General features: G+C 50.6%; 1 protein-coding gene across 1 annotated transcript; it reads left to right on the top strand.

The window, feature by feature from the left end:
* Positions 1 to 32,032: 32,032 nt before the first annotated feature.
* Positions 32,033 to 52,011, top strand: ITM2C (integral membrane protein 2C). Its single transcript, XM_051999394.1, has 6 exons — positions 32,033 to 32,252; positions 47,171 to 47,311; positions 47,482 to 47,679; positions 49,321 to 49,431; positions 49,848 to 49,998; positions 50,593 to 52,011. The coding sequence occupies exons 1-6, from the start codon at positions 32,151 to 32,153 to the stop codon at positions 50,679 to 50,681; spliced, it is 792 nt and encodes a 263-aa protein (XP_051855354.1). The 5' UTR covers positions 32,033 to 32,150; the 3' UTR covers positions 50,682 to 52,011.
* The last annotated feature ends 18,426 nt before the right edge of the window (positions 52,012 to 70,437 follow it).

Here is a 70,437-nt window from a genome sequence, read left to right as displayed (position 1 = left end):
GAAGGGCAATGCCAGGAGCACTGGATGTGGGCCCACATTTTGATGGAATAGAGGACTTTCAAGCGCTCCTCCAGAGAAGACCAGAGCCGAAAAGGAAATCTGACATGGAAACACAAAAGTCGAGAAACCTAGAAAGATAAAATGTATTAAAGCAGTTAAAAGGAGTTCTATGGCCATGATATATATACTAATATTCTATAGAGAGATAGGGGCGCTTGCCTGGAAGGGGGTGAATGGGTTCTGTTCTGAAGGACTGAAGAGCAGAGAGAAAAGGAAAGGGAAAAAGAGGAATAGCCCCTTGAGTGCAGAAATGAGAAAAGGGAGGGGGAAAGACCTCGCTGTTTATCATATGGGGAGCATGTGAGAATATCGCACAAAGTTGGGTGGGGTGGGCAGAAATAGGAAAGCATTGGATAATCCTCATCTTTATCTGAAATAGGCAAAGGAGCATTGAATGCAAATGGTTTCGTGCAGAAATACACCATCCTTAGTAGGAAAACATGAGGTTAGTGGGAGAGGGGAGTTATGAGGGATGATGAAATACTATTTGTTACAGGGGATGAACAGGGGAAGAGACTAAAAAAAATTTATGATGGTGTAAAAAATGAGATGTGGATAAAAGCTTTTTTTAAGATAATGCAGGAAAGGGATGAGGCAGAAACACAGTAAGTTTCCTGGTCCTCAAGGAAAGATGAAAAGAAAAAGAAAAGAAAAATCAGAGAAATGGAAACTAAGGAAATTGATGCCCATCAATTGGACTTTGGCTGAGCAAGTTGTGGATTGTAGATATGGAATGTCATCAAGCCTTAAGAAACTGCAAAAGAGAAGAGTTTGGATGGTATTGGGAAGCAGAAAGGGGTGCAGGATGAACCAGGAAAATGTTCTAGGATGGCAGTAAATTGGCAAGAGAAACTATTAACTCTGATTAAAGCAAGGGCCCTCTGTGATGAAGTACGCCACCTCCATATCTTGACTCACAGAGAAACTTGGGACCTGCCACTGGGTGGATTTGTTTTAACTGTTTATTCACTATAAAATGTGTTTTGTTGGACTTAGTGAAAGTCTAAGGAAGAGAGGAGTGCAGTTAGCAATGCTGATGCCAAAAAAAAATACCAAACACCATCGAAACATTTTTAGAAATACACAGAGCAAACAAAAGAAAAATCAGAAGGAAACAATCAGGACGATCTTGAAAGGATCATGAGGGTGCCGGCCAGGCTGTCCCTGCTCTTCCTCACTGACCCCAGAGCAAGAGATGATCCTCTGGATGGAATCTTACCAGGGTGGAATCTGACAAATCCCCGAGAACCTTCTCAGAAGAGTGTCCACCATCTTGTCCTTGGAAAATTGACCTTTCTCGACCCAGTTGGAAACCTTGGGTCCGCGCCAGGGTTGGAGTCCCTCCAGCTACCTCTACAAGGAGAGAAGTGCGCAAATTGGCAGTGGCCATCTAAGCCAGTATTACTTTAAGTAACTTTGTGGTCTATAAAGCTTCTCTTATCCATGATCTCCAATCACAACGGCCCTGTCCAAAGAGTGTCCGGACACGGGTTAGTGAACTTCAGGGTTAGGACTGATGGCTACTTGCTCCTTATAGGCAGGTGCCTTTTTACTTGGGGCTGGGAGAGCAGAATAGGGCCCTTACCCATCATGGCTTATGGCTCAGGAAGCACGCTCTGGTGTTCCTCAACTTTGAGATCTTACAAAGGGGTCCTTATGTGCCTCCAACAGAGCTTTCCTACCTGTGTTTGGCCAGGTCTCTGAACCTCAGCCAGAAAAGGTCGAGCCTGAGAAGCATCAACCTGGAGAAGTCGTACAAATGCATATTTAAAGGACCAAATGTGCTTAATCTGGAAAAGAGAAGAAAGTAGAGGGGATGGATACCAGTTCTCTTCAGGCATCTGAAGGATTGTCACAAGGAAGAGGTACTGAATTGTTCCAGCTTGGCCCCACAGGGCAAAACTACAATGTGAAAAATGAAAGGAAGTAAAAAAAAAAAAAAAAATTAGATTTGTAAGGAAGAACTTGTTAATGATGTGAGCTGTCTTAAGTGAGGGACTGTTCCTCCCCATTGAAGGATGAATGACCTTATTGGGTCTATTTAAAAACCCACATTTTTGATAGAATCATTTCCCTCATTTTCTAGAAGAAACTGAGCTCCATAAATGGGGGCAGCTTGCCCAATATCACCCAGACAATAAGTGGCAGAACTGGGATTTAGCTTCAGTTCTAAATCAAGCATTTTTTCCACAGGACCATTTCCCATCCAATTTAACACAAGTTATACTTGTGATGTGTCATCTTCAAAAAATAATAATTTCAGGGGCTCCAAGAAAGCTTAATAGCTGTTAAGGAAGTGGGAGTGGGGAAAGTCATAACCAAAAGAAAGAAAGAAGCATCAACGAAATCAAATAAGCAAAAGGAAATTAAAAGGGAACAGAGGCAAGCGGGAGTGTTGGAATGACAGTGCTAAATACTTCTAAAAATTAAGTTGTGTGAAATTCATGGGATCGTATTAGAAACCTCTTTTTCTGTTTGAGGAAATAGGTTATTTTTGTTAATATTTTTAAAGATAAGAGCACATCTATAAAGATAAAATTAGGAGCTTGAAAGGAACCTTTGAAAAACTTGCATTGCAGGGAGAAGCTGGCTGTGCTGCAAAAGTTATCAAAGACATGCTTCAACTTGATAAGGACTCATTAAGTCCCTGTGGTATAACCTCAAGGCAAAGTCTAGTGCCTCTGTATGGCAAGTGTTGCATAAATGCTGATTCGAATGGACATTGAATGAATGAGCATCTACACAGATAAGGAAAGAGAAAACATTTTGGGAAGGAAGAAAGTACTAACAAACTTGGGATTAAAAAAAGCTCCTAATGGAAGATGGGGCTAATAGTAGTAAGAGGCTGAAGGGATCAAGAAGGGCATTGCTGGCCTGAAGGCAGGAGGGCAGAAGGGAATTCCCACTTTAGACAACAGCTGGTGAACCAGTTTGGCAGAAAGTGGAAGTCCACCTGGAAGTCAGATGTTGCAGAGTGTCGTGTGTCCCACCAAAGAGATCATAGTTGATCCTGGGGCAAGAGGGAGCCATTGCCTGCTTTTGAGCCTAGGAAGTGTTCTGAGCCATGATCCTGGATTTGGAGAGAGGAGAGACAAGGAGTCCAATAAGTGTCCCCCAATGGGGAACGAGGAGTCCCTCCAAAATGTGGGGATGACAGCTCAGGGAATGCCCTTGTGCACAGCAAAATCCCATCAGGAGGCCTCGATCAGCTATGGCGAATTTGCGTAAAGACGGGGACCAGGATTGTACAGAATAAGGATGGGCAGATAGGTCGCAGTCTGCACTAGGGTCCCTACCTTGAGATCATGGAACTGCTAGAGTAAACATCTGAGTTCGGATAAATTTTACTGTTGGATTTTTCCCCTTAATAACGTAGTCATTCATGGCTCTCTTCAACAATGAGAAGATTCAGACCAATGATCTTGTGATGGAGAGAGTCATCTACACCCAGAGAGGACTGTGGGAACCAAGTGTGGACCATAGCATATATTCTCACTCTTTTTGTTGTTCACTTGAATTTTGTTTTCTTTCTCATTTTCTTTCCTTTTTGATTTGATTTTTCTTGTGCAGTAAGAGAATTGTATAAATATGTATGCATATATTGAATTTAACATATTTTTACCAGCATCTATTGGATTACTTGTCATCTAGGGGAAGGGATAGGGGAAAGTGGGGGAAATTTGGAACACAAGGTTTTGCAAGGGTTAATATTGAAAAATTATCCATCCATATGTTTTGAAAATAAAGAGCTTTAGTGGAAAAAAAATCAAAAATAAAAAAATCAGCATAGTCATTTTTAGAGTCCTTCCAGATTCCCACCCAGGGGTAGAGAAAGAAGCCTCCCTTACAATAAAGAAAAATAGCTAAACCAAAGGAAGTTGCCATAGTACCATGGAAGGAATCACAGGATGTGTGTCTTACTGCCTGTGTGATCTTAAGTCCCTTCTCATCCTTAAGCCTTGGTTTCTTATTCCCCCCAAAATGGACTGGATGGCCTCGGGGGGTTCCCGGCTCGAGCTATAGGTATGTGACTAGAGTCCCACAGATATGCAGTTGGGAAAAAGGGAGTATTGTAATGAGCAAATAATACTTTAGGAATATGAAGAAAAGGGCTTTGACCTTGGAAGTCTCAAAGTCCTTCTGGGGTTCAAAAGTCACACTGAGAATTTCCAAAAAATAGATGATGTCTGGATTTGGATGAAGATCAAGCCAGGATGCTCCTTACTCAGAAGTGACCCAGTGGGTAGAACACTGAGTGAGAAAGATCCAAATTAGTAACTGTCCGAGTCACTAGAAAATGAGAGTAAGAGCTTCCCACCTGTTATTAGGGCCAGATGAAGTAATATATGTATAGTGCTTATGTGCCTTAAAATGCTTTGTAAATATTAGTTAGTATTTTTGTTATGTGAGATCCTTGGGTCCTGGGATTGTAAAATATTCAAGTCCAAAGTCCACTTAGGCAGCACCAAAATAACTGGGTTTTTTATCAGCCTTGGGGGAAAAAATCCCTGGGCACAGCCCAATTTGATCCATTCCACCTTGGCTGTCCGACCTTTGTTTTCTGCTGCGATGACGGGAGACTAGGAAGCAAGGAAGATGGAATTTGTGGTACCAGGTGGCGAGGGCTGGGAGAGCGCGAGTGGCGTTCTGCTGCCAACTTCCCCCAGTATGCGGCCCGATTTTGTCAGTTCTCCAAGTCTCATCAAAAGGACTTCCCTCCGACATTGCCATGTAGGTTTTTTCCCTTCCCTTTTTCTTGTTCTTCTCTGAAAGTCCATTTTTTGTTATATGGGTATGGCTCTCTGGGAAGGAGAAGGGGAAGAATACTGGGAGAAATTTAGATGGTAGAAAACAAACAAAAAAAGTTTCTGAGAATTTTAACTATTCCTAGCTTTTCTGAGTGTCTACCAACCAGAATTCCTGCCAGAAGGTGAGGAATGGAAAATGCTTTTCTTGGCTCTTCCCGAGCCTCTATCAGGCAATGCCTGGAATCAGATCCACTTTTTAGAGTCATCGTCATCCAGCAGATAAAGTTCTGCACTTGGAGTCAAGACCTGTCCATTGCCTTAGATACTACCATGTGACCTTGTCTGTTCTTACCATCAAGCAAGATAAACCTGGCGTCCATTTCTGCCCTTCCTCAGTGCTCAGGCAGGGAGTTGGGTCTCTGCCTCTGATTGGATGGAATGGGGGAAACCATTTGTGTCCCTCTCCATTCCCCCACATCTTTCTTCTAACCGGAGCCAGATCATAAAAATTACTCTGGGAAGAGAAGGGAAGGGAATAAGCATTTATTAAACACCTGCTGTGTGTCGGGCATTGTGCTTAGTGCTTTTACAAATATTATTTCACCTGATAATATTCTAGAAGTGTCAGAGTGAAAGTGGGAGAGAAGGGAAGGGAATAAACACCTGCTATGTGTCGGACATTGCTCAAATCTGAAGAATCCAGGGGCACCTCAGTGTCACATTGGAAAGAACAATATATTTGGAAATGAGGTCAACTTTGAAACAAAAGCTACCTTTTTAAAAATGCAAAAAAAAAAAAAAAAACCCGAAAACGATTTAGAAGTTCACTCTGGGCATACCTGACTTTGCAATGTTGAAGAAAAAGGGGTGAAAATCAGGGTAAGGGGAAGTAGAAAGCACAAGGAGTAAAAGAGAGAGAGTGAAGGAGGAAAAGGGGGGAGAGAAAGATGCTCCTCTGTGCCTTCAAGTAGCAGAAGCCTCATCGAGAAGATTGACCCATCATTTTAATTTATTTTTTCAATTACGTGTAAAGATAGTTCTCGAGATGTATCTTTGTAAGATTTTGAGTTCCAATTTTTTCCCTTCCTCCCTTACCTTCCCTCCCCACCCCCAGACAGCAAGCTCTGATATGTTATACATATACATTCATTTTTAACATTTCCATATGAGTCATGTTGGGAAAGAAAAATCAGAACAAAAGGGGGAAAACCAAGAGAAAGAAAAAAACAAAGTAAAAGGGAAGAAAGGCAAAAATCGTTGGCTTTGATACGCACTTATCGCCATAGTTCACTCTCTGGCTGCAGGCGGCATTTTCCACCCCAAGTCTATTGGAATTGTCTTGGGTCACCACATTTTTATATATATGTGTGTGAGTGCATAAAATGAACCACAAATATAACTATTTTTGCAGCTGTGAGTCCTCTCTCTCATGATTCTTTGGGAATCAGACTCAGTAGTCCAAGTCCTCATTATTGAACTCTGAATAAACTTCTCTAAGATGGGGAACATAAGGCCATGAGCAGAAACTGGAGCTTGGAGAGGCTCCCCTTGGCCAGATTCCTACAGCTGTTGAGGGGCAGAGCCTGGGCTAGCCACAACTGTTATGCTCAGTCCCTTATACCACATGCACCACCTTCAGTTTTGATGGAAATTGAAAAATAATTCATTAAAATCTTGTTCTTAGTATTTTCATTTCCAATTATATCTGTCCTATTACCCCCGTGGGCTGTCCCTGATAATAAAGAATAAAAGAGAAAGGGAGGAAGAAGGAAACAGTTTCTCTGACAGTCTGTCCAATGTTCTGTAACCATAGACCCCCACCTCTGTAAAGAAGGGTGTATTAATACGTTTTCTCCTTATATGATATATAATTTCTCCTTATATAATATAAATAAACTTATGTAATATAATCTATTATAATTATACAGTGTTCAGCCTGGAGTTTTCTATTCACAATGTTATAGTCATTATAATTTTTCCTGATTCCACTTAACTGTGCCGATATCAGTTCGTATAAATCTCTGAATTCTTCATTGCAGAAGAGTCCTCCAATGATTGTTCTAAGAATTTCTACTTTATTTTCTTATTTCAATAAAAGTCCCTGCTACAATATTGTGAGGGGAAGAGCTGATTTCAGAATCCTGGGGGATTCCAGGCCCAGTGTCCTGTTTTCTGAATGAGGTCTCTGCCAAAGTAAATGAGAAAGGCCTCAGAAAACCCCCTGGTGCTCTTTCTGCCCCGAGGCAGCCTCAGCCACAAGGGTGATAGCTTTATTTTATTCTCTTGAATCCAATGCTTTAAAAAAAAAAAATTGGCCAAAATCAGCCCGCAGGATATTCTCTTCTCTGTACTTCTCAGCCAGTTACATGACTACAAAGATGGGGCTTGCTCTAGAAAATTTTCGCGAAAGCACTAGCTAGTGCATTGTTAGGGGAGCTGAGAATTGTTCTAAACCTTGTAGGAACGAACTTGGAATTTTGTGTGTAAAGTGTTTAGATTATCCAACCCTTTGACCCGGAACTCTCTAGATATCTACCTATTATTATTAAACACCAAATATAAAGCTCTTAGCACAGTGCCCAGGCACACGGGAGGTGCTTAATAAATGCTTATTCTCTCCTTCCCCTCAAATAAAGAAACCAGAATATTCACAGCAGAACTTCTTGTGATGGCAAAGAACCGGAAATAAATTGGTTGTCCATTGTTTGGGGCATGAATAAACAAACTGTGGTATCTGAGCTCAGTGACAGAATTGTGCCATGGGTAATGGGTATGGAGGGGTGCAGGCCAGGAAAAGAGCACGCTGTGACTGGGGCAGAAGGTGGGAGGAAGGTGGATGGTGCAGGACTTGACTGGCCACCCATCCTCTCCTTTGGTTTCCTCGGTTTCTTGGTTGCTGGGTCTTGATCCACTTTCTGTCATCACCCCCAACAAGATGGCACCCAGCCAATGACCGACGGTCACAAGGGGCCTTATAGGGAGAGACCGCTGGCCTGCTCTGCACAGCCAAGGAGTGACAGCTATTTGGACTCTTTTAAAAAAGGTTTTTACTAATGTCTTTTGTTTCCAATTAAATGGCTATCATGTCATCATGTAGGGCGCTCATCTCTCCCCTTCTGAGATTCCCACAAAGTAATTGTGGCACAGGAGGGGGTCAGGCCCCGACTGAGGAAGACTCGCCTTCCTAAGTTCCAAGCCAGCCCCATTCACAGGCCTTCAGGGTGACCCTGGGCACGTCTCTGTTACCTCAGTTTCTTCATCTGTAAAATGAGCTGGAGGAGGAGATGGCAAATCTCTGGTATCTCTGCCAAGGAAACCCTAGATGAGGTCACGGCAAGCCCGACACGACTGAAAATCTTGGAACAATGACAGCGTGTCGGGAACAACAAATGTGAAGAATTTGAGGGAACACGGGAAGAGGACGGACGGAATGAAACAGTGAAAGAAAGAACGAGAAATTGCTGAGATAACATGGCTGGAGAGGGCAGTCACCAAAACGAGGAGCTGAGGAAAGGAGAATTATAACAAGCAAGGCCGAGGAAAACGGCCTCCTCTTGGGCCGCGGCCTGGAACATGCTCTGGGAGGGGGCTGATCCGCTGTTGGTTTAGCTGAATAGAACTTTGCTACAAGGATGACTGGGGGGGAGGAAGGTATCTATGTGGTAATGAAGATAACAAAAGGCACCAAGAAGAGCATTGAAAACTCTCCTGCCAGATCTCACAGCCCCCTGATCCTTCCCCACTTCTGTCTTTTGGGGATTTAACTGAAAATTCGGGGGCAGGACAGCTGGGGGGCTGTGGCAGACTCATGGCCTCATGGCTGCATCCCCTGGATAGGAAGTATCTGGGGTCAGGATCTGTTTTCCTATTGCTTTTCTACGCACAATATCCAGAATTGGGATGAGCAGACGTCAAGGAATACAGTTCTATGGGGGATGATGGACTTGTTTTATTATTTTTTTATTTTTAATTTTTTAAAATAACTTTTTATTGACAGAACCCATGCCAGGGTAATTTTTACAGCATTATCCCTTGCATTCACTTCTGTTCCGATTCCCCCTCCCTCCCTCTACCCCCTCTCCCAGATGGCAAGCAATTCTTTACATGTTGAATAGGTTACAGTATATCCTAGATACAATCTATGTGTGCAGAACCAAACAGTTCTCTTGTTGCCCAGGGAGAATTGGATTCAGAAAGTAGAAATAACCCGGGAAGAAAAACAAAAATGCAGCAGTTTATATTCATTTCTCAGTGTTCTTTCTTTGGGTGTAGCTGCTTCTGTCCATCCTTGATCAGTTGAAACTGAATTAGCTCTCTTTATCGAAGAGATCCACTTCCAGCAGAATACATCCTCAAACATTATCGTTGTTCAGGTATATAATGATCTCCTGGTTCTGCTCCCTTCACTCAGCATCAGTTCATGTAAGTCTTGGGTGGGCTTGTTTTAGACTAAAAAAAGCCCCAGACAAGTCCCTGTAGCTGCCGTCCTCTGCCAGGGCAGCTAATGGTCCTGTGGGCTGTGAGCAACAAATAAACCGGACTCCCTGCCCGCGTCTGACAGCCTGCTCACCTCCACCATGTGCAGAGAAAGCGGGCGGAGTGTGGTGGGACCATGATACAGAGCTCAGCTCTCATCCCAGCTCCTGAGCTGGAGTCAGGAAGACCCTTTCCTGAGTTTAAATCTGGACTCAGACACTTACCAGCTGCGTGGGCAAGTCACTTCATCCCTATTTACCTCAGTTCCTCACCTGTAAAATGGGGAAACACTGGAGAGAGAATTAGCAAAACATCCAGTACCTTGGAAGTCCACGAAGTCACATGGAGTTGGATGTGACTGAATGACTAAACAACTCGTGCTGAATGCTGGGGTTACAACTAATAGAGAACACAGTTCTTGGCTTCGAGGATCTTATGATCTAAAGGGAGAAACAGTGCACAAAAGTGGTCAAAAAGGGGCGTGAACCTGGGAATTGGGAAGAGATTGGGATTCCCCCCTCCAGTCAGAGGGAGGAGGGGCTGAGGGAAGTGATATCGGCCTGGACAGCAGTGAGTTGAGGAGCAATAAGTTTAACTTGGGAGGGGTGTTTTGTACCATATCAATGTGAATTATTACTAATATTTTTAAAAAGTTCTGGGGGGCTACGAAGGGGCTGCAGAAAAAGGTCATTAAAGCATTTAAAAGAATGAGCACAGAAGAGGAACCAGATATTCAGAAGGAAGTGCAAACTGCCAGGGTTTGAAAGTAGCACGTAGAATGTGTTAGGGATCATTAAAAATCAACAAACTGTATGTGACAGATATTTGTGAATTCCCAAACAATGATTTTTTTGGGGGGTCTTTCTTTTTCCTTTTTTATTGTTTTCCTTATTTTTCTGGTTATACATGTTCATTAATTGTTTTTTAAATACCCATTTCTTTCTTTATGAATCATGTTGGGAGAGAAAAATCGGAACAAAAGGGAAAAACCATGAGAGAGAAAAAAAAAAAAAAACAGAACAGAAAAAAACCCCAAGTGAGTGGAGTATGTGTTGATTTACATTCATTTTTCATGGTTCTCTCTCTGGAAGCAGATGGCGTTTTTCTATCCAAAGTCTATGGGATTGCCTCGATCACCGAACTGCTGAGAACCAAATCTTTCATAGTCGATCATGGCACAATCTTGCTGTGACTGCATACAATGTATTCCTGGTTCTGCTCCTTTCACTCAGTATCAGCTCATGGCTGGTTTTCTCTGTATGTGGAAATGCTTCTTTGCCTCTGGTGGTGAGTTTAGAATTTTTTAAGTTATTTAAAAATGCAAATATTAAAAAATATTTTTAATCAGGAATTTATTAGACACCGGCAAACATGAGCATTTCAGGCTACACAGAAGAATTGCATTGGGATGGGGGAAATCTGAAGTGACCGACTAAACAAAAGTTCAAGCTTCCAAGCGGATCGATTTCTGAAGCAATGCATGTCAAATCCATAACAAATCAGGACCAGGCTCCTCAGCTTGGCACAGGGCTCCAAATCTGGGGTGCAGATTTAAATGGGGTCCAAAATAACAGATTTGTATGCATTAAAAGAAGATAATTAAGATATAAACAAGAAATAAGATACAAAATTGGGTAACCTGATTTCTAACTGGAGGAAAGATTAGGGGCTTTCCAGATTCCAAGAGGGAAGAGCTGCAATTCAAAAATAGGTACCCCACTCCCCCTCAAGTGTCCATAATCAGTCAAAAGGACAAGGACACAGTAACTGTTCCTTAGGGGATCAGTTTTCAGATAAGACACACGAGTTGCTTGAGATGAACTATTGTGAGAGAGCTCCTGGATCAGTCCTCGCATCTGACTGAGTTTTTTCTGGTCAGCATAACCGGCATCCTTCATTAAGGGGCTCGAAGCAACAGGTAGAGGTCCAGCTTCCCAGTCATGCAGGGCTGGCTCCAAACAATGCAATACAATTTCCTCCCAAGACAGAAATTGAACGAGACCCATAATTGAATAGGACGGAGCAGAACCGGCTCCAGAACCGAGTTACAAGATGGAGTCACTTTAGTTCACTCAGTTCCCTCCATTCAAAAAATTGTGTCTGAATCTGAAGGCTCCTGCCCTCTCTTACGTGTATTAAATGTAATATGGTGGTAACAAAATGTCCCCCGCTTGTCTGGGCCCTCTTCTAGACTTCCTTATGGGCTCCTATTTTTAAATTTCATTGATGCTCTTTTCTTTCTCTGCACCAATTTCACTCTCCATGACTCCCCTACCAGAAATTCTATTTCCAGAAATGACTGTGATGTAAAAACAAAAGGGATCCAGAGAACTTAAAAAAAAAAAAAAATGAAAGCATTACGGAGATGCAAGCAGATGTGCCGATAGCCAGGAAATAAAGAGAAAAGATTAGAACAATCCCTGGATTAATGAGAGGCTGCTCAGCCCCTCCCCTCCTCAATAACAGCTGGAACCCAAATCCTTTGGGGAAAATCTTTACTTCAGAAATCCCGAGGCTGAACAAGCTGCTGTCCCTGGGACTGGTGGATGGACTCGAGTAGGGGTCTGGCTGGGCTTCCTCCATCTCTTCTGCTTGAGATGCTGCACTTGTTTCCAGTGGGGAAGGCTTCAAGGACTTCCCAAATAAAGGGTAGATTCATCTCAGCCCCAGAAGGTGACAGTGTCCAAGCTGGAGGGACCTTATGGACCCCAAAGGGCCAGGACTGGGAGGGCTGGGGGAGGTCTCTTGATTAAACTGATCCTGTGCCCTTTCTGGGCCTTGGTTCTCTGTGCAATGGAGAGCCTGACTCCAAACCTAGGGCTCTTTGCCCTCCGCCATCTTCCTCTTTGTCCACATCAGACTGGAGAGCTGCCCGAGTTCCTTCTGGTTCTGATTCTGAAGTTCTTTAGTCTGGGGGCAGCTCTGGGCCAGGGTAGTGATTGCCACACAGAGCAGGATGGGGGATGGGGTGGGAGAGGGGAGGCTGATGCTGGTACCAGAATGGATGGAACAGCTGCTGCCATTTTGGTCGGGGGTCTAGGCTGCTTCTGTAACAGCTCAAGCTTCTAGGAGCACTGTGCCTTTCATAGGTCACAGGACCTCAGAGACCATCTGGACCAAATCCCCTCATCTTACAGAGAAGGAGACTGAGGCTGGGAAGTCCAAGAAGAGTTTGTGAGTGGAAGGGAAGGGAAAGGCAAATCACAGAAGGGATATCCCCATCTGGCTTCTCTAACTCAGAACCTGAAAAGGAGACCGTCCACAAAACGTCCCTGTCCCTGAGACTGAAAGGACCCCAGCTTTGGTTAAAGACCTTCAGAGGTAATAGTACACAGTCCTTCTGGTCTCCTGTTTTGTTGTCTTTTGTTTTCACTTCTTGATTACAGCTTTCCCAAAGTCTGTTTCTTAGACTTTTGAATCATAATTGCATTATAATATTCCATCACATCAACTATCCATAATTAATTTAATCATTCCCCTATTGTTAGACATTTAGGTTGTTTCCATTGTGCAAATACAAATAATATTAAAATATGTTTGAAGAGTATTTTTCCCTTCTTTTGATAACCCTTCCAGGGTATATTCCCAGCTGTGGCCTTAACACATCAAAGAATGTGATTACTTTTCTGTTGCCAAATAACAAATCTTTCAAAAAAGTCTACCAGTTTGCAATTTCATCAACAATGTATGAGCACACCTGTTTTTTGACAATCCTGCAGTATCGTTTTAATGCTTTCACTAATTGTCATAATTTGCTAGTTGTGAAGTAGCAGTTTGTGTGTTGTGCATGTGTGTGACTGTGTGAACATTCTAGCTCTCTATTCTTTTATGTTATTTCTAGAGCTTAATCAGACCTGAGAAGACCAAAGAGTAAATTAAGATGTTGCTAGCCTGAAGGACTATGGGAAATTGTCTTTCCCATGGGAAGTTTTGCTGTCTGCAGAATAATGGAAAGAACCTTGTTAACCTGTAGCACATTTAACCCTAACCCTAATCCTAAATGCAGGAATCATATCTTCTTATTATTTGTTTGACAATAAGTACAGCCATCAAAATAGAAAGAATCACAACTGAAAAAAATCCACAATTTTAAAATGTTGTAAAATTAGAAAAAGCAAGGTTGCCTCCAACTGCTTTGTAGAGGGATGTGTGTGAATATAAATGAACATTAATAAAATGAGTATTTTCTCTTTTTTTGAATTTATTTTAATAGTATATATTTCTCTAATTACATGTAAGGATGGTTTTCAATATTCATTTTTGTAAGATTTTCATTTCCAAAATAGTTTTCTCCCTTCTTTCTTTATCTCCTCCCTCCCCATGCTATCAGACAATCTGGTATAGGTTATACACATACATTCCTTTTTAATATATTTCCCTACGAGTCATGTGGAAAAAGAAAAATCAGAACAAAAGGGGAAAACTACAAGAAAGAAAAAAGAAAAGGAAAAAAAGGTGAAAATGGTATCTTTCCATCCATATTCAATCTCCACGGTTCTTTCTCTGAATGCAGATGGCATTTTCCATCCAAAGTTTATTGGAATTGCCTTGGATTTTTGAATTGCCGAAAAGAACCAAATCTATTGTAGTCGATCATCACACAATCTTGCTGTTGCTGTGTCCAATGATTTCTTGGTTCTGCTGGCTTCATTCAGCCTCAGTTCATTAAATCTTTCCAGGTTTTCTGAAGTCAGCCTGTTAAATCATTTCTCATAAAACAATACCATTCCATTATATTCACATACATCATTTATTCTGCCAATGCCCAATTGATGGGTATCCACTGGTAAAATGAGGATTTTCAAACGCAGTGTAGAACAGGAGAGGAGTGTATATACAAAGGTGAATCTCTACATTCTAGAGAGCTTGATTTTCTTTTTAAACAGAAAATAACGACTTGTGGTATCACTGGTTCCAATGGTCTTTGTTGTTATTGAACTCTGACCTGCTTGATTCATTGGCTTCCTTTGTTTGTTATTACATAATCTGTTCCATTTTTTCCCTAGCCAATACCAAATCATTTTGAGGATTAGTGTTCTGTGGTATTGTTCGAGACCTAGTACTTCTAGGCCCCCTTCCTTCCTTCCATTTCCCTACTCCCCATTATTTCCCTTGAGATTCTTGACTTCTTAATATGCCAAATGAATTTCATGATTATTTTTATGGCTCTATATAGTAATCTTTTTATATAGTAATTTGATTAGTCTGGCGTTGAAAAAATAATTTATACAGCATTAGCAAAGAATACGGCAACATGACGGAAAGATTATATGTTATTGCCAGGTTGGGTTTTTATTAGGAGGGCAGGATTGTTTCAATAATAGGGAAATTATAAATATAACAGAACATCTTAATAACATGAACAATAAAAATCACATAATTTCCAGACATAATTTCCTTGCAGAGAAGGCTTCCGACAAAATGTAATATCCAGCTTTGTTAAAAACATCCGACATAATAGAATCAAATGGACTTTCCTTAATGTGACAAATAGTAGCTACCTAAAACCAAAAGTCAGGATTCTATATAATGGGGTTAAATTAGAAGCCTTTCCAATAAAATCAGAGATGAAGCAGAGTCAAGAAGACTAATTCAAATCCTTCCTCAATACTTCCTATCTTTGTGACACAGGGAAACTTCCGCTTCTTCCTCCATAAAATGGGGACAAAGATAGCACCTGTCAAGACTTTATATAAAGATCAAATGAGATCATCAATGTAAAAAGATCTATATAAATGTTAGCTATGACATCATCTTCCAAAACAATTATCAACACCATTTATCCACTATTTATTTAAGATCACGACCACTAGTTGATTTATGACTGAAAGTGCTAGAAGAGGAGGAGAGGAAGAAGAAGAAGAAGAAGAAGAAGAAGAAGAAGAAGGAGGAGGAGGAGGAGGAGGAGGAGGAGGAGGAGGAGGAGGAGGAGGAGGAGGAGGAGGAGGAGGAGGAGGAGGAGGAGGAGGAGGAGGAAAAAGAAGAAGAAGGAGATATTGGGGAGATAAGCATATGTAAAGAGAAATCAAAATAATAGATGTTTTAGGTAATATAATAGTTTATTGGGAGAACCTTCAAGAATCAATATTTAATTGTTAATCTTATCAAAGTTGGAGAAAATTCTAAATCTAAATCATAACTATTCCTGCATATTACTAACAAAATCCACAGGAAGAGATCCTAAGAAAAATTTCATTCAAAAGGATGCAAGGATTTAAAAAAGTGAGGTAACGTTTAAAAAGGGTTTCTCAAATTGTAAAGCTAGTGGATTGTCCAATCCCCTGATTTTATTGGGTAAAACTGAGACACCCATGAATTATCTAACTTTTACAGGATCTCAGTGTCAGAAATAAGACCTTAGAATCCTGTCACTTAAAAATAGTTGGATTGGCAGGGAGGGGGTGCGGGGGTGGGGGGGGCAGATATTGAGAAACCCTGTGTTTAAAGTCTGCTTCTAATAAGGCAAAATTTATTTATGTTCATTCATTCATTTTATTTTCATTCTACAAGATGTTGGGCAGGTCACTTAACCCTTCTGTGTCTGTGCATATAATCATACCAGGAAAAGAGGGGAGCCTCTCCCAGAGAGTGGGGGCTGCTCTCCTGGCAAGGAAGAAAAGGAGGAAAGCATTTTATAGTGGATCTACATGTGCCAGGCTTTGTGCTAAGCATGTTATGAATATTATCTCGTTTGATCCTGTGGTGATGGGATTGAGCGTTTCTATAATAATCTATATGATGTGTGTAATATTATGCTAAATATTTAGCTTAGCCGAAGCTTCCCTATTTTCCAGGAGTCCCTGACTTGGAAGCTGGGATCGTAGTCAGCGCGCTACAGCTGATGATTAGTCAGGTCCCCGGACGGGTTAACAATACCTGTGCTTGTAACTCCCAAGTGAACTGAAGCAGGTTCTTCATGTCTGCTCCCACCCGGGTTAGGCCTGGCTCTGGGCCGCTGAACAAGGCTCAGTGACCCTAATGGCTTCTTCCCATAAGACCCAGAAGCCTGTGTGGTGCTCCCCCACCTGGGGTTTTCCTGCTTCAAAACCCTCCTCCTGCCATAAGCCAGGAAGCCCCCTCCTTAGGAAGGTGGACTTTGCTCTAGTTTGAAATCAAACTTTTGACTCTCCGGTCTCTAGCCTGCTCTGTTTGGTTCCACCCATTCGGAAGTCAGAGGCTTTTTCAGTCTAGTTGGCAAAACCCACAGGAAACCAGGGAGGGGAGGGTTATTTTCATCCCCATTTCATAGATGAGACAGACAGAGGCTTTCTCCAGGATCACCCAACTAGTAAGTGTTTGAGGCTGGATTTGAACTTGCCAGGCCCGGAGTGCTCCCCTCCGCTCCGTCTACTTGCTGAACAAGGACAAAGGCATCCTTAGAAGGGGGTCCCCGTGGGGCTCAGGTTTTGGAGACTGGAGTGGGTGCAAACTAAGAGACCCCACGGTCCAGACTGAGGCTTGGGAACGGTGGGCCCTCCACCACTGTGAAGGAGGAAGCAAGTACCCTTCAAGGGGCGGATCACCCCCCACCATATTAGCATCCTGTATAAAATCTCAGCCATATTCCCCTATTTAGAGCTCGGCTTAAGGTTGGGAAGGATCCTGGGAGTCCTGTTCCTGACACACCAAAGCGGGGAAGACACCTCTTGGGGCAGCACCATCTGCTTGGAGGCCAGTCTCATTGTTGGGAAGGTTAAAGTCAGGTCCACTCTGGCCCCAGGTCCATCCACTGCCCCAATAACCAAAGGCTGAGGTCAGAAGCTTGTTGAGCTGATCAGAGCAAATACCCTTCCTTCACAGAGGTCTGGGGACATGGTGCTGCCTTCACTCCTTTCCCTCCCCCCCCCCCTCGTCTGTCTGTCTGTCTGTCTCTCTCTCTCTGTCACTCTTTTTCTCTGTGTGTGTGTGATCTCCCTATCCCCAATTTTAAAAATCCCCCAAATAACTGGGGATGTAGTCACACAGGAAGAAGTTTTACTGCAGAAATGAGAAGTTTCTTTGCCTCGATCCCTTAATTAGGTGCAAAAATCTCTTTATTGGGTCAAGAAGAAAACAGTGTGATTGAAAAAATGACTCAGCATACCGTGGGGGGCTTTGAAGCAGTTTAATCCTGGGAATTTAAGGCCATCAAGGCTGGAAGTGACTCCCATCTGGGACCAGTCCTGCAAGGGGGAGGGAAGAGAACCGATGATCCTCCTCACTCTGCTGGCCAGTTCCCTTCCTCCTGTCCCAGCACCCCTTACGTCTTGTCTAGAGATGCCCACTTCAGCAAGTTCTTTGAGTGGAGATTATTCCCGGCCCACTGGAGGGAGCAGATGTTTCAAATGAACATAGAGGTAGGAGGAAGAAAGTGGCTTTGGGGAGTAGAACCTCGGACCTTATGGATCTCCTGCCCGGGGAGGGCCAAGCTCAGCTGAAACCCCATCCCAGAGGATTCTGTGACAAGAAGAGGGACTTTGAGTTTCTGCAGGACCCGCCCAGGAGTGAGGAATTGTTTTTGCTACCTGGGTGGCCTACGTGTGTGCCTCAGTGTTCTAAAGCTGTGCCCATTTTCCCCAAAGATGTAAATATTTAACAATAATTATAATAACCAGCATTTCTATAGCATGTATTATGTGCCGGACACTGCACTAAGCAACTTCTAAATATTATTTGGCTTGATTAGGAGCGTGGAAGAGGGTCCCTCAGTTTTCAGGAGGAGTGATGGTGTTTTTGCGTCTTTGCCCTCTTTGCGAAGAGCCGATCACGTACGGCTGCTGGTTGTTGAAGGAAACACTGATGGGGCCCGTGAGTAACAGGAGTAAAACCCCAGCCGGGATCATCACCTGCAGCTTTCAAACACTAGTGCAGTCTGAGGAGTAACTGGGGGGGTGGGGAGCACACACTAGCGGAGATTATCTCAGGCGTTCTTTGGGGAGTGCAGCGCTCTAAAAAGCAGGCCCAGGAAGCCGAGTGATCGGTCCCTCTGCATTGTGAGTAACAGCCCTGTTAAAACCCATCCTTGTCACCGAAGGCTCTAGAGATGGAGGAGACCTTTAAGGTGCCTTAGTTCCTCCTCCCTCCTCCCCATTTTACAGACAAGAAGGTAGTAAGTGTGGGGGGTGGGGGTTGAAGCTAGATCATTCTTATGCCGGGGCTCTGCCCACTGTGCCAGACTGCCCCCTTCCATGGTCATTTCTATGCCTATCATGGTGCCATCTTCCCCCCTCAGCTGAGGGCATCTGGCTTGCTACTCGCTGGGGAGGTGAAAGGGGTGGTGGTGGTGGTGGGGGTTGGCCCTTGTCCCAGGTCCTGAAGCCCTCAGTTTCTCCTCCAGATCGAAGTCCAGTTACTTCTGGGCCAGCTGCTTCTTTTCAGCACCAGCTCTGTCCCTCCAAAATGGCGTGGGGGGGGGAGAGGGGGGTTTACTGGAAGGAAATAGACTGGGAGGTATGAGGCTGTATGTGTGTAAATGTGTGCATGACTGTATATGTGGTAGCCATTGTATACATGAGTGTGCATAGAGCGTGTGAGCATGTGAGTGAGTTATACAAGTGTGAACATGTACATGGGTGTGCACAGAGCATGTGAGCATGTAAGTGTGAAAGTGCGTGTGCACACGTGTAGGTGAGCGTGCCCGGGAGTATGAGTGTGTCTGTGCGTGCGTGTGAAGGTGACCGGCCCCTCCTCCCCCATCCACGCTCCGTTTCTGCCTCAACGGGGAAACCGGACCCTCAGGACCTTGGGCTGATGCCGATTTTATTGCATTTCGATGTTTTTGGGAATTGGACAGATTCAGGTTTGCCTGGGATGGAGCCGCTCTTTGGGGCTTGGGTTCAACTGCCTCAATCAGTTCAAAACCAAAGATCCTTTTTAAAAAAATTGTTTTTTTTTTTCTGGTTATACATGTGTGTTTGTTCTTTGTCCAGTTCCCTGCACACCTTGGCTTTATGTCTGAACAGTGGGAGCCGTGCCCTTTATCATGAGAAGGAATAAAGACCTTTTCTGAAATAAACAAATCATCTTGTTCATCATTTTTGTAGAACAAGAATGTTCCATGTGAATACCATGATTTATGTAATCATTCCCCATTGATGGGCAGCCACTCATTTCCCAATTCCTTGCCACCACAAACCTTTTTGCACACGTGGCTCCTTTTCCTTTTTTAGGGTTTCCTTGGGATACAGGCCCAGCTGAGACACAACTGGCTCAAAGGGGATGCACAGTTTACAGCCCTTTGGACGTAGTAAATCAAAGATCCTAAGGACCCAGCGTTGTCTGCTGGGAAGTGAGGTGACCGTGTTTGTGTCCCCATAAAAGGAAGGCAAGGGGTTCTCTCGCTTTGATTTTTCTAGGACTCAGAGGAAGGTTTCCTTCCCAGCTGCTCTGAGAGATGACTCCTCCGAGTCAGAGGAACAGACTGAGATCCCAAGGAGCCAGGCTTTGCCTGGAATCAGGGAGCGAGCTGGTGGCGGCAGCCTGGCACCGTGGAGCCGGCTCTGGGTCAAAGGCCAGCTCTCAGCTGTGGCTCCATCTGTCCCCCTGGGGTTTCCTTTTCAGCCCAAAGGAAAAGGCCGAGCCAGGTAACTCCCTTCCAGACAGGATCCTGGCTCTGGTGAAGGGCTGGCTGTGTGCCAAGCCCAGGAGGGCAGCCCGCTGCCATGGGGAGGGGACCAGGATTACAGTGCCCAGGGACTTCTTCACCAAGCTCCCAGTGCTCTAAACAAGAAGAGAGTTGTATTGCTGGAAGAGCCTGAGCCCAGTGAACTTGTCATTCTATTTATTAAAAAAAAAAAATCTCCAGATCCCAGAGAACCTGGGAACACAAGGACCAAAATGAAGCAGTCTCTCTCTCTCTCTTCACGGTGCTTGCAACAGTGTGCTGGAAGGAAAGAAGATTTATTTTTTAATTTTCCAAACATCTGCGTGGATAATTTTCAACATTCACCCTTGTAAAACTTCTGTATTCCAAATTTTCCTTTCCCTCCCTCTCCCCCCACACCCCATGGCAAATAATCCAATATAGGTTAAACAGATGCACAAGAAAGATCAGATCAAGAAGAAGAAACTGAGAAAGAAAACAAAGTGCAAGTGACGTTTTGGTGAGAATGGCATGTTGTGGTGCACCCTCAGTTCCCACAGTCCTTTGGGTGCAGACGGCTCTCCCCATCACAACTGGCATCTCATTGTTGAAAAGAGCCCCTCCCAGCACAGTGGATCATCATATAATGTTAAGGACTGAGCCTTAGTCTTCAGGTCTGAGTTCGACCTCCAGCTGCCACTGGCAGATGGCTCCCGTATTGCAACAGCATCATTTTGTTGTTTCTGTCTGACACGTTCTCTTGGTTCTCACTTCCCTCAGCACCAGTTCCTGTAAGTCTCTCCAGGCCTCTCTGAGATCATCCTGCTGGTCGTTTCTTACAGAACAATTATAAAGAAAAAGTATTTCCTTAACACCTACTGTGCGTCAGGTGTGGGGTGGTCAGGGAGTGCGGTTGATAGAGCACTGGGCCTGGAGTCAGGAAGACCCGAATTCAAATCCACCCTCTGACACTTACTGGCTGTGTGATTCTGGGCGAGTCACTTAACTCTGCCTCAGTTTCCTCATCTATCAAATGAGCTGGAGAAGGAAATTGCAAACGATTCCAGTATTTTTGCCAAGAAAACGCTAAATGGGTCATGAAAGGCTGGATACAACTGAAAAATTATTCAACAACAAGAAGCAGCAGCCATATCCAGAATGAATAGATAATTAAGAACAGGAAGGCACTGTGTTGGGGAAGACTTCCTGGAGAAGGTGGGATTTAAAACCGGTCTTGAAGGAAGCCAGGGAGGTGAGTGGGAAGTGGTCCAGAGACAAGGGAGTGTGGCCAGAGGATGCCCAGAGTCTGGTTGGGCGTCACTAGCTACAAAATCTTTATCCAAATCTTGCTGAAATCCAGAAAGCCAGGTTCCTAGCACTTCTGCTCTTCTCTCCTTCCCCTCCCCCCCCCCAATATATCAGTCTAGTAACCTGTCCAAAAAAGCAAAAGGGAAATGAGCTTAGTGTGCCATGGCTTGTTCTTAATGAGCTCACGCTGGCTCACAGCGATCATCAATCCCTTTTCTAAGGCTACCCACAAACCACCTCTTTAATTTGAGATTTTTGTCAGGAATTGCCATCCAGCTGAGCAGCCGGGAACCCAGAGAGTCGCCCTCCCCTTTCTGGAACAGAAAGCCATCTGCGGCCCTCCAATTCGCCCTCACCTTTCTTGGAGACTCCCCGTCTTCCAACATTTAACTTAACAAGAATTTATTAATCCGCTGCTAATTGCAGGGCTGGGAGTAAAGAAGCATTCCGGCTCTCAGGGGAGACCACGGACCCACAGAGAAGTGAATGTGGAAAAACACATGTAAAAGCGAGTCAGGAATCAACTCCAGAGAAGTCTCTGGTGGTTAAAAAAATGAGTGAGACCCTTTTAGAAGTAAGGAAGGAGAATCAGGAAGATCTGAGTCTAAATGGGTAAATATATAAATGTTGTTGTGATGATTATTATTGTTACCTTTGAAAATTAAGATAAACTGGGGCAGCTTGGTGACACAATGGATGGAGCACCAGCCTTGAAGTCAGGAGGACCTGAGTTCAAATGTGACCTCAGACACTCAACACTTCCTGGCTGTGTGACCCCGGGCAAGCCACTTAATCCCAATTGTCTCGGCAAAAGGTAAACTGAGAGATAATAGTCAAGAATGATCAATTTATTATTTAGGAGTAACCAATAAATTGATCTGGAACCTCAAATCCAGGGAGGGCTGATGGGGTCTGTTTAAAATTGCATCTTCCTTCTGATTGGCTTGATGGTCTGCTGGACCTCCCCTGGCAAGGAGGAAGTAGGCTAAACGTCCCCTCAGCTTCCCCCTTGGGAGATGGAAGCAATCTTCGGGAGATAGGATTAGCCCGATACCATTTGCTTTGATTGAATCAACTTTAATTTGAGTTAAGTGAATGGTGGATGAGGTGTCAAAGGTGGACAATACCAGAGTGGATACGGACTAAAACACCAGACTCCGGCCTCCAACTCCTGTCGGCTACCCGACTAAAGGGAGAGGCGATAACAGGGCAAAGGCTCAATCCCGGGCCACGTTTCTCCGGACCGTAGGCGAAGGTGCCGCTGTGAAAGTACCACATTTAGACTCTTATGCCTTTGTGGTTGTTCAGTAGTTGGGTTTTTCCCCAGTCTTTGACTCTTCTTGACTCCCATTTGGGGCTTTCTTAGCAAAGATACTGCAGTGGCTCGACGTTTTCTTTTCCATCTTATTTGACAGATGAATAAACTGAGGCAAACGGGGTAAAGTGAGTTGTCCAGGCTGACATGGTTAGTAAGTACCTGAGACTGGATTTGAACTTAATGAAAATGAGTCTTCTTGACTGTAAGCCCAGCATTCTATTTGCTGCAGCGCCCCCTAGCTGTCCCCATAGGGTATCAGAGAGTATTAAACCAGTGCCAAGCTTGACCAATCTGAAAAATCGAATTACAATCAATTTTCGACTTCACAACATCTGGAAGATGTTTTGAGTCTTGGAGTGCTTCAACTGAATGCTAAAAGACGCAGATTGCCTCCCTCCTTTGTCCCCCGGCTTTTACTTGTATAAGCTCAAAGCAGAATCTGAGAAATGGGCAGGTGTGGTCCCTCGCTGAAATGATTCAGCTCTGACCAGGAACCGACTTAAATAAGTGACATTTTCAGTCTGTGGGTAGCTAGCTGGTGCCCTGGACAGAGCTCTGGGCCTGGAATCAGGAAGAAGCATGTTCTTGAGTTCAAATATGGCCCCAGATACTTAGTAGCTAGGTGAGCATGGGAAAGTCACAAAGTCTTTTTGCCTCAGTTTCCTCTTCTGTAAAATGAGCTGGAGAAGGAAATGGCAAACTACTCTAGAATCTCTGCCGTCAACAGGACCAAAATGGCCTCTCACCCATAGATGACTGGAGTCAAAAAGAGCAGGCTAGCATAGATGGGAGAGTCAGGAATCAAACAGAAGTTTCATTTCAAAGAAAGGGAAAAGCGGGCCGGGAATTGGGTTGGTTTGTTTTGTTTGTTTTTTTCCTGAGGCAATTGGGGTTAAGTGACTTGCCCAGGGTCACACAGCCAGGAAGTGTTAAGTGTCTGAGACCATTGAACTCAGGTCCTGCTGACTTCATGGCTGGTGCTCTATCCACTACACCACCTAGCTGCCCCCTGTAAATCCATTTTCTACACATTAATTGAGTTTACTGGGTGATTATTTCTAAGAAGCCTACTGGTGGGGACTCAGAGCTTAGGAATAGTGATCTACAGGATTACTTATTACTAGGACCTAAGACAGCTGCTGCTTCTCTGAGGATCCACCACATCAATCCAGTGCATGTTGGGGGAGTGATCCCCAAGAGGATCCCCCAAGGTTCCAAGTAAATACAAAGCAATTTTGAGTCTAGGAGGTCAGAGAAAGACCCACAGAAGAGAGTCCTTGAGTTCTAGAGATGTGGAAGGAAAAGGTTCTAGGCAGTGGAAGGGTAAGGGTATGTCAGAGGGAGATGGAACATTGCATGTGGCGAACAAAAAGTGGGCCCGTTTCCCAAGAGGAAAAACCTAAAGGAGATTGGGGAAATGGGATGGACGAGACTGTGAAGGCCTTTCAGCACAAAGCAGAGGAGTGGAAGTTTTCTCCTAGAGGTAACGGGAAGGAAGGCCCCGGGTGGGCTGGTGGGGGTGAGATAGTTGGATCTGAGCTTTGGGACTTGGCTGCTTTGTGGGTAACGGATCGGAGAGGGAGGAGACCGGAGGCAGAGGCTCGTTCAGAGGCTGTTACAGCACACAGAGAAGAAGTGAGCAGGCGGCCTCTGTGGGGCTGGAGAAGACATTCGCTACCCAGGAGGCTAAGGGGGTGAGAGAAAGGAAAGGGGAGGCAGGACTCCCAGGCCATGGAAGAATGGGGTCCTTACCACAAATCCAGAAGGAGGCGGTGAGGAAAACTAAGGGAATCCCAGAACCCCAAGTGTCACATGGGGTCTGTTTTCACGAATCCCCCCATTTTATCACATCGACCCTCTCCAAGCACTGTCAACTCTTTTGTTGCTGTTTCTAGTGGGGTTTGACTCACTCCCCGCCACATAGCAATAAGGCCTCCAAATGGGCTTGGTTCGGTGCTCGTACCCAGCACTGGCCGTGCCCCCATTCACCTCTATGACTTGTGCTACCACCTTCTTCCCAAATATTGTCTCTTGTGAATTCCGAAGCTCTCCTTCCTCCTCGTCCCCATTCCGTATCTTCTGCACTAACCCCTAAGCACCCGACCAGGCTGGTGAAATGGGGCTCGCCTCTCCCCGCCTCCGATCTTCAGCTAAAGCTCTGGAGCAGATCTGCTCATTTCCTAGGCAAATCTATTCTTCCTGCCCTTTATTAGGCACATCCGAGTCTAAGAGCCTGTGATTCATATATTTGCAACCGTGGTGCAAAAATGGAAACCCCATCCTCCTGTTGCTCACTACTCATATTCTCCACCAATTAATCCACAAGTACTTATTAACTATCTACCATATGCTGGTTGATCGTTGTCCTTCATTCTCTATTTTTTTTCCTGAGGGAATTGGAGTTAAGTGACTTGCCCAGGGTCACATAGCTAGGAAGTGTCTGAGACCAGATTTGAACTCAAGTCTTGACTTCAGAGCTGGTGCTCTTTTCCACTGCACCACACAGTTATCCCATGGCATTTTTCTTTGAAGAAGATACCACACTGGGAGGTCCTGTGCCAGTGTCTCCCAGTCCTACAGTTACACTAGATGTTGGGAAGACAAAGACAAAAGTCAAACGGCCTGTCCTCGAGGAGCTTACATTCTATTCAGGGAATTTGTCCTGAAAGGGTGAATATAATGTACTAGAGAGCTAAAAAGGAGGGGAAGGAGAAGAGGGAAGTTCCTCTACCGGAGTGAAGATGTTGACATCTGGAGAAGAGAGAGAAAGCAGGGTAACTGAACCTTTCCTCAGCAGGGATGTTTGGGGAAGAACTCACCAATGGGAGGAGGGCTGCCTGGGCACATCCTCTGGCTGGGAACTCCCGGCAGCCAGGGACTGCACCTGGGCCTTCTCTGTGTCTACCAGGTGACCAGAAGTCATCATGAACTCCTCACTCTCTCTCACACTGCTCCCTACTCCCCACATCCAAGCTGTGGATCTGGCTCCCCTCGGCACCATTTCTCCGATACGCCGCCTCTTTGTGCCCTCTGACATCCCACCCCTTTGTGGCAGACCCTCATCACCTCCCTCCTGGACCATTGCACTAGGGGTGGCCTTAAGCCTCTTCTCACTCACTCCAACCTCTACTTAGCCACTCAAGTGATTTTCCTAAAGCCCAGTTCCAATCATGTCACATCCCTTCTCCATAAAGCCCAGGGGCTCTCTGTTGCCACAGGTGCCAAATAGAAAATCTGTTTTGGCATTCAACGTCTTCATAACTGCCCTTTCTTATCCCTCATTTCCTATCACGGAAGCTTTGATCCATTGACACTGACCTCCTGGGCGTTCCATGACAAAGACCCTCCACCCCTTCGGGACCCTGGACATTCTCTTTCCCCATGTCTGGAAGCCCATCCTTCCTACTCTCTATTTCCCTGCCTCCATGGCCCAATTAAACTCTCACCTCCTACAGGAAGCCCTCTCCAACCCCTCTGAAAGTCAGCCTGTCTTCCCTGGGTGGATGATTTCCCATTTAGCCTACGTGGAGTTTGTTTCTTTATATTGGTTTGCACGTTGTCTCCTTCATTAGGCTCGGCTTTCTGAGGGCAGCGAGCACAGTGTCGGGCACGTAGAAGGCTCTTCGTAATCACTGACTGTCTGCAGTGGCCCGTATGGCCCAGACACAGGTCTGTAGCCCCAGAACTCGGCTTCCGGCTCTCTAAGTTCTGCTTCCTCTCCCGGGCCACTTCCTCTTCTATGTCATCCGAGGGCTAAGATGCAAAGGGGAGGAGTGGATAGTGGGTGAGACTTGGGTCTCAATCCCAGATGCTTTCTAGCTAAGTGACCCTGGGCCAGTTTGTTTCAGATCAACTGTAAAATGATCGCCCTTCGAAGTCCTCTGCTGCTCTAAATCGACAAGGAAGATGGCTTTGAGGAAGGGCAAAAGAAACGAGTAAAACCCACAGGAAGAGGCAGGGCCAGGAGGCTGCCCGGCCAGGAGGCTGCCCGGCCAGCAGGGCCTGAAAGGGCCCCGGTTCATCAGGAAGGGGTGGGGACCCCAAGCTGGGACCCTTCTTCCAGAGCAGCAGCTGTCTAAGAAAGGGATGTCTGATTTCCTCCCTTTGCCTCCCTTCTTCCCAGGCTCCGAGAAGAGCCGGCCCTCCAGCCGAAAGGCCCCGGCTCCGCGGGGTGTACTCCCCTTGCCCCCATCCTGAATGTCCGAGAAGCCCAGGCTGAGAGTGTGGCAGCCCTGGGGAGCGCTCCCAGCCTCTGGCCCAGTCCTCTGTCCGGATGAGCTGGGTTTGCTGGAATGGGTTTTCTTTTCCTTGATCCACAATTCCGGGCTCTCAGACCTGGAAGGGATTTCCGTGTCTAATTCAATCCTCACCTGAAGAAACAATCCTTATTACCGTATCACAGGCCATCTGACCTGGCCAGACCTTGTTTGAAGGCCTTTAGGCCCACGTGTCTCACCACCTCTCCAGGACGCCCCTTTCTCTCGGGGGCAGAGCTCGGTTTCCCAAGATTGACCCAGAACCCAAATCTGCGGCTCAGTGACTTCCACGCACAGGTCTTGGCTTTGCCCTGGGAGGCAAAAGGTCGAATCCTCTCCCTTCCACATTTACAGCCCCTGGAATCTCGGAAGGGAGCTAGCTTCCCCCCAACCTTCCCTTCTCCATTCCCATTTGCTGCTCAAACAGCACGGAGGCAGTACCTCTCACTGTGCTCATGCTTTGCTCTGGATATTCCCCACCATGCACTGGGGTAGAGTATGTTCTCGTTCTCTCTCTCTCTCTCTCTCTCTCTCTCTCTCTCTCTCTCTCTCTCTCTCTCTCTCTCTCTCTCTCTCTTTCTCTCTCCTTCCCTCCCTCTCTCTTTCTTCCTTCCTTTTTATTTATTTTTAACATTCATTTAAGCTTTTGTAAAATGCCAGATCCTCTCTCCTTCTCCCTCTTGCACGTCTCCCACTCATCGAAAAGGCAAGGAACACATCAGTTAAACATGCGAAGTCAGACAAACATATTTCTATGTCAGTCATGTTGTAAAAAACCAAACTATGAAAAGTAAGAAAAGTAAGAAACAAAGAAAAAAATCTGCTTCAACCTGCACTTGAGTCCACTAGTCCTCTTTCTGAAAGTGGAGAGTGCTTTTTATCAGAGGTTCTTTGGATTGGTCTTTTTTTTTTTTTCTGAGACAATTGGGGTTAAGGCCCAGGGTCACACAGCCAGGAAGTGTTAAATGTCTGAGGCCAGATTTGAACTCGGGCCTTCCTGATTCAGGGCTGGTGCTCTACCCACTGCACCGACGGGCTGCCCTGGATCATTGTCTTGATGGGAGTAGAGAAGACCTTCACAGTTGCTCATTGTTCCACTTTGCCATTGCTGACTTACAGTTCTCACGTTGTTACAGCTGCCCTGCGAGGTGCCCCCTGGTTCTGTTCACTCACTTTTCATCGCTTGGGTGTTCCCAGGTTTCCCCAGACCGGCCGCCCACATCTGTATTTCCATTCCAACCCTAGATAACAGGCGATGGCCGTCTCTTCGGGGTCAGGCTGTTTCCTAAAGCAGGCGGCTGCGGGGACCCTCACCCTCAGGGAGCATCAGGGCCTTCTTACCACCTCCAGGGTCAAGCTTCTCACACTCAGGTTCTCTACCCCTTTCCCCACTTCCTTAAGGTGCAGTAGCTCCACCAGGGCCGCTAGGGGGCTCAGGGGTAGAGCATCAGCCCTGAAGGCAGGAGGACCTGAGTTCAAATCTTCCTTCAGGCACTTAGCACTCCCTGGCTGTGGGAAAAGTCACTTAACCCCGATTGCCTCAGGGGAAAAAAGATGTAGCTCAACTGTGCCCTTGGGCAGCAGAAGTTAAGTTAGTTAAGGTCTTTGACCTCTGAGCTACTTCTGTCTATTCAGTATAACTCCCAAGGGATCTGCATCCTTGCCTTCCCTTTAGAGCCGGGGCTTCTTAAGGAGACAAGCCTGGTACGGGGAAGCGGGCGCGTGTGTGACGGGCCGGCCAAGCTCTTCTTCCGGTCAGACGGCCCTGGGCCCGGGAGACTGAGCCGCTTCCGGGGTGTTTAATTGCAGCACCAGAACTGGGAAAGCCGCAGGCCTGAGTTTTCTGATCTAAAGCAGAGCCCACCAACACACACTCTCTCTCACACACACTCACACTTACACACAGACACACACACACTCTCACACTCACTCTCACACACACACAAACACTAGCACTCACTCACACCTCACACACACAGACATACAGACACACACTCACACTTACACACAGACACACACACACTTTCACACACACACAAACACTAGCACTCACTCACACCTCACACACACACAGACATACAGACACACACACTCACACACAGACACACACACACAGACACACACTCTCACAAAGACACACTCACACACACACAAACACTAGCACTCACACCTCTCACACACACAGACATACACACACTCACACTTACACAGACACACACACACTCTCACACTCACACACACACACAAACACTAGCACACTCACACCTCTCACACACACAGACATACAGACACACACACTCTCACACACACACATACACACACACACAGACACACACTCACACTCACACACACAAACACTCGCACTCACTCTCTCACACTCACACTTCAATAAGGCCTGAGGAGTTTTTAGGGGAAACAAGGGCACTGGGAAATCCCGGTTCTCTGTGGGGTGTCTAAGTGGAAAGAAGGGTGTTCTAGAGCACAGAGGATGGGGTTCTAGGCATCAGGGTCCCAATTTCCCTCCCCTTGGGATAAGAGTGGAGTCATACACTGGGAGCAGAAACACCGGCCTGGCCGGGAGAGCTCTGGGAGACGCGAGGGTTCGAGCGAGCCCCGATAGGGCTCCCGGGAGGGGAAGCAGCCCGAACAATGAAGCTGTGGCCTTCGGGGGCCGGGCAGCCAGCCCCTGGCCCAGCGTGGGGCCGCTCTGTGCCGGTGACATCTGAAGTGGAGCTGTGCCTTCTCGGGGCACTTGGCTAAAGCTGGAGAGCGCCCCGCAGAATGGCGGGAGACGGCGCCCTCTGGGCCCGGGCCGGAGGAACTGGGAGAAGCTGGTCCCAAAGGCAGAATCGAGCGCAAGGGCGGTAACTGCTCACAGTCAAGTCACGGAGCGTTTATTCCTGGGGGAGGGGCGGGGCTCTGGGCCCAGGCCTGGGAGTCGGGAGGCAGCCCGGAAGAGGAGCCGGCCCTTCCTTCAGAGAGTTTCCATTCTGGCGGGAGAGGGGAGCCGGAAGGAGGGGGTCCTCAGTGGGGGGAGAGTGGGGAAAGTGCAAGGACTCGCTGCCTGCGGAAGGATAAAGACCCGCCAGGGTGTGTCCTTAAAACAGATTCAGGAGCCAGTCAGAGGCTGGGCCCCGGGAGGCTGCCGCAGCTTTGGGATTGGACGAGAGAAAAAAACGCGCTAATTTCGGTTGTCCAAGGAGGGGGAGGGGGCGGGACCCGCCCTAGGAGGTCATGGGTCAAACCCTTCCTGGGAGTCCCTAGGGACTGGCTCACGTCAGACGGCCGGAAGGAGGAGGCTGTTCCGGGAGAGGTTAGACCAGCCGAGTTCCTCCGCCGGCCGGATGGGGGCGCACTCCTGGAGCCCCGATCACCCAGCAGTGAAACCTCGATTTCAGGGAGCAGGCTTTGTGGGGGGCCCTAAGCTGGGCCGCCTCCCTGTGTTGCCGCAAGCACTTACAGGCCTTCAGGGCATCTGGCTCCTTCTTCGCCCTGAGAACCCACCGGATTGGAACGGCGCTGGACAAGGGGCTCCTCCAAGCCACCGCCGGTCGGGGGGGATTCGGGCCGAGTCCCCTGTTCTTCAAAGGCAGCTTTACAGGCGTTAGGGGGATGGGGACCGACAAGCCTGAGTGATAACAGCGATTCTCCAGTGATTTAGGATGTGCACAAATTCCAGCCTTGAACTTATACAGGGGACGCTAGGGGGCGCAGTGGGGGGGGCACCGGCCCTGACGTCAGGAGACTCTGAGTTCAAATCCGACCTCAGACACTTAACATTTCTGGCTGTGTGACCCGAGGCAAGTCACTTAACCTCAATTCCCTCAGAAAACAAAACAAAAACAACCTTATTCAGCCAGTGCTACTGCCCTTGCCAGGGTCACACAGCTAGGAAGTGTCCCAGACCCAGGTTCGGGGTCATCGCCACCGGATCACGGGGACAAGGAGAAGTTCTTGGTTCCCTGAAGATCTGCTGACTAGATGGGAGGGGGACGACACAAAGCCCTTTAAATTTATTTATTCATTTTTTTGCTGACGCGCAAAGATAAAGGAACTCCCTGGGGGGCCGGAAAACAAGTACATTAGCCACCCAGGGACCAATCAGGCGTTTGCTTATGTGTAATTGAACAGGCCATGATGTAATGTGTGCATCAGAGCTGTAAGGGGCGGTTCTGGTGGTTGGGGGCAAATGGCACGAGACCGGCCTCTCTGAGCCGGGTTCTGTGGCCTTGTCTGAGCCTCGATTTACATCCTGGCCCCGATCTGCAGCCTTGTTGGGGGGGGAGGTGCTACTTCCGGCTTCTTATTTTGATGAACTATTTTTTAGTTGTTAAGCCCCCCCCTTTTCTGCTGAAGAATCAAAGGATCATTAGACTTAGACCGACGAGGGCCCCCTGAGAGACCGATTTCAGCTCCCTCATTTTCTAGATGAGGGACCAAATTCCGAGAGGTTAATCAATTTGCCTGAGGTTTCGCAGGCAGCAGGTTCCTCGGAGCCCCCTCCCCCTTTGTTCTCTCCCGACATGTGGGGCTGTTGAGGACCTCCACAGTCTGGCCCTACCCTAGTTATGCCAGAGAACTGGGGGGGGGGGGCTGCCGGTGGAGGAGAGAGAATGCCCCCCCCTTGTAAACATGGGGACATCCCCAGCTTCTCTCCAAGCTCTTACCCCTCACCGAATTAGCGAATGTTATTTAGTGTCAGCAGCGTGGTCCAGGTAGGGTGTGTGTGTGTGTGTGTGTGTGTGTGTGTGTGTGTGTGTGCACGCGCGCGTGTGTAAGTGAGCCCCTCCCCTCCTTCCTTAGGCAGAATTCGAACGGAGAACCTAGACCCTGGATCCCTCGTTCCCTCGCCTAGCTGGTCTCTGAGGCCAGCTCTACTGGCCTGTGGGACAAAGATAGGCCACTGCGGGTGGGGAGAGAAGTAGAGGGGAGGAGGGAGAGGAGGGGAGGAGGGAGAGGAGGGGAAGAGGGAGGGGAGGGGAAGAGGGAGGGGAAGGGAGAAGAGGAAGGGAGGGGAGGGGAAGAGGAAGGTAGGGGGAGGAGAGGAGAAAACGGGAGGGGGGGAGGAAAGAAGAGGGGGGAAAGGAGGAGGAAAGAAGAGGGGGGGGAGAGGAGAGGAGAGGACGGGAGGGGGGGAGGAAGGAAGGGAGGAGGAGGGGCTGCTCCAGGCACCCGGCGGGCATCTGCTCCGGGGGAAGCTCTCCCTGGGTGGGAGAGGCGGGGCGGGCCGAGAGGAGGGGCGGGGACTCTGAGAGAACCAGAAGGAAAGGAGGAGGAGGAGGAGGGGGAGGAGGAGGGGGAAAGCCCACCTCCCAAACTTCCGGTGTGCAGTCCGAGCCGGAGCGAGGCAGCGGGCTGCGCTCTGAGCCTGCTCTCGGGGCGTCCGTGACCGCGACCCTGAGCGTGTTGGCGGCTCCGGGGCCATGGTGAAAATTAGCTTCCAGCCGCCCGTCGCCGGGCTCAAGCCCGACAAGGAGACAACGGGCGATGGGGCCAACTCGGAAATCCTCCTGCCGCAGACCCTGGTGAGCTGCGGGGCCCGGGGAGGGAGAGGGGAGCCAGAGAGATGCGCCCCCGTCCCAGTGAAAGGAGCCGCGAGGCGGCCGAGAGGGGTGGGGGCTCTCCTTAAAGCACCTCCCGCCCCTTCAGCGCAAGTCTTGGGTGGGGTGGGGGGGCTTGGGATCCCTCCAGCCCGAGCAGCGCGAGCCGGAGGGAAGTGGTGGGGGAAGGGCCTGGAGTAAAGCCCCTTCCTCCCGTCCACCCTGAGCTTGGGGGTTGGGGGAAGGTAAGGTAGGACCTTGGCTGCTGGGACAAGCCTCTAGGAAACCAATCCCCTCGTCGTTCCTCCCCCGCCCCCAACCTCGAGAGCCCCCCGATTATGGCGAGAGAATTGGGAGGAGCTGCGGAGGAGGGCTGGGAAAGCCCCCTCCCCCTCCTCAGCCCGGCTGGGGGTGGGGGGAGATGGCAGCCTGGGGGCATGGGGGGCGGGCTGGGGGCACGCTTCTTCCCTGGGTGGGGGTGGGTGTTTGCCCCTCTTCAGTGGGGAGGAGTGGAGCCTGGGAGGAGAGGAGACGAGAAGTGGGGGGGAAGGGGGAAGCTTATGTAAGGCGGACTGATCTGAAGTTCATCGGTGCTGGGGAAATGGAGAAGGGGGGGGCGCTGCCGAAACTGAAAGAGATGTACACGGCCCGACCCCGCCCGCGCTCTCCGCACCCCATTCCTGCCACCCTCCAGCCCTCCCCCCAGCTTCCCCCCTTCCCCCCCGGTCCTTTTCTTAAGACCGAGGTGCTATTCTAGTCCCATTTAGGAGGTGTCTGTGTCTGGGGGGGGGGTTCTTTTTTCTTCCCTCTTACCCCCAGCAGCGCTCAGTGAATCTCTCCCTTTATCTCTCCATCTTCCCTCCCTTCCTCCACTACTTTCTTCTCCCCCGGAGTGGGCTGTGGAGAGGAAAGTCTCCTTCTGTCTGGAGGGATGGTTGGGGGGGGGGGGCTCCTGCGCGAAAGTGTCAAGCACCGCTTCCCGGCCCCTGGGACTTCCCCCAGCGCCCCCCATCCAGGCTGTACCCCAGAGCCTCGTATTGCCATTTAGGCTTCCACCTCTGCTCTGAACTTGCGCAGTAACGCCTGGGAAACCTTGAATTCAGCTCAGCCAGCGGCCCGGGGGCCAGGCGCGGGGGCTGCCGAAGGGCTCCGGGGTGGGCTCGGGGGCTCGCCTCTCCCCCTCCCCTTCCCGGGGGTTTCTCCAGAGGGTTTTCCCAGAAGCAGTTGAGATTTGGTAGAGGTAGGAAGGGATGGCCCGGGTCTGGGGAGGGAGTGACTCCGGGTCAGTGTAGACAGCTCCAGTGTCTGAATTCGGTGATTGCTCTGATCGTTTTTGCTCTGGGCTCGGCTGCATCTCCGGGCGCTGTCCGGGCACAGCTGAGTTGGATTCGGAGGCCAGGCCAGCTGGTGGGGGGAGGGAGGGTCAGGGCTGCGCTCCCCAGTGAACCGCAGATAGCCAGGATCTCCAGGGAAACCCCATTCTCCCCCTCCCTGTCCCCGGGAGCCCGGCCAGAACCGCCCCAATCCCTGCTGTGCACCTGTTTACATACGCCAGTGGCCAAGCTGCCTGTCAGGCCTCCGGGCCACCTCCAGTGTTCTTTATCCTACCTGGGATTTGGTGAGAGAGAGACACAGAGAGAGAGAGAGAGACAGAGACAGAGAAATAAAGGCAGAGAGAGAGAAACACACACACACACAGAGGGAGACAGAAAGACAGAGAGAAACACACACACAGAGACAGAGACAGACACACACACAGAGACAGAGAGGGAGACAGAAAGACAGAGAGGGAGACAGAAAGAGTGACAGAGACAGAGAGATAAAGGCAGAGACAGAGACAGAGACACACACACACAGAGGGAGACAGAAAGACAGAGAGAAACACACAGAGACAGAGACACACACACACAGAGACAGAGACAGAGAGAGAGAGAGACAGACACACACACAGGGAGACAGAGTGACAAGAGACAGAGAGACACACAGACAGAAAGAGAGACAGAAAGACAGAAAGACAGAGAGGGAAACAGAAAGAGTGACAGAGAGAGAGACGCACACAGAGGGAGCCAGAGAAAGAGACAGACAGAGACAGAGACAGAAGAGAGGGAGACAGAAAGAGTGACAGAGAGAGAGAGATAAAGGCAGAGAGAGAGACACGCACACAGAGGGAGCCAGAGAAAGAGACAGACAGAGACAGAGACAGAAAGAGAGGGAGACAGAAGAGTGACAGAGAGAGAGAGATAAAGGCAGAGAGAGAGGGAGACAGAGTGACAGGGACAGAGACACACAGAGAGACAGAGAAAGAGAGCAACAGAGATAGAGACAGAGACACACAGACAGAAAGAGAGGGAGACAGTGACACACACAGAGATAAAGGCAGAGACAGAGACACAGAAAGAGAGACAAAGAAAGAGTGACAGAAAGTGAGAGACAGAGACAGAAAAAGAGTGAGAGAGAGAAGACAGACATAGAAAAGAGAGAAAAAGAGACAGAAAGAGAAAGAGACAGAGAGACAGAGAAGGAGAGAGTGAGAAGAGATAAAAAGAGAAAGAAGGGGGGGATGAATGTGTATCATTTATTACCAAAGGTATCTCCCCCAGTGGGGGCCTTTTGGGCACGGGGCTGACAGATTCCTGCTCTCACCCCAATACAGGGAGGAGATTGCGGAGCCCCAGCTCCATTAAGCTTATTTCTGGGGAGATTAAGTGTTGACAGCGCTCTCTGACAAATGGAAAGGAGCCATTTCTCCTCTGCTTCCCTTCCCTTCCTTATGTTAATTTTCAGGCCATCTGTCTCCCAGGATCTCCAGTCCAACAATCTCTCTCTGTTAAGTACCTACTGTGTGCGAGGGCGCTGCTGCTCTGGGGGACAGACACAAAGTCCTTGCCCTCCGGGACCCTTCCTGAGAGTGGGGACCGTGGACCCATCACCAGAGGGAAGGAAAGAGCAAGGAGAGCGCGCCACAGAACCACAGTAGGGCCTCCAGCCATTTCAGTTGGGAAAACCGAGGTCCAGACAGACCGGGGGGTTTGCTTAACATCACACGGGGGTTGCAGAGACCATCAGCGCAGAGGGTCAGGAAGAACGGGGAGGGGGCAGGACGGGAGGGGGGGGCGTCCTTGGACCAGATGCGGAGGCTCTTGGCTGTTGGGCCGGGCTGGGAGTGGGAAAGATCCGCTCCTCCCTCAGACGTGACCCCGGAGACAGGAGGCGATAAGCAGCTTCCTAGTGGGGTTGTTGTGGGGATCGAATAAAATAATCTGGGGAAAGGGCTTTGCAAAGCTCAAAGCCTCCATCGCTTCCGGCTGTTATTATTCTAGGAGTGAGGGGAGCCCCGTCCCTGGGCAGAGATGTGGGGCTGGGCACGGAGTGTGGGACTTAACCATCCAGTCGGTTTGCCCGCATCACCGGGTTTGGGGAAGGGAATGCTGGGAGGCGGGACCGGGGCGGGAGGTTTCTGTCCTCGGGGTCCGGCCGGACAGTCAGACTCTAACCTGCCGACGGCCGCTGAGACAGGCCCAGATGTGCTCCCGCTTGATAAATGAAACCTTAATGGCGGTGGCAGGTGGGAGGAGGTGGGCCTGGGCTTGAGGGGGGAGGGCCTGCCATTCCGAGATGGATGGGATGCGGGCCGTGGAGCCCCTGAGGAGAGCTGCGGGGAGGGGGGGGCGGAGAAGGGGGCGCTTCCCAGATCTGCCCCTCCCCTCCCCCAGCCCCATCTCTAGATTGGCAGTGCCCCGGGTGGCTCCCAGCTCAGCTTCTCCCCCGGGGCCATTGAAACAGTAATTACCGGCTCCAGGAAGGCTTCTCTGGCTTCGCCGGGCTGGGGGAGGGGCCAGGGCAGGAGGCTGAGGTCGGGCAGCCTGGCCCTGCTGGGCAAGAAGGAGAGAGGAGGCTCGGAGGGCTCTGGAGGGGAGGCCGGGCCGGGGGAGGAGCAGCCAGTGAGAGGGGGATGGGGAGGAGCCCGCGGGGGATGGGGAGTAGCGCGCTCCCTGCGGGCCCCTCATTCGCTCAGTGGCCCACCTGGCTCGTGCAGCCTTTCCTGGGTCCCGGGAGAGCCCCGGTGGCCAGGAGGGCTGGAGCCCGGCCACGGGGCAGAGGGAGAGACAGAGCAGCCGGGGATCCAGGGCTGGGGGGCCCTTAATGCCGTGGAAGCCAGTGGGTCTCTCGGCAGGGTCCCACAAGTGATTCCAATCCCAGTCCCCGCCACGAGGCCGCGGAGTCCGGGAGTGTGGGGTCCGCAGCCCCTGTCAGGGAGCCGGGACACCCGGATATTATGGGGGGGCTTCGCCAGGTCCCTGCTTTTACAGATGGAGAAACCGTGGCCGGGAGAAGGCGGGCGGGTCTGGAGCTCGGGCGCTCGGAGCCGAGTACTTTCCTCAGGATGATTCGGGCCGATGGGACCCAGGCGCTCTGGCCCGGAGAGCCCTCCTCCCGCCCCCAGCCCGCCCGCGGCCAGTACCACAGGAAGCCTCCTGGCTTGCCCAATAACTGACGCTTGTGCCGTGGCGGGAGGTCTGCGGGGTCCCCCGTTCCCCAGTTCTCTGGGGCGGCTGTCGCAGTGACCGGCGGTTAGCCGGAGGAGGGGGCAGAGAACAGGCTCGGACGGGTTCGAACCCAGCCTCGGACCCAGCCTCGGACCCGGGGCCGCTGGGCGAGTCTGGGAGAGTTTATTGAAAAACATCCTTCGAGGCCGAAACCCGTTGATCGCTGATCCCCCAGAAAAAAGCGTTTTCCCTTTAGCAGCGCGGGAGGTGGAGGGGGGGGGGAGAAGGGGGCGCTTCCCAGATCTGCCCCTCCCCTCCCCCAGCCCCATCTCTAGAGCGGCAGTGCTCGGGGTGGCTCCCAGCTCAGCTTCTCCCCCGGGGCCATTGAAACAGTAATTACCGGCTCCAGGAAGGCTTCTCTGGCTTTGCCGGGCTGGGGGAGGGGCCAGGGCAGGAGGCTGAGGTCGGGCAGCCTGGCCCTGCTGGGCAAGAAGGAGAGAGGAGGCTCGGAGGGCTCTGGAGGGGAGGCCGGGCCGGGGGAGGAGCGGCCAGTGAGAGGGGGATGGGGAGGAGCGCGCTCCCCGGGGGCCCCTCATTCGCTCAGTGGCCCACCTGGCTCGTGCAGCCTTTCCTGGGTCCCGGGAGAGCCCCGGTGGCCAGGAGGGCTGGAGCCCGGCCACGGGGCAGAGGGAGAGACAGAGCAGCCGGGGATCCAGGGCTGGGGGGCCCTTAATGCCGTGGAAGCCAGCGGGTCTCTCGGCAGGGTCCCACAAGTGATTCCAATCCCAGTCCCCGCCACGAGGCCGCGGAGTCCGGGAGTGTGGGGTCCGCAGCCCCTGTCAGGGAGCCAGGACACCCGGATATTATGGGGGGGCTTCGCCAGGTCCCTGCTTTTACAGATGGAGAAACCGTGGCCGGGAGAAGGCGGGCGGGTCTGGAGCTCCGGCGCTCGGAGCCGAGTACTTTCCTCAGGATGATTCGGGCCGATGGGACCCAGGCGCTCTGGCCTGGAGAGCCCTCCTCCCGCCCCCAGCCCGCCCGCGGCCGGTACCACAGGAAGCCTCCTGGCTTGCCCAATAACTGACGCTTGTGCCGTGGCGGGAGGTCTGCGGGGTCCCCCGTTCCCCAGTTCTCTGGGGCGGCTGTCGCAGCGACCGGCGGTTAGCCGGAGGAGGGGGCAGAGAACAGGCTCGGGAGGGTTCGGACCCAGCCTCGGACCCGGGGCCGCTGGGCGAGTCTGGGAGAGTTTATTGAAAAACATCCTTCGAGGCCGAAACCCGTTGATCGCTGATCCCCCAGAAAAAAGCGTTTTCCCTTTAGCAGCGCGGGAGGTGGAGGTGGGGGGGAGGGGGAGGGGGGAAGGGTATGTGCGGGGGCTGTGAAGGCCGGAGCTGGCGGGAGGGGCCCTCTGCGCGGGGAGGGCCCTCGGGCCGGCCTTTCTATCGAGTCCTCTGACTGTTAGTAAGCACTGAACGGGCAGGCTCTTTGCCGAGTGCTGGGTTTACCGCAGAAAGCCCATTCCCACCCTCAAGGGGCTTACTTTTTTTTTTTTTTTTGCTGAGGCAATTGGGGTTCAGTGACTTGCTCCGGGTCACACAGCCGGGAAGTGTTAAGTGTCTGAGGTAAGATTTGCACTCAGCTCCTCCGGACTTCAGGCTCTCTCCACGGCGCCCCCTAGCTGCCCCCAGAGGCTTACGTTCTAATGGTCAAAGACTGCGCCTTAAAGGGGGCCGAACAGTGGGAGCCGCCAGTCCTGGGCCTTGTGGGCTGAGACTCAGAGGCAGCTTCGAGGGGGAAAAGAGGACGGGGCGTTTCCTCCGGGGAGGTCGGATTCCGGGCGGAAGTTGCCCGTGAGCGAAGGGGGCGCAGGGCCAGAGGGACACGGCCAGGATCCCACCCCGGGTCTCTCCAGGACTTCTCGCTGCTTCAGGGACAAAGTTAAGTCCCTCGGCTTGGCCTTCAAGGCCTGCGGCCGCCTCACTTCCCTGACCCCGGATCTTCCAGCGCCTCCCCTCCCCCCCATACGGGTTCCTCATTCCCACGGTCGGGTCCTCCATGGCAGTGGTGATGGGGGCTCCGGGAGCCAGAGCAGCCTTCGCTGTGACCCCGGACGGTCATTCAGAGCCCCCGCCCCCTTCTCACCTGAGAGTGGCTTCGGTGCTTAATTAATGCTGTGAGTTGGGGGGGGGCTTCCACTGCCAGGCCTTGAGTGTGACACTAAGAGCCCCACAGGAAGAGGGGGAGGGACCGGCCCTGCTGCTTGGGGGGGGGACCCTTGGGGTCCACCACAGGCAGCGCTGGGAGGAAGGGCTCGGGCCCACCTCGGAGCCACCGGCTTAGAGTGCAGTTCGCCTCTTCCTGGCTTCCCCTGCCCTCCCCCTCTCCCCCCTTTAATTTTAACCTCTCTTCTGTGGTTTTCCTGAATTTCCCCCAGGCCTGCAGGGAGGGGGTCATGAGCGTGCCCGTGAGAGTGTGTACAGGGGTGGAGGGAGGTGATGGTGGGTCCGGGAGAATGAATCACTTTAAATCTGGTCCTTTCCCGGGCCGCTCATGCGCTGGCTTCTGATTGGGCCCGGCTTCTGGGAACTGAGGGAACGGCTTCGCTTTCACCTGGTCTCTCAGGGCCCTGTCCGGGGTGGGGGAGGGGGCCGCTCCTCCATGGCCTGCGGACTCCTGGGGAGGAGGGAGAAGGCTGGGAGGGGAAGGAAGGGGCTGGGGGATGGGGGGTGGGGCTGAGGACTCCTTGAGCTGTGTCCCCGACACTATTCCCGGCAGCCCTCCCCGACCTGTGATCTCCATGTTCGGTGAGTTGCTGGGAAGCGGACGCATTTGGTTCGGAGCACACTTCCCTGCACTCCTGCCCCGCGGCCTGGCCGACCCTTCCCGGTTGGAGACGGGCGCCGAGCCATTCCCAGACGCTCGGGTCACCTGCTGGGCTCCGGGGGACACAGTAAAGAGTGTCCGGCCTCGGGAGCCCGAGTTGTTCGGGGGAGCCGGCCCAGCGGCCTCTCCCAGTGGCGTGGGCAAGATTCCTTTCTAGATTCCCAGCCTCTCCTAGTTAATAATGTAAATTCCCCTTTAACTCCCAAATCCTGGTCCCTTTGAATTCCAATGGAAGATCCTGATCTGTCCCAACCCCACCCGGATCTGAGCCAGCTTTGGGGCTACACCCAGAAGCCCCTCGAGCTAAGTCTCCCATTATAAAAGGGAGACGCTGGGACTCCCTCTTTGCCGAGATTCCAAACGTGGTCGCCTCGTGAGGACCCTCTGTCCACTGGACCCTCTGTCCTCCTTATCTCTCCCTTCCCCTATCTCCTTACTTCCAAACCCAATAATAAACCTCTTTTATCAATCTAGCTCTCGGGCCAATAAATGCTTTTATTGAGAACTCTGGCTGCTACTAGACCCCATTTACCACCGTATCCTTGCGCCGAATCCAAGGGGGCTGCAGGGGAGCTTTGCTTGACTCCCTGTGCCCCAAATCTGCCACTAGACCTCAACTAAACCCTAATTTCATTTAGGTCCCCAAAGCTAGACCTCAACACCAGCCCCGGCTCCGGGCCCTGCTCCCCCCTGGGGTTTGCCCCAGTCTGTCTCGCCTGCTTTGCTGGTTCTGCATCCGACCCCTTCTCCCTCCTCTTCCCTTCCCCGCCCCTGCTGAGGCTCCCCCCTCCGAGGCTTCTCCTCCTCGTGTCTGCAGCAAGTTCCTCTCCAAGCTCTGCCTCAGCGGCTGTGGATGCTCTCCGACCTCCCGGCTGTGCCTTGGTGGCGTTAGTCAGCAAGTCCCGGTGCTCTGGAGTGGGGGAAGAGGGGGCGGCTCCCGGCCCAGGCACCTGCCAGGCTTCAGGCGGTGATTGGGCTGCAACCTGGGGCTTGGGGCGCTTCCTCTCTATCCATCGCACTTCCCCCTCCTCGGGGTGTTAAGGGCAGAGCAGCTCCCAGAGTCATCTGATGCTGGAGGCAGTGAGGTCATAGATAGGACTCCTGCCGCCCCCCTCCCCCCCTCCTCGTGGGCCTGAGAGAGAGACAGAGACAGAGGGAGAGAGATTCAGAGACACACTCACTTTGTGTGACAGGCAGACACATACAGGGGCTTTTTCCTTCTGTGTCCCTAGCTTTTACCGCGGAGGGACCTGAAGGAGGAGACTTCTGCAGCCAGGGGACCGGGTACCCCGGAGCAGGCACCTGTCCCCCGCTCTTCCCTCCTCAGAGACCACCAGCATTTCTGGCAATCCCAGCAGGCCCCGCTTCCACTCCATCCCTCTCTCCCTCCTCCTCCCCCTGTTCCGAGGCTGGCCCTCACTGCCGCTCCCGGACTTCCTGCAGCCAGTGACTCCCGTTCTTTGTCTCTGTAGGACGTCAGAGCTCGGATCATCTCTTCCAAGGGCCTCATTTGAAGCCCTTTATTGAATTGTAGCATCTCTAGAATCCCCTCCTTGTGGGCCAGACAATAGCGGCCTGTGTCCCCGGAGAGCCGGCTCTGGGCCCAGAGGCCTCTCGGGGGGAGCTCGGCGGGGGACCGAGGTGGGGGTGACCCAGAATCCCAAGCTGTTGGCCTGGCTCGGGTCCCCCTCTGGGAGACCCCACACTCCCCCCTCCCACCATGATCTTGTAGGGAGTCTCCCCTCCCCTCAAACTAATAGAACCTTTTTTTCTTTCTAACCTGTCCTGAATGAGGGCTGTGGATTTTCTCTTATTTTATTTCTATGTTTGGACCTTAGCTCGTCGTTCATTCATTCTCTCGGTCCCTTTCTGCTGCCGCTCTTTAGAAGTAAAATTCAGTGCTTTTTAGTAGGTGCCTGATACAGAAAAGAAGCCCCTCTTTTTCTTTTTGGGTTTATATCCTAGTATCCCCAACAGCAGCCAGTGCACAGTAGGTACTTAGTAAGTGCTGGCTGGATGCTTGTGATAGTGAGGGCCAGCTTGCACACTGGGCACTTGGGGACACGCAGACGAAGCCCTCCTGTCCCCGGGAGGCTGCCTGGGGGTGCTCCTGACAGAAAGCGAACCCCTGTAAAGAACAGAGGAAGTGGGATGGCAGGAAGGCTCCATGGTGGGGGGAAGATAGGGGACAAGGGGCCTTAAACGGAGCTAGTGACCCCGAGAGGCAGCGCTCTGGGCTGAGGGCAGGTCATGACGCAGGAGTGATGCCCACATTTATGCCCTGCTTACTCCACGCCCAGCGCTGTGCCATAAGCATCCTATTGGTCCTCAAAAAACTCTGGGAGGTAGGTGGTTATTAACCCTCCCACCCACTTTTGCTTCAGTCTGGAGCCAGCTTCTAGTCAGCCGTGGTCCAGTCCAACTTCTGGCTTACGAGAAACCTTTGTTGCCTTGTCTGAACCCGGCCCTGCCTGACTGGGAAACTGGACCATGGCTGCCTGTTGCTTAGAGACCCTTAAAGAGGAAAACCAGCTACGGGAACCAGAAACTCGCTCAGACCCAAAGGATGCTGGGAGCTTCTCCCAATCAGACTCCCCCAGCTCATGTCCTGTCTGACAAGTGACCAGTGTTGGTCAGTTGTTTATCCGTTCCTTGTTCCTTTGATTTAATACAGACACTTATAGTCGTTCACTTTCTGATTTCAGAGAACCGCCCCGATCACTTCCTCCAATCAGAAATCAGAGTGCCGAATTTTGGGTCCTGGTTGTTTTCTTTTAGTTCATTGGTCTTAGTTGATTGTTTTAATTCATAAAAACTTCTAGAGAATCGTCACTTGTTTATCATACTTATGTTGCTGATGTAGATAGAATTATATACATATATAATATATTGTATAATATGCAATGTTATATGATATATAATATTTAACATTATATATGTATATATAGCTTAGGTAATTTCCTCAGTTATTAATTATCCGTCACAGGAAGAGTTGGACACACCTGAAGTCATCTAAACACATTCCTTTTTCAGAGACCCAGGTGGAAATGACTCGATCAAGGTCACTCAGACATTAGGTGTGAGGGGCAAGAGCATAAGGGAAGGAACTTCAGAGACCCTGGAGCTTAAGTGATTTGATTAGAATCTGTAGCAATTGTCCAGGCCCCGCCCCCCCAGCCGCGAGAAGGAAGCCCCTGGGCGATGTCCTTCAGCCTACATTGGGGATTGCTCATGATTAGCAAACTTGCCTATATTTTGAGTAGAAAGCTGGCCTTTTAATTTCCAGCTGCAGATGGATTCCGGTGCTCCTCTCCCGGGGCAAGCCGGATGGCTCATCCCCCTGACTGGGTGGTCCTCCCTAGGTGGGAAGGCGGCTCTCTGATCCTGGAGCCCCGAGCTGACACTTCTGTGGCTGGGCGGGGCCCCGCCCTTCCCTCCTCCACCTTCCCCCCTCCCCTCCTTCCTCACCTCCCCTACCTCAGCCCATTGTCTTCCCGCCCCTCCCTCCCCCACCTCTGCCCATTGTCCTCTCCGCAGATGGGGGCGGGGTTTCCTTGGTGGGAGGCCGCCTTGCGCCGGTCACGTTGCTGAGACTAACAGTTGCCTGAGGCGTTGAGGGCTGAGGTGACTCGCCTGGAATTGTGGATGAGAGCTGGGGCTTTTTATTCAGCCAGAATGTGGCTCCTGGATGGGGGTCAGGCTAGGGATGCTGGGGATGCTCCCAGAGGGCCTTGTGGTCGTCGCCCCTCCCTTCCTGGCTGAGTCCCCCCCCACCCCCAGCCCCATGTTGCTGCAGAATGGGGCAGACTCGATTGTTGTGTAGATTCCATTTTGAGTTGCTTTTTTCTTCTCTTTCCTCTTCCCCCTTTTTTCTTCCTTTTCTTCCTCCTTTTCCTCCTCCTCCTCCTCCTCCTTCTCCTCCCCTTCTTCTCCCAAGGCTGGCTTGCCTAATATGGGGTGTGTGGGGGCAGAGGAAAATGAAACAAAGAGAGGCAGCAAAGAGCAGAAGGGAGAGATTCGGAAAGATTTGGATTTAAATTCTGTTTAAGTCACTTTCTGACTCCTGGGCAAGTGACCTCTCTCCGTCTTAAAATGGGCTCAGTGGCTTCTTAAGTCCCTTCCCCCATGATCTTAGGAAATCAGTAAAAGCTCAAATGGATGATTCACGTGGATGGCTCTTGCTAGTTTCCTGAGGGTCCCCTGGGCTCCCACCGGCCGAGGAGGGAGACAGATGGAACCGGGCGGGCTGATTCAAAGGTGAGGAGCCAGGACATCCCTTCCGGGGAAGGCTCCGAGCTGGCCTAGAACTGGGCCCCGGCCCGCAGGCTTGCTTCTCCTGGGGCGGCTTGGCCAGCTTTGGCTTTCTGCTGCCCGGCCGCCCCCCCGGATTTTTCCTGTGGTTCGCTAACACTCCTGGGGGGGGGGGTTTCCCTGCCCCAGAATCCCTGTCCGTCCGTCCCCTTTCTTCCAATATTTTTGTGGACGAGGATGGGACATATCACTTCAGAGAAGCCGGAGGCGCTCTCTCCTGCCAGGCGGAGGGTAAAAGGGGTCTCCTGTCTCCTGGGGCACGGGTTAAACCTGCTCCCTCCGTTCGCATCAGTAGACATTGAGCCGTAATTCTCTTTGGGGAGCTCCTGGACCTGTGCACCCCAGCCTGGCCTTGGCCATGGTGCTGAAAGCGGTGGAGTCGCCCCCTGCTCCCCAGTCCGGGAAGGCTGCCTGGGGGAGGTTGTTACCTCGGTACGGCTCCGGTTGTATAGCAACCAGTTACAGCTCAGTTAGCCCGGAGTTCACTTGGGTCTTGTTCCGGTGGGCGACGGGCTCTCCCTGGGCCGTGGGGCTCTGGTGAGCTCACGGGGCGACTCGGCTGGGGGGTGATCTGACCCCTGGCCCCTCCAAGTTGGGTCAACACTGGCTGAGCCGGAGCAGGCCGGAGTGGAGAAGTCTCACAGGCTTTTGCTTATTCAATCGGCGCAAAGGTGGCCCGGGAGCACCATGCACGGGGAAGATGGGTTGCCTTGGCAACGGGATGCAGTATTTTTCTGTTTCTCAACCGTGAGGCTTCAAAGTATTTGCCCGTCTCTTAATGATTGCTCCGAACTTTTGTGCTCTGTGCGAAGAACAGTGTTTTCTGGAACCTTTCCGGCCAGCTCTGTTTATAGAGACTTCTGTAGCGGGTGATGGAGACGGGCTTGGCTGCGCTCCCCGTCTGCCAGCTCCGGTTCAGTTCTGGCCTCTCGTGTCTGCCGGCGGCCACTAGGCCCGAGGATTGGGACGGGGGCTCCCGGTGCTTCCCACCTGTCTGAGAGACACTAGGAACGTGGACGCAATCTCATAGCTTGGGAGGGGCTCTGGGTGTGGAGTGCAAGTAGCTCCTTGATGACCTTCCCAGCATGTTGTCGTTCAGCTTCTGTGTGGATGTCAGTGAGGGGCTGTGGTCCAAGGAGAAGTGGGAAGGAAGGAGCTGGGGAGAGAGGACGGAGAGGGAGGGGACATCGCAGAAGGGAAGTGGAAGGTTCTGAATGACATTGCGTGGGGGGTGAGGGAGCCACTGTTTCTCAAGGCGACTCACTCCTCTTGGCTAATCCCTTCTGACAACGAAGAATTTCTTTGCATCAATCCCAGACTCGGCTTTCCCCTCTTCCCCACTCTGCTCTGAGTTAAATCATTAAAAGAGTAACATAAAACCACGGTTTTATTTGTCTTACGCATCTTAACTTGATCTTTTAAAAATAAATTTTTATTGAAACCTTATGTTTTTTATAGTTTAATTTCCTCTCACGGCCTCTCTCCCTTTCCAGAGTCATATTTTATAACAAGAAAATATTTTTTCTAAGGAAAAAGGAACAGAATGACCCACACATTGAAATAATCTGAAAACACGAAGCAAGCGGTGGGAGGTGCCGGCTCACTCTGTCTGCGGGCCGTGCTTATTCTTGGGGCTCCTATCGATGGCTCTCTTGATTGATTCTGGATAAATTTCTAAACCAAACTGGAATTTGATTTTTATCCTTATAAATATTGGATTTTTATTATTTCTTTAGTTTTCTGTTTTTTCAAATCCATGCAAAGATAGTTTTCGACATGAAGTCTGTTGATGGGGCAAAGCTACTCAATCTGGGTGGCAGCTATTGGAGAGATAGAGACCGGAAGGAGACAATGCCAGCCCTCGAGGCTCTCACGGTCACCGCAGTTATTTCAGTCTCATCTGACTCTTCGTGACCCCATTTGGGGTTTTCTTGGCAAAGATACAGAAATGCTTTGCCATTTCCTTCTCCAGCTCATGTGAGAGTTGGAAACTGAGGCAAGCAGGCTGTGACTTGCCCAGGGTCACACAGCCACCAGATGTCTGCCACTGGATTGGAACTCGGGTTTTCTTGATTCCAGACCTGGCGCTTTGTCCAGATGCAGAAATACAAAGTAATTTGGGAGAAGGCGGGGAATATGCTTCTGGGGGAGACTTTGTAGCTCAAGGCCCCATGTCTGGCCACATAATGCGAAGTGATCAGTCCAGCAGGAGGTTGGAGCCCAGATGACAAAGGCCTTTAAGTGGCTCTTTTCTACTGGGGGCTGGGGGGCTTTCTCTCTTCCCTCAGTTTCCTCCTCAGTAACATTGGAGGTTGAACTAGGTCCAGGCTCTGTCTCACTGAAACGCTGCGGGTGGCGCTCCACCTGGACCGTGTAAGATTGGCAGGTGCCCTAGATGGGCACTTTGCAGGCAGAAAGACCCTGAGTGTCCTGCCCTGGCAGGACGGTCCCAGGCCGGTCTCTTCTAACCTCTGAATGCCAGCTGCCACACAACAGGCGCCCACCTTGGTCTACATTTTTATACTATGGGGACTCTCTCACCCCATGCATTATTCCTCCCTCCCCCACTGGATTACTCCTCCCTCCCAGCTTTGTGCAGCTGCCCATTTGCCCTAATCACGATGATCTAGACACAAGTCGGGCCCAACCCAGCAGAGACCTCTGGGGCAGCTCCCTCCAGATAAGACACCTAAGACTGGGGGTCAATCAGTGGACGCCTCACTCCGCCCCCGGCCCCCGCCGGTGGAGAGTAGAAGAGATGGGGAAGCTTTTCTCGTTCAGTCCGTCTCTTCGTGACCCCTTTGGGGTCTTCTTGGCAAAGAGGCCAGAGTGGCTTCTGGGTGGGAAAACTGGGGCAGATGGAGTAGGTGCCATGGCCGGACCCCCAGAGGGGAGTGGCTCTGACTGGTCTGGACTCAGGAGGGGCTGGGCCTGCGCTCTCTGCACAGCGGGGTCACCCAGAGAGGGCTCCGAGGTTTGGGTTAACCTGCAGTGTTCTGTATTCACACAATCTGACCCCGGGTGCCAGGTGCTGTTATTATTATCATGCCCATTATACAGAGGAGCAAGCGGAGAACTCTAAAGTCACCCAGGTCATCTTCAAGAACGTCAGTCAGGATTTGAACCCCGGCCCCTGACTCTGGGTGCGGGATGCTCCGCTCCCTGGATTCCCTGAGCCCTTGGAGCCTGGGGAGGGGCTCACGCTGGTGCCTTTTTCCCCAGGAGGATGGACTGCCCCCAGGGACCACAGCGGCGCGGAGGAACTTGATCAGCAGCATGTTCACCCTGACCACCGGCATCGTCCTCCTCCTGGGCCTGCTCTTTGCCTCTGTCTACATGTACAGACACTACTTGATACCTCAGGTGAGTGGGGACCCCCCAGCCCCCTCCCACTGAGACCCAGCTCGGAGACCTGGGGGAGCCTCCGTTCCCTCCCTGCTGGTCAGCCGGCCGCCTTGGGGGAGGGGTCTCTGGGTCCGAAGCCTGGGCCCCCTCTGGCCCTGACCCTGCTGCCTCTTGCGCTCGCTCCCAAGATCTCGCACCGGCCTCGGGAGAACGTGTTCCGCTGTGGGGTCCTCTACGAGGACTCGCTGTCTTCCCCCTTCCACAACCGCCTGGAGCTTCAGGAGAACGTGGAGATTTACATCAAGGAGGACTATGAGCACATCAACATCCCCGTGCCCCAGTTCGGGGGCGGCGACCCGGCCGACATCATCCATGACTTCCAGCGGGTGAGGGGCTGCTCTTGGGTGGGGGGGGTGGGGGTGGGGCTGCCCTGGGTGGGGGGCTGCTCTCTCAGGGCCGCCCTCGGTGGGCAGAGACATCAATGTGTCCAAAGGTGACCCTGTTCCGGTGAGTCCGGACACGCTGTGATGTCACTCAAGGCCGCTCCTTCTAACCCTCAGCGGGGCCACCAGAAGGCGCCTCTCAGGAGGGGTAATTCTGCGTTCTGTGGGATCCATATTAGGTGAAATAGAAGCAGCGGCAGCTCCGCGGTTCTGTTCCACCGGCTCCGGAGCCTCTTCCGTGGGGGGATTCCTGGTGCTCCCGGAGCCGGAAGGAGCAATGGAGTCGAGTCCTTGGAGCCGGGGGTCCTAACACAGTCTAGTTTTTCTCCATGGAAAAGTGTCATAGAGCGGTGCGGGATGATCAGAGACGGCAGCCGGGGTTCCAGGGTCTGCACGGCCGGTAGTAGCTGTATTAACTTCCCTGAGTCTTGCTTTGTTTGTCTGGAAAGCGAGCTGATTGGCTGGGGTCTCCTCCGGCCCTAGCTCTGGGTAATTTCTCCAGGCCTGTTTCCTACCTGGCCGGGCTTGCACCCCAGGTCTTCGAGCTCCCTTCCAGCTCTGATATTCTACAACTAGTCCGGACTTCAATAATGATAAAAAGAGGATGTTTCTTTGTAAAAAAAAAAAAAAGTTCTGTTATAAACTAGAAAATAAAATAAAACTGTAAGAAATTTTTTATTAAAAACTGAATTAACAAACTAGAAAATAATTGACAAACTGTAATAAATAATTTTATTATAAACTAGGAAATAATTTACAAACTAATAATTTTATATTATTAGAAAATTTACAAACTAAAAAATCTTATAAACTATAAAATAATTTAAAAACTAAAAATTTTATTTGAAATGACAAAGTAATTTACAAACTAAAAACGTTATAAACAATATAAAATTAGTGTAAAATAATTTACAAACTGAAAACAAATTTTATTATAAACTAGAAAATAATTGGCAAGTGTGACCACTTCCATATGTAAAACACTAAGAAAGAGGTTGTGGAAGAAATGACAGCCGGTCCTCTGGCAGTAAGTTGAGTGTGGGAGCGGCTCATCGCCCGCTGAGGTCTCTTGGCTCCTTTCCTTGTCTCTTTAAGACGCTCCCTCGAGAAGAGCCGACCTTTTCGGTGAGGGCTGGGGGGTGTCTGCAGGCCCCCGGAGGCGCTCTTACGTGGGGCTGTTGCAGAGGCTGGGATGTGGATCAGGAGCTTCTCGGAGGAGGATGAGAGGGATGTCAGAAGTCACTGGCTCGTTGGCATATGGGGGAGCCCAGGACCAGAGAGGTTCATGGGATCTGAGAACTGGCATAGGCAGACAGTCATGTGGCTCAGCCCATTTCACAGATGAGGAAACTGAGGCCAGGTGCCCGCCCGACAGAGCGAGGAGGGGCTGGTTTGACCCCAGGCTCTTTCCAGGAGGTCCCAGCTTGTCAGTAGAACGTTCTTGGGTGGAAACCAGCAAACATGGAGGTGGAGGACTCCGCCTGTTGTCTGACTTGTGGCCCTGGGGGAAGGGTGGCGGTGACCCAGCGGGTGCTGGCGGGGGGAGCTGTGAGGACGGGCTGTAACTGAGGTTCCCCGCTCCAGGGTCTCACCGCCTATCATGACATTGCTCTGGACAAGTGCTACGTCATCGAGCTCAACACGACTATCGTGATGCCCCCCAGGAACCTCCTGGAGCTGCTGGTAAATGTGAAGGTGGGTACGGCCCCTCCCTCCCCGTCCCCCCCCAGCTGCCGGGGCCCCCGGGCGCATCACCGACCTGCCCAGCGGCCCTGCTCTGAGGCCCCCCCTTGGCCGGCCCTGCAGCCCCCCTCCCCGCACTGCGCGCGGAATGGCGCCTTCAGCCGCCCACACTGGGCTCGGCCCTCGCGGGGCCCAGGGGTTTCCCACTTCTTGCGGGCCTCAGTCCCAGGAGCCTCTTGGAGCTTTTTTAAGGCCCTTGCACCTTGTCCCCGCCCCCTCCCGTCCCCCCAGGGGCAGAGCCTCGCCTGGGGGCGCAGTCTCCCCGCTGAGCGCAGGCCGCTGGAGGGGGCGGGGCCTTTGTCTCTGGGATCTGAAGGGCCGGTCTGGGCCGGGCGAGGCCTGAGGCTTGTCTGGGCCTGTGCTTTCAGAAGGGGACGTACCTGCCCCAGACCTACATCATCCAGGAGGAGATGATCGTCACCGAGCACGTCAGCGACATGCGGCAGCTGGGCTCCTTCATCTACCGCCTGTGCAGCGGCAAAGAGACGTACAGACTGCGGCGCCGGGCCGCGCGGAGGCGTAAGTGGGGGTGCCGGCCAGGGGCTCCGGGTGTTCTAGGGGCCGGCCCAGGGGTCTGAGAGTCGGCCACGCCCCCGGGGACCGGCCCAGGGGCCTGTCAGCCGCGCCTCCAGGGGTCAGCCACGCCCCCGGGAGTCAGCCACGCCCCAGGGGGCCTGAGAGTCGGCCACGCCCCCGGAGGGCCGGCCCAGGGGCCTGAGAGCCAGCCGCGTCTCCATGGGTTAGCCACGCCTCCGGGGTCAGCCACGCCTCCGGGGTCAGCCACGCCCCCGGGGGCCGGCCCGTGCGCTCTGCTCTGAGTTCCCGAGGGAGTCTGGCCATAGTCCCATAGGTCTAAGGCTGCGGGAGGCCAGCCCCCCTTTTACAGATGAGCCCCGGGAGGGAAGCACTCCAGATGTTCTCACCTCCCTTCCGCTTGGGGGACCGGGTGATGGCCAGAAAGGTCAGAGAGAGTTGTCGGTTCCTGGGGTTCACGTGCGCCCCCTCTTGCCCCGGGGGTTAGCTTGGGGCCTTGGTTAGCCAAGGATCCCCTGCCTCGGCCTCCATCCCTTCCTCTCCCGTTGGCTCATGGGACTTTCCCTGTGTCCATTTTAGGCATCAACAAGCGGAATGCTGGGAACTGCCACTCCATCCGACACTTCGAGAACACGTTCGTGGTGGAGACGGTGATCTGCGAGCAGTAGCCTCCGCCCCGCTCCTGCCCCTCCCCCGCGCCCCCGGCCCGCTCTGCTCTCCCCGGAAGTCTTCCCTTGGGCTTTCTCCCGCCCAGACCTCTCTGCTCTTTGCTCCCCGCCCTGTGCAGGGCTGCAGCCCCCGGGACCCCTGTGTCTCCCCTCTATCTCTTAGCAGTGCCTGACAGTAGTTTTTTGGGGGGTGGGGGTGGGGAGACGTCTATTGGGTGATTGCAAACAGAAGTTCTGCGGCTGGAGATGAGGACGCCCTGGGGATGTTCATTGAACCCCGGAGGCTCCCCTCCCTCTTGGGAGAAATCACAGACTCCAGCCTCCTCCTCTGGAGGGGACCTCCCCGGCGAAGGCCTAGGCTGGGGGGGCTGGGGCGGGGCCGAAGAGCACAAGGGGGGGTGGGGGCTGGTGCCCAGCACATTTCTGCCCAGGGCCCGCGGGTGGGGGGGTGGGGGTTGTTCTCAGGGAAGGGGAAGCTCGGAGAACCAGACAATCTGTCCCCGGAGCAGAACCAAAAAGCGTGGGGGGAGGGGGGAGAGGGGAGGCGGCCGCCAGGGCCAGTTACCCAGGGCCGGGGTGGGCAGAGCCTTGCAAGGAAGCTCTGGGGAAGCCCCGGCTGGGCCCTCGATGCAGGAACTCGCGGGCTGGGCGGGCTGGGGCGGGGTCAGCGGGTTGGTCAAGCACACGGGGTCGGGGTCCTGCGGGGCCGGGGAGCTGTGGGCCCCTAACCCGGCGCCTCCTCCAGGCCCCCATCAGGGTTGGGACCGGCCATCCATCCTTGGACTGAGGCCGGGGGTCAGTCTCTTCATTGTACTGAGGGGGCTGGACCCTGGGCTTCAGGGGGGACAGCATGCTGCTTGGAGGTGGGTTTTAGGGGGGCTTGCTTCTCCAGAATTAGAGCTGGTGTTTAAAAGGGGGTGGGGGGCGGGATCCAGTCGGGGTTCGCTTTTGAAAAGGCACTGGGAGAAAAAGCCAGAATAAGCTGCAGTTTATGCCCAGCCTCCTCTTGGCTTCTAGGACTCTCCTCCCTCCCCCCTTAACCTTCCCCTCGCTCCCCCCTCCCCAAGCCCTGCGGTTGGGGCAGATCTAAATCTCGTCCCCGTCCCTGCATGGTCCCCCGGTCCCCTGACCTGCTACCAGCGCAGCTGAAACCTTAGTGAGCTGAAGGCCCGGCTGCCCCCGCCTCACCTCGGCCCGCCCCTGCTCTGTTCTCCTCCGTTAGATCCTGTTTTGGGAAACGTCCATAAAACAATAAAATCTTTGACCTCTGACTCGCGGTGTTCTGGGGAGGGGGCTGCTCCCCTCCCGGAGTCGGGGTCCCATAGCCATACTCCCCCCCTTGTGCCTTTGGTCTGTGATTCTCCCGGGGACCCTCTTCCATCTGCACGTGGGGGCCCATGGCACCTGGCCCTCAGAATATCCTGGGGATGCTGGGAAATCCCTGCTCGGGGTCCCCGTCTGGGTGTCAGGGGCCGATCCTGGCTGGGGGGACAAGCTGCATCCATCAGGCCCTGCCGGCCGCTCTGAGCGCCCCCAACCTCTACCCCCAATCGAGGGCTGGGGATCAGCGCTGCATCTAGGGCGGGGCCTTCAACGGGCACTGCCGGGATCTGGGTGAGAGGAGCGAGGAAGCCCGTGGCTGCCCAGGGGACCCGCTCCCCATTGCCTGGTTACAATAATCCACTTCTTAGGTTGGAGCAGCCCCCCCCTTTCAGGGGAGGAAGCTGACCCTTCACCTCTTCTGGGATTGCAGGGCCCCCTTTCTGGGGTCTGACCTCAGCCTCTCTCACAGTTCAATCCAAATTTGGCCCCTATTTGTTAAACACCCACTGTGTGCTGGGGGGTGTGGAGGGAGAGCCTCAAAGCCGGGAGGAGCTGAGTTCAAGTCCCCACTTTGCGACATCCCCCTATGTGACCCTGGATGAGTCGTGGCTCGTGCCTCAGTTTCCACATCTGAAATGAGGGGATTGAGGTCGATGGCTTTTAGCCCCCTCCTCCCTTCCCCCACACACTTTAGGCGGCGATCCTCCCTCCTGGAGCCACCTCCCGCAGATCCAGCCTCACCTGGGCACAAACAAGTCCCCTCAGCTTTGCTCAGTCCCGGTGTGACGGGGAACCTCTCCAGCCGCAGAATCCAGTCCCGCCCAGTCCCTGGGTGTGCCCTGGCCTGCGTGGGGCGCTGCCAGTCTCTGATCAGACCGGCCCGGGTTCGGAGCCGGGAAGCCACAAGTCACCCTCAGGGGCATCGGCCCGGCCTCTCGGGGTCGCCAGGCGGGGAGCTGGCTTGGGAGCAGCGGAGTCTGGGCTCAGATTGCTCGCCGCTATTACCTGCTCCATCATAGAGACGGGTCTCGGCTCAGAGGCTCCGAGTTCGAGTCCCACCCGTCCCACTGCCTGCCTGTGTGAGCCCTGAAGCCCTGAGGCTCCTCCAGCTCCCGGCGTCTGAGCTTTATCCCGTTGAGAGGGGGAGGGGGGCACGGAGATGAGAGCCCAGGGCCTTCAGGAGACCAAGGAGCTCGTGGACCTAGCAGCCTGGTGCTGGGAAGGGGGACGGGGGAGCAGAGCACTTCCCCAGAAATCCCCCGTGTGTCCCCCAGAGTCCCGGGGCTCAGCCCCCACTGCTGTTCTTGTCTGCCTCAGTGTCTTCCTCAAGGCCAGAAGGGCTCTTGAAGTGAAGCCATTTCCCATCTCCGACCTGAAGGACGGGAAGTCAGACTTTAGTGGAGGGCCAGGATCCGGACTCGGATACTGAGCGCTTGTGTCAGGGTCCTCCGGGTAAAGTGAGCGCGTGCGCTCCAATCTTCCTTCCACGGCTAAAACTACAGCCGGGTAACTCGCACCAGAACGACTCTGGCTCACTAGGGCTTAACGCTAACCCCTCCTTAGCCCGCTTGCTGATGTTTTCCTTCCTCTCTTCCTTTTCTTTTTTTCCCGGCTTGCTGTTGTGCCCCCCAAGGAAGGACTGTCTAACGGTAAGATTTCGGGGCCGGCGCCTCCCAGCAGCCTCCTCCGCATCCTAGGAATCGCCGTTAGTTAGCCCGAAATGCCAGGCAGTTGGGCAGCCTCGGCCGCTTCTCCCTCTGGGAGCCTTCCATAAAGGCCCCATGGAGCAGGGAGAGAAAACTAGCTTGGAAGGAAGGAGATCTGGGCTTAGCTCCGGGGCTGCTGCTTTCCTGTTGCCACAAGGTAGGTGACAATGGGCAAATCTCAAAAAGAAATCTCTGCCTCAGTTTCCCTCAACCTGGAGAGGCTAAAGTTCAGACATTCTCCTCCAAGGGGAGATGGGAACGACGGATTTCTGGGCAGCGCGGTCCTCTAGACCGAGGTTGGGCAGAGAGGGGGAAAGGCCTCCATTGGGGTGGAACGCCCCCAGCCCGCCCCCACCCACATTCTGGCCTTATCCCCCGGAGATGCGGGGCCCCCGAAAGGGACTGATAAGCGACTCCCGGCCCCCTCAGGGACGCAGCCCACAGGGACAACGGATCCCGAAGGATGCTTATCTCTTATTTCGCCCTTTGAACTCCCCCATGCTCCGGCCTGACCCCTCCCACCCCCGTTTACAAACCTCGGGCTCTGATTGGTCCCCACACTAACGACCACTTTCGGGGAACAGAACCCTCCGCCCTTCACGTCCCACAGCCACAGCGACCCGCCCCCCTACCCCGCTCTTTTCTCGGGGGCATGTGCCCCCCCCCCCCCCGATTCTCTCAAGCTTTTTCGGGAGTGAGTGACAGACGCCCGGGTCTCCTCGGTCTGCCACATTTTCGTTCCCTAAAGAGCCCTTATCTTTTATCAGCCCCGTCCCCAAGGGGCCACAAATGGCGCAGTCTCTGCCGAAGGAGCATTTCCCCCTCCCCGCCAGCTCCCGCCCTTCCTCTCCCTCCCCTTCTCCCCTTCGGCCTCGGCCGCGCTTCCTGCTGCCCTTTGGTTTTCTCCTAGCCCCGGGGCCCTCCGGAGAACACAAGGCCTGTCGGAGGCCGGGGTTTGGGCCAAAGGGAGGGAACTATTGGAAAATTTCAGTTTATAAAATAAATATGAAGCTCTGGAGCCTCCTGCAAGTGTCGCCATGGAAACGAGAGCCTGGCCTGTCACCATGGAAACAGGAGGAGGGGGTTGTCGCTGCTTGAAAGCGTTTCCAGCCGCCGTTGTGGGAGACTTCATTATCCGAGGAAGCCTTTGCTCCCCGGCTCCCCACATGGTGCCCAGTATGGGGCTCTTCTCTCTGCAGGGGATTAGGAACATGGCTTACCCATGAAAGAGCAGATTTCCAGCACCAGCCAGCTCGTCTCAGGCGGCAGGGGAAGGGGAGGGGGACTCCCATCACTTTCTCCTTCCTCTCAGTGAACCATTACTGAGCACCTACTAAGTGCACAGCCTTGGGCAAGGCCTTTAGTAAGGGCTGAACTCAATCCCTGGTCAGGCATTTATTAAATACCCACTGTATGCACGGCATAGCCCCTGCCTCCAAAGACCTCTAAAAGGAGAAAGAAGACAATAAACAGATAAATAAATAGTGTCATTTATTCATTCCCATAGTCCAAATGCCGGGCAGCTGGGTGGTGCAATGGATACAGCACCGGGCTGGAGTCTGGAGTTCAAATTCAGCCTCAGACATTTCCTAGCTGGGGGACTTTGGACCACTCACTTCCGTTTCCTCTCCTGTCAAATGAGCCAGAGAAGCCCCGCCACGGATCGTGCCATTACAGCCAAAGTAGCGCAAGGAACTCTGCAGGGGACTGCTGGGACTTGGGGGGAGGGGAAGGGGCTTCCTGGAGGAGGGGCGTTTGAGCTGAGCCCAGAAGGAGGAGAGGGAGGGGGTTCTAGGGAGGGTGGGGAACCTCAGAGCCGTGGTGGGGAGGGCAGTGCCCGGGGAAGGGAGAATAATGTGCTCTCTCACGCTAACTGGCTCAGTTAAGACTGGGGTAAAAATAAAAATACCGCCTCCTCCGGGCCACGTGGGGCCCTCCTCTGATGAAAGCTTATGTTGGACCCAAGATTAGGAGGACGCTCAGTTGTTTGGAAGGTCCCGCTCTTGGGCAGTTCTCTTCACTTCCCCTCCCCCGGGGCCCGCCGACGTTTGGGTCTCGCTCCTTCCTCTTCACTGCCCGAATCTCGGACTCTCTCCTTGGTTCTGAACTCGCCGCTGTTCGCGCGGCTGAGACTGACCCTCCCGCCCAGAAAGACCAGGCTTATTCCCGGCTGGAAGAGCCGTGCACATGCAGGGTCCCACCCTAACATCTCCCAGGCAAGTGAGGCAGGTGGTGTTTCCCAGAGGGAAGAGACAGCAAGCGGTGGCCCAAGGGAAGCACCTGGGAAGGAGCATCTGTGTTCCCACCATCCCCCCAGCGGGGGACCCCTAGGTCCGGCGGTGTGTCAGGAAGGGGGCAGCGGGGGAGAGAGCAGACGCACAAGGGACGAGGATGTCCCCCGTGGGGCCTTAGAGGTCAGCTAGTCCGTCCTTCTTATTTGATGGAGGAGGAAATTGAGGTCCACAAAGTGACATTTCTGGGCCAAGGTCACATGGGCAGTAAGTTCTAGAAGCAGAATCTGGACCAGGGATCTCCGTCCCCAGAGCCTGTGCTCATCTACTGATCTCATCCAACATCCAGGTCCCATCCGGCTATTCCTCAGCTAGAGAATCTTCCATGTCCCCTAGTCACGATCCAAAAGAATCCCAATGTTTCCCTGGCCTTTGGAAGCAACCTGGCTCCAACCTTCCTTCTCAGCCTCATTTCACAGGGTCACAGACTGAAAGCTAGAAGGAAGATAGGGGTCATCTTGTCCAGTCCTTTGGTTTGACAGGGGGGAACTGAGGCCCAGAGAGGGAATATGGCCCGTCCAGGCCACAGAGACAGGAAGGTGGGGATTTGAACTCACATCATGCTCTGTTTTGCCAGACTGGATGACCTAGTGATCTCTGATCTAGAAGCTTTGGAACTGGAGAGAACACCAGACTCGGACTTACTAGCTGCGGGATCCTGGCCAAGTCCAGCAACCTGCCAGATATCCTGTGTCTCTCCTTCCTTCTCTGTTCCTTCAGCTCTTGGACAAAGCCATCCATACTTACTGGCTCCCTTACCGCTCAGTCTATTCTAAACCTCCATAATCTGACTTCTGACCTTCCCACTTAAAGAAAACCACTCTTCTCCTTCCAAAGTGGCCGGTGGCGTTTCACTTGTCCTCTTCTCCATCGTCATCCTCCCTGACTTCTCTAAAACATTTGCCACTCTCGGTCTCCTTCTCCTTGATGTTTTCTCCCTTCTGGGTTTTCCAAAACAGAACTCACTGTATTTCCCATCAGACCCTCCCCTCTTTTGACCTTCTCCAATATGTCAACAGCAGCACCAGCCTCAGTCACCCCGGCTCAAAAATTCAGTGTTATCTTCGAGTCTGCACTCTCATTCCCTCTCAGTCACCAAGCAGTTGCCAAGTCCTTTCCTATCTTCACAAAATCTCTTTATTCTCACAGCCATCAACTGGCAAAAGGGAAAGCCCTTTCACCCGAATATTCCCCCAGCCTCCTAATTGGTCTCTTTGACACTATCTCTCCCCTCTCCAATTTGCCCATTACTCACTTGCCAAAAATCTTTTTAAAAATTTTATTTTAAAAATAAAAATATTTAACAAAAAACATTTAAAAAATTCGACAACAAAACTTTACCTTAGACAATAAAAAAGATCGTCCCGTATACATATCAAACCACAAAAAGATGATTGTGCATAAAACCATGAATTTGCATTTCAGTGTCTTATTTTTAAAAATAGCGTATGATAATTCTGCCCTTCGCTTTCCCCATTCCACACTTAGGTTCAAAGCTATCTTTTCTTCTTTTTCTTTTGAATTTCCTTCTTCAAAATGTTGCAATGATCTTCTTTGTTGGAATTATTATTTCTAAACATCCCCTTCCCCCTCCATACACATTACTTCAAGTTAAACACCCGAAATAAGTGTGGTCAAGCAAAATGGATCATTACATGGCCAAGCCCCAAACTGTGTCTTTTTCCATCCTTAGAGTTCATCATTTCTCTGAGTCTTCCTGGGCAAATCATTTAATCTCTGTATGTTTCAGTTTGCTCTTCTGCATAATGAGTTTAACAGTAGCAGCTGCCTCCCATGGTTGAAATAAGGATGAAAAGAGATAATTTTTATGGAAACTTTAAATTATGTAAGTGGTAGTTTACTATAACTACTATTATTATCATATGTATTATTATTTTTTATTCTTTCACCTCTCTTTTTTATTATTTTATTTTTGTTATAGTTTTTTATCGACAGAACATATTCATGGGTAATTTTTCTTTTTTTTTTAATTTAATATTTATTTAATAATTACTTTATATTGACACTCGTTTCTGTTCCGATTTTTTTTTCCCTCCCTCCCTCCACCCCCTCCCCTAGATGGCAAGCAGTCCTTTATATGTTGGATATGTTGCAGTATATCCTAGATACAATATATGTTTGCAGAACCGAACAGTTCTCTTGTTGCATAGGGAGAATTGGATTCAGAAGGTATAAATAACCATGGGTAATTTTTCAACATTGACCCTTGCAAACACTTCTGTTCCAACTTGTCCCCTCCTTCCTTCACCTCCTCCTCTAGATGACAGTCCCATACATGTTAAACATTTTAAAGTAGATGTTAAATACAATATATATCATATGTATTATTTTTACAAGGAAAATTTTCTGATGATTGGTGTTCTCCCCAAAGTAGAATGAGCAGCTCAGGGTATTATGAGTTCCCTATGGTCTTCAAGTAGAGGCTGGGTAGACTAATATTTTATGTTGTGATTGCAGTATCTAAAGAACCTTTAAGATCCCTGACAACCTGGAATCAATAAGATCTTGGAACACTACTCCTGGGGATCATGGCATCTACCTTTTCTCTAATTTAAAGCACAGATTAGAAAAAGTGCTCGCTATCAGATGATGTCCAATTAGGAATCAATATTGCTTTGCCAGTGCATCCAAGACACATTTCTGAAAAGGACTGTCTAAATGGATCCTTTTAAACCTTGTCATTCCTAATGAAGGTTTCCTCTTACATCCTTATTCCCTCAAAGAACCGTTCCTTAAAAATTATTTATCATTTTGTATAGTAAAATAGTTTTCACTTTTATACAAAAATTTTGAGTTCTAAATTCTCTCCTTCCCTCCATCGAAGGCAGTTTGAAATAGATTATACATGGGTAGTCATGTGAAACATGTTTCCTTATTAGTCATATTGTGAAAAGAAACATAGACAAAAACCCCCAAGAAAAACAAAGAAAGTAAAACAAAGTATGCTTCAATCTATATTCAGACTCCATCACTTCTTTCTCTGGGGGTGGATAGCATTTTTCATCCTAAGTCCTTCAGAGTTGTCTTGGATCAATGTATTGTTGAAAGTAGCCGAGTCATTCGCAGTGAAAACATCACACAATATTGTTACGGTGTAGAGAGCCTCACTTTTAACAACCAAGTAGAGCTAAGTAAAATGAATGTGAGTCTTGACCATATCTGAGCAAGTTTTTCCCTTTCTGTACCTTGGAGCAGATTCAAACAAAAAATAAGTGAACATAAAAGGAGTAATCCAGACATTGATCTTAGGTCAGTACGGAGCACATGGGCCATGGGAGAAAACCTTATGTTTGCAGACTGGAAGGGAGGTCTGTTTGCTAAGACTCACATCACGAATAGATAATTCTCAGTAATTCCTAACTGGCTCCCTAAAGGGTTCCATTGGTGGCGCACACAACTTTTGTTCTGGGGTTTCCCATCTGTGGTAACACTTCTTGTTTTGTTTTGTTTCCCTTATCTGAAGAACTGACTAAACAGTTGTGAAAGGTAATCACTTTTGTTCCCACAATTTCAGGGAAGTCACAAGGGGATCTATTCCCTGCTGGTGGGGGAAAACCAGTGTCCCTCTATAGAAAACAACCAGCTCCCTAGTCTTTCCATCTCTGCGTTTAGACCCATTGCCTGAAGGTTTCTCAGAGGGTTTTCCTGGGAAGCAAAAAAAAGAGACATTGTTCACTTTCTCTGTGTCCTGGACCCCCTTAGGCAATAGTTTGGTGAAGGCTGAAGTTCCTCTTCTCAGAATAAAGATTTTAAATGTATAAAATAAAATGCATGAAATCATCAAGGAAACCAATTATGTTGTAACACTATTATCAATATATATATACACATACACATACAACTTCATGGATCCCAGGTTGAGAACCTCTCATCTTAATTCATGATGTTTATATTTTAATATAATAAAGTTTTTATGTGCAAATATGAACTAGATTATCCTTGGTAGGAGAGAGGGAGAGGGATTTTTGGATGTATAGAAAACAGCAGTTTTGTACTGGATTGTTGGATTCTATTGCATCTCCCTCTTTGTTCCTTTGGCACTTCTCGGAAGTCACCCTGGTTTTTTGAGTGAAAGTCATTGTCCTGATGATGAAGCCAAGTTTTAGAGGGATTTTCTGGGGACAAGAAATAGCGCAGTGGCCCCGCAGTAGAGACTCTAGTTGGAGGGGAGAGCCAGTAGGAAGAAAGATCTGAGAAACGTCTATTTATTAATCAGCAGCCACGTTCAATTAGATAATTTAATTCTAAGAAACTTGTGAAAAGCACCCGAAGGGAGCCTTGCTCAAAGAGAGCAAGAGTGAGAGGGTCGCTGCCTCCGTGTGGTTACGCCCGCCATGTTTGCTTGATAGGGCTCCAGTTCTGACTGGAACCGACTGTGGTGGGTTGCAGAAAGCAGAGAATGGACAGGAAGCTTCAGTTCTCTTTACAGGCACCTCAATCTGTCTCTACAGAAGCGCTAGAGAGGTGGGAGCCAGTCCTGGGGGAGTAGAAGATAAGCCAGAGCGCAAATCCCAGGAGCTGACAGCTCTGGAGTATGAGTCAGTGAGACTGAGCCTAGGGAAGCAAGAAGCTTTAAACACTGAGGTCAGTCTTTTGGGCCAGATGGTGCAGTGGTCAGTGTCAGACCAGGCAGTCTCCTCTTCCTGTAACCTCAGGTATTTGCTAGCTCTGTGACTCTGGTTGAATTAGGGTGGGCCTGAGGTCCTTCCAAGCCCAGCTAAGATCCTATGATTCTCAGAGGCAGCATGTGTTCCACACCAGGAGAGCTCAGGTTAGGTTAATTGTTAATTTTTAAAACTCCAAATATCCCCCTAGTTGTGCTATAGAGGGAGGGATGGCTTTGAAGCATGGACTCTTGAATTTTTCTTGTAGCTGGATTTCCAACTATGGCCTTTTGGAGGTAGGTGCTCCATGAGAGATCTCTGTCTCTGTGTCTCACCCTCTTTCTTTCTCTCTATCCTTCCTTCCCTCTCTCCTTTTCTTTTCCCTCCCCCTATTATGTCTCCCTCCTTCCCCTTCTGTCTCAGTCTGTTTATCTTTGACTCTCTTTCTGTCTATTTCTCCCTCTCCTTCCTTCTCTCTTTCTCCTCTCCTTCTCCCTCTTCCCTTCATCTCTATTTCCTCCCTTCTTCCTCTATTCCTTTTGGTTTCTCTTCCTGGATGTCTCTGTGTCTCTGCTCTGTTGCTGTATTTGTTTCTCTCTCTCTTCCTGTGTCTGTCTCTTTGTCTATTTCTGTCTCTCTCTCCCTGCCACTTTCTTTCCCTCTATCCTTCCTTCCCTCCCCTCTACTATGACTCCTTCCCTCCCCTTCTGTCTCAGTCTGTGTCTCTCTCTGTCTCTGTGTGTGTGTCTCTCTCTGTCTCTCTCCTCTCTCTCTCTGTCTCTGTCTCTTTCTCCCCCCCATCTGTCTCTTTATCTCTGTTTCTCTGTCTCTGTGTCTCTCTCTGTCTCTCTCTGTGTGTGTCTCTCTCTGTCTCTCTCTCTCTCTCTCTCTCTCTGTCTCTGTCTCTCTTTCTCCCCCCATCTGTCTCTTTTTCTCTGTTTCTCTGTCTCTGTGTCTCTCTCTGTCTCTCTCTGTGTGTGTCTCTCTCTGTCTCTCTCTCTCTCTCTGTCTCTGTCTCTCTTTCTCCCCCCATCTGTCTCTTTATCTCTGTTTCTCTGTCTCTGTGTCTCTCTCTGTCTCTCTCTGTGTGTGTCTCTCTCTGTCTCTCTCCTCTCTCTCTGTCTCTGTCTCTCTTTCTTCCCCCCATCTGTCTCTTTATCTCTGTTTCTCTGTCTCTGTGTCTCTCCCTCCCTCTTTTCTCTCTGTCTGTCTCTCTCCCCCCCCCCCGCCCCCGTGTCTGTCTCCTTATCTCTGTCTCTGTGTCTCTCTCTGTCTCTCTCTGTGTGTGTCTCTCTCTGTCTCTCTCCTCTCTCTCTGTCTCTGTCTCTCTTTCTCCCCCCATCTGTCTCTTTATCTCTGTTTCTCTGTCTCTGTGTCTCTCCCTCCCTCTTTTCTCTCTGTCTCTCTATCTGTCTGTCTCTCTCCCCCCCCCCCGCCCCCGTGTCTGTCTCTTTATCTCTGTCTCTGTGTCTCTCCCTCCCTCTTCCTTCTCTCTCTCCCCTACCCCCTCCCTCTCACCGTCCCTTTCTCTCTCTTTCTGTCTCTCTCCCAACGTCTTGCTTAGAAAGAACAATGCCAAGAGCTCGCCAGAAGGTGGCGCCAGAGACCGCCAGACTCCGCCTCCCCCCCAATCCCCGTCGGCATTGTGAGCAGAAGGCCACCAGCAGGGGGCGGCAGAAGGAGCATCTGCCAGCCGCAGCCATCCCCCAGGAGACCCGGCAGCTGAGGGACAGCGAAGGAGGCGGGGACGTTCCCCTGGCCCCGGGGATCCTTGGAAGCTCAGGCAGGTGGCGGCTGCGAGGGCCTCGGGTCCCCCCTCGTCCTTTCTTCTTTTTCAATGTCTTCCTGATGCATCAGGAAGATGCTTTAAGCACAGTCCCTGTCCTTGGCCAGTGACTCCTTCCGCACCGGCGGGATCCGCTCGGCCAGTCGAGGGAAAGGCTCCGTCCGAAGGCACGTGCTTCCTGCTGTACCCATGAGCCACCGCTTCTTGGCTGAGCCCCGCCCCCGCTCTGCTGTCCTTGCGGTGTCCCAGGACAGTCACTTCCCTTCCGGTGAGGAAAGGGACGTTTAAAGCGGGGCCGGGTCCCGCGGGTGGCCCCGGGGAAGTGCTCGGGCCGAGCTTGGGAGCGGCCGGCGGGGATCCCGAATCTGGCAGCCGGCGCTGCCCGGCGCGGCCTCTGTTGCCCAGGATTGCCCGGGAGCGTCCCCCGGGTTTTCTGGGTGGGGGCCTAGAAGCCACGAGAGGAAGACAGTTCCCCGCGAGGCATCCGAGTGTCTCTGAGCCACGAGTCTCGGACCCAGGCTCCCACGCGCCGCAGAGTTGGGGGCCCCGAGGCAGGCGGAGGCGGGGCCAGCCGCGTCCTGCTCCGAATGCGGGGGGGTTCTTGGGGTCCCAGATGCAGAGTGGGAAGGGACCTCGGAGGAACTCCCACATCACAGAGGAAAAATGAGGGCCCGAAGGGAGCTGCAGTGACCGACCCGAAGCCACACGGGCAGTGACCGAGAAACAGGACTCGAAGCCGAGCGCTCTTTCCATTGCCCGCTTTGTATGTCCGCCATTGGGGGTTAATGCCGTGTCCTGCTCCGTTGTACATTAGGCTGAAAGAATCGAAGGGAACGGGGGAGGGGGAGAAGGGGAGAGCTGGTCTGAACCAACAAGACTTGAAAATCTTCCAGTCTCAGAATCCGGGGATTCCAACCTGGAAGGGACCTCCAAGGTCATCGGGTGCAACCTGTGAACAAGGGGACTGGCTGCTCCATCCAGGTCCTGCTCATGGAGGGAAGCCATTAAACAAGCCAGAGTAAGGGACAAGATGGGTCCATTGGTCCAGGGGTATAGTCAGGGTGTAGGTTCAGAGAGGGCTGACCTGATGACACCCCCCAAACTTCAACTCTGACCCTTTGTCTGGTGGGGTTACCTCTGCCCTGCTGGGCCCCTTGGGGCTCATCCTCCACACTCTCCTCTCCTTTCTCTCACATCAATTCAGTTGCCGGGTCTTGTGGATCTCACGTCCTTTCCCTCCATCTATTCAACCTCTACCCTCCTTTATCACCTGATTCTCTTGTGTCCCGGGTCTTCCCTTTCCACTCTATCCGTGGCTGCTGCCATATAATTTCTATAATTCAGCTGTGATCATGTGACCACATACACCATTTCTATGGCTGTTCTCTTGATTCAACAGAATCCGAATCCTTGGTCCAGCACGTGAAGCCTTCCAGCCCCTGACTCCCAATCACCTCGCCCCGCTTGTGTTTTATGGGCCTCTTACGTGGTCCCGGTTTCAGGCTCTCCGTGGCACATGCCCTTTCTCCTCATGGCTGGGCCTTTGTATGAATGGCGCCCTCCTTCCTTAGCTCTGCTTTAGAGATAAACTTGGAAAACACGAGCTGCTTCATTTTTATCTCAGTGTGTCCATCATTTGCCACAGGGCCCGATGCATAGGAGGCATTGGGTAAATGCTTCTGATTAAAGAAATTATCAATAAAAAACTGAATATTTCTTTTTTTAAATTTTATTTTAATAGCTTTTTATTTACAGGTTATATGTATGGATAACTTTACAGCATTGACATTTGCCAAACCTCTTGTTCCAATTTTTCCCCTCCTTCCCCCCACCCCCTCCCCCAGATGGCACAATGACCAGTAGATGTTAAATATATTAAAGTGTAAATTAGATACACAATAAGTATACACGACCAAACCGTTATTTTGCTGTACAAAAAGAATCGGACTCTGAAATAGTGTACAATTAGCCTGGGAAGGAAATCCAAAATGCAGGTGGGCAAAAGTATAGGGATTGGGAATTCTATGTAATGGTTCTTAGTCATTTCCCAGAGTCCTTTCACTGGGCGTAGCTGGTTCAGTTCATTCCTGCTCCATTGGAACTGATTTGAGTCATCTCATTGCTGAGGATGGCCACGTCCATCAGAATTGCTCACCATATAGTATTGTTGTTGAAAACTGAACATTTCAATACACATGAGGGAGAAAGGAGATTATATATGAAACTATAAGGCATCAAGGTGGCCCAGTGGCTAGCGTGCAGAGTCTGGAGGCAGAAAGACTCATAGTTTCATAGTTCGAATCCAACTTCCAACGCTAGGTAGCTGTGTGACTTTGGCAAGCCACTTAACCCCATTTGCCTCAGTGTTCTCATCAAACCACTCTAGTGCCTTTACCAAGAAAACCCCAAGGGGGTCATGTACAGTCAGAAACGACCGAAAAATGACTAAACCACAAAATATGAAACTGCTGCTCTATTACAGGTAGCTTATTTACATAGACTGTCTTATTCTCTCTTTTTTTTTGACAGGAGGGAAAATATTTTATTTTTAATTAAATTAAATTTAAAAGATTTTGTATTTGAATATTAAAATAGTTTACATTTTATTAAGCACTGGCTATGTTCTTGGGATTGTGGTAAACACTTTATAAATGTTATCTTATTTGAATATCAAAACAACTCTTGCAAGTAGGCGCTACTATTATCCTCACTTTACAGTGGAGGAAAATGAGACTGATAGAGGTTAAATGGCCTGTCCAGGGTCACACAGCCATTAAGACTGAATTTGAATTCAAGTCTTCCTTACTCCAAACTCAGCACTACATACACTATGCTATGTACTGCCAGCTACTTGACTGAATAGTGATTTTGTTTTTTTTAAATTAAAGCTTTTTATTTTCAAAACATATGCATGGATAATTTTTCCACATTAACCCTTGCAATAACCTTCTCTTTTCTGTCTGCTCTCTCTTTCTCTTTTTGTCTTTTTCTTTTCTCTATCTCTTTTTTGTGTCTCTCAGTTTCTATCTCTCTTTGTCTCTATCTTTTTCTTATTTAACAAGAGAATACCAACATTGCCCTCCCTAGCTGAGCTCCTTTTGGACTTTCTTCTGTTCTCCTCTGTAGATTTTTTAAATGTTTCATTGGTGATTTTTCTTTTTCTTTTTTTTTCCTATTCTCTGCCTCACCATGGAGTCCCTTCTCCCAATCTAATTGCCTCCCTCCAAAGAAAAGTCACTTCTTTGTAATAAACAACGATGGTCCAATAAAATACATTTGTGTTGTGTTTTTATGTCTAAATCCTGTATCTCTGATACATTACCAGGGAGTGAAAGATTTACTTCATTAAATTTTTTCATTAAATATTTCCCAAATACATGTCAATTTTTAACAATAATTTTTTAAACTTTAAATTTTAAATTCTCTACTTCCTTCCCCTTCCTCCCCCTTCCCGAGAAGGTAAATGTTTTGATTTTTATTATACATGTAAGGTCATATAAAACATATTTCCCTGTCAACCATATTGCAAAAGAAAATACAAACAAAATAAAACAATGAACAATAAGACAATTTTTAAAAATACAATTCACTCTGCCCTCAGAGTTCATCAGGTGAATACCATTTTTTCTTATCATGGGTCCTTAGGAACAGTTTTGATTAAAGTGGCTAAATCTTTCACAGCTGATCATCTTAATGACATGACTATGAATAATGTTCTCCTGGATCTGCTTCCTTTACTTTCCGTCAATTCTCGGAAATTTCCCCAGGTTTTTCTGAAACCATCCTGCTCACCATTTTTTATAGTATTCCATCCAATCATCCACCACGACTTGGTCGGGAAGCTCATTTCATTACTAGTCCTTTGGAATTATGATTGGTCATTGGATGTATCTGAAGTCTTCAGCCTTTCACAGCTGTTTGTTTCCCTTTAAGATGGGAGCGCTCCTCACTTCTCATCTTTACTATTGCAGTCGTTTCCTCATAGATCCTGGACTCTTGGCCTCCTCCTTTTAGCACATCCTCCACACAGCTGCCTACAGTATAGCCCTGATCATGGCACTCTAATCAATAAACTACACTGGCCAGCTGTCACTTCCAGGAGCAAATATAAAGCCCCTCCTTTTGTCTTTTAAAGCTTCCCAAGCCAGCCCTTTTTTGCCCTTCCAGTCTTCTCCTACATTTTGCTGCTGCATGCCTTTTCCTATCCAGCTCCACTGGTTTTTTGGTTATTCTTCAGTTCAGATGCTCCCTTTTTGACTCTAGGCCTTTCCGCTGCCGTCTCCCAAGCCTAGAATGCTCTCCTTTCTTGACTCATTCAGCCTTCCACCTCCCCTGGCTTCCTCTAAGAATTAGTTAAATTTCTTCTTCTTTGGGAGTCTTTCCCCAGTGGTTCTGATACAGAGTAAGTGCTTAAGAAATGGTTCTTGATTGACTGGCCACCAAATGGAAGAGTATTTGATTGGTTCTGCTTGGGGTGGTGCTGAGTAATATTGCAAGATGACTTTAGGCTTGAGATCAGAAAAATCTTCCCAACGATGACACTTGTCATAGAGGAAACAAGGCTGCAGAGACTAGACAACCCCATCAGATTGCTGGAAGAAAAAACTGGGAAACCATGAGAGGGGTGAGTAGTCTTCATCATGTTCCTGGAGCCAACTTGCTTCAGTAGAGACTTTGGGTGAGATCAGGGATCTTTCTCCCTCTCAGTTGAGCTGAATGATCTCACATCCAATAGGAGGACTCTTTTGCTCTTTATTATCTGGTATATATCCTTCTCGGGTTCCCGTTTTGTTATCATTTGTATAAATATGTTTATTTTGCTATTCACTATTCCTCTGTCCATGACATTTAATGGGAAGGGGGTCAAACCTTGGGATTCTTCTCTCTTCTTCCTCAATAAAAATGAGAAAGCAATCAGAAGTTAGTTTGAAACTGATCATGTCCCTTATTATTTTTTAGGGATCAGTTGTAGAAATCTACGCCTCTGTCCATGGTATTTAGTGGGAAAGGGGCAAACCTTGGGATTCTTTTCTCTCTTTCCCTAATAAAGATGACAAAACATTCAGAAGTTGGCTCAAACCTGATCATATCTCCTAGATGAATAATATTTTAGGCATCAGTTGTATAAATGTGTTTTTGCCATTTACTATACATCTCTCCTTGATATTTAGTGGGGAAAGGGTCAAACTTTGGGGTTCTTCTCTTCCTTAATAAAAATGACAAAGCAATCAGAAGTTAGTTAGAAACTGATCCTATCCCTCAGATTAATCATATTTTAGGGAGCAGATAGCAATAATTCTGGTTTGGGGCCTCCTTTTTCAGAGGAGAGCAGAGTAGCTTCTGCCCCAACTTCCTTCCTTCTTCCCCTCCTAGCAGTCTCCTTTAGAGAAGGATGGGGATGAGGAGAAGGGACTAAAGATGTCAATTCTGCCTCCCTTTGAGCCATATAAGGACAGCACCCCCCACTCACTCCTTATATAGGTGCCGAGCACCAGGATACATAGAAAAACAAAACATTTCCTGCCCTCAAGGAGCAGCCATTTTAACAGAGGAAAGAATAAGCAGATAACTATGTACTTGTTAGATATAGACAGGTCATGGGTCAAAACACACATCCTGAGAGGCAGGATGGTATAGTAGCTAGAGCTTTCTAAGCCAGGAAATTGTTGCTGTTGTTCAGTTATTTTTCAGTTGCGTATAACTCTTCAGGACCCCATTTGGGGTTTTCTTGGCAAAGACACTGGAGTGGTTTGCCATTTTCTTCTCTAGCTCATTTTACAGATGAGGAAACTGAGATAGACAGGGGAAAGTGACTTGTCCAGGGTCTGAGCTAGGATGCGTCTGAGGCTGGATTTGAATTCAGGAAGATTGGTCTATCTCCCAGGATCCCCTTAGATATCCAATCAGAAAGAGCCCTACTTCTGATCCATGTTGATTAGGTGACCATGACCAGGTCACTTTATTTTTCAGTGCCTGAGAAAACTCTCTAAAGACTGTGGCAAAGCAACATGGGTAGAGGGAATTTCCTCTCTGGGAGTTCCCTAATGCCTGGGAAATCCCAGCCCCAGTCAGCAGCAACCTTTCTCCAGTTCATTAAGGCTGACCCAGCAGTCCCTGAAGCCGAGTGGTGCAATTATTATTCAATCAATCAGCAAGCAATTATCAGTAGGGAGAGCCAACAAGCGTAACCTGAACATCTGTAACGCCATAAAAGTGCGCCTCTGTGTTGCTTTCATCCGGGAGAATCAGGGCAGGACTGCTTGGGTTTTGCCTTCCTGGTGCCTAGCACATAGTAGGTGCTTAATAAATACTTGCTGATTTATTTTTTTTGGAGGATTGAGCCAGTGACTTCCTGGTGAGGGGAGCTGGATGAAGACTTTGTCAAAGTAGATCAGCCTTTGCCACACAGAAAAGTGCTTGAAGATACCAGGAGGGTCAATGACTTGACTAGGATCACACAGTCAATAGCTGTCTGAAGACAGGCCAGCTCACCTTTGGCTGCCCAGCATGGCTTCTCATGTACAAAATACGTATAAGATAAATATGACGTAATTGAGGAGTGGAGGCAGCAGCAACTTGGGGAATAGCAAAGTCTCCTGTAAAAGGTGGTACTTGAGCACATATCCCCTTCCCTTCAGTCATGTTGCCACCAAGCCACGTGAGACACCCAGGACAGACCTCCCCATTAGACTATTGCAACAGGCTGGGTTGTTAATTTATTTATATTTATACATTACAAATTTATTATAGAAATATATTTACCATAATGTAATGCATTTATTTATTAAATGAAGAGCTATTATTTATTTATCTGGTTTTTGTTTTCATTTTTGGTGCCAGGGCTTGCCCGGCAGACTGGACACACAATAGTCAATTCTGGGTCTGATTCCTCTGTTTTGACCTGCCCTGTTTCTAATCTGGGCCAGTTCCTCCATAATTAGGCGGCCTAGAAATGCACAGCTTCAGGGGCCACCGTGTGTGTGTGTGTGTGTGTGTGTGTGTGTGTGTGTGTGTGTGTGTGTGTGTGTGTGTGTATTTTGGCAGAGGCAATTGGAGTTAAGTGACTTGCCCAGGGGAACACGTTAGGAAGTGTTAAGTGTCTGAGGCCAGATTTGAACTCGGATCCTCCTGATTTCAGTGCTGGGGCTCTATCCTGCGCCAACTAGCTTCCCCGGGGGCCACCATATTGATGTGGGATTTAGTGTGGACACTCGAGTGAGAAGCCTTAATTTCATTGACAGGCTGCCCCAGTGTCCTCAGTAGCAGGAGATAAGCAGGGGATAGCACCCAGCGTGCAAGAGACTTTTGATCAGAATCCCGCCATCCAATGTCTCCCCGGCCATCCTTCCCCAGAGCTGCCACAGAGGCCAGGCCTGACCAGGTCACTTCTACTTAATAAACCTCAGTGGTTCCCTATCCCCGTGAGCATGGAGCAGGAGCTTCGAGTTGGGCTTGGGGAGTTCTTCAGAGCCGGCTCCTGGAGGTTTCCCAGCCCTTTAACTCTTTATCCCGCTCCACGCTCTCCATCCTTCTCGGCTCCTTGCACACAGCAGCACACATTAGTCTCTGTGCCCTTGGAGGAGTCGTGTCTGGGATACTCTTTTTCTTCCCGTCCTCCTCTTCGATTTCTGGCTTTCTTCAGCCTTGGTCTCGGGCGTTCCCTTCACTCGAACAGGAAGACTCGTTCTGGTCCCTTAGCTTCAGGCGCTGACCCCCAATGTCACCTTCCAGCCACTCCCTGGCCATCCTTGCTGCACTTGCCGACCATTAGGATGTAAGCTCTTTGGAGTCAAGGACTTGGGCTTTTGTCTTTGACCCCTTGCTTAGCAGGGCGCTGGTACAGCCCAAATAAGTGCTTCTTAAACACTTGGGGATGAATGAGGGGATCTCCAGATCTTATGCCTCAGAGATGACCAAGGAGCATGTCCTCACCACGCTGAGCAGAAGCAGAGCGCTGGGTGCAAGGCAGGCTGGGAGCCGGGTCAAACAAGAGTCTGAATTTGTTCTTAGAGGCCACAGATCACC

The sequence above is a fragment of the Antechinus flavipes genome, chromosome 4, assembly GCF_016432865.1.
Source record: "Antechinus flavipes isolate AdamAnt ecotype Samford, QLD, Australia chromosome 4, AdamAnt_v2, whole genome shotgun sequence".
Classification (NCBI taxonomy): Eukaryota; Metazoa; Chordata; class Mammalia; order Dasyuromorphia; family Dasyuridae; genus Antechinus; species Antechinus flavipes.
The sequence above is the reverse complement of the archived record's forward strand: the minus strand, read 5'-3'. Positions and strand labels throughout refer to the sequence as shown.

Coding starts and splice junctions, on each gene's coding strand:
- ITM2C (XM_051999394.1), top strand. CDS start 32,151: ATGGTGAAAATTAGCTTCCAGCCGCCCGTCGCCGGGCTCAAGCCCGAC. Junction 32,253..47,170: donor TCCTCCTGCCGCAGACCCTG/GTGAGCTGCGGG, acceptor CTTTTTCCCCAG/GAGGATGGACTGCCCCCAGG. Junction 47,312..47,481: donor GACACTACTTGATACCTCAG/GTGAGTGGGGAC, acceptor CTCGCTCCCAAG/ATCTCGCACCGGCCTCGGGA.